A 71,653-nucleotide genomic window follows, 5' to 3' on the forward strand; every position below is an offset into this window, starting at 1 on the left:
TTAACAGGACCCCGCAAAATTTAATTGTTGTTCCGACAAAATGGGGCTATTCCAGGGCAAAATATGTACTCCTCCCGAGTATCCTCAAAACGGAAAAAATTTAAACAACAGTTGAAGAGTGAAAAAAGTTAAACGAGCTTATAACTTATGGCTTCTGAACTTATGACTTTTGATTTAAAAATATGTGCGTAAAATATTTTTTTATCTTATCCAAACACTACAAAATGATTAAACGTTATTTTGGCTTAAAAGTACCCAAAATTCATTTTTTTTAAACAACCCTATATCTATATTGGATTATCATTCATACCTTTGATTTTGCAGGTCCGTTAGTTAACGGTAATTTCGAGACACCTCCATCAGGCGGTTTCTCATCTGGAGACGGATTTTCCGACGGGCCCGCCGAAATCCCAAGCTGGAAATCAAACGGCACCGTTGAGCTAGTTGAATCAGGGCAAAAACAGGGTGGAATGATCCTCATAGTACCACAAGGTAGACGCGCAGTTAGGCTCGGTAACGACGCTGAGATAAGCCAAGAGCTTAAAGTAGGAAAAGGCTCAATTTACTCAATCACTTTTAGTGCGGCTCGCACGTGCGCTCAGCTAGAGTCACTTAACGTGTCTGTTCCACCTGCATCACAGACCATTGATCTTCAGACACTGTATAATGTACAGGGCTGGGATTCTTACGCGTGGGCCTTTCAGGCTGAGGAAGATGATGTGCGTGTCGTATTTACTAATCCTGGTATGGAGGATGACCCAACTTGTGGGCCTATTATTGATGATATTGCTATCAAGAAGCTTTTTGCACCAGATAAGTCCAAAGGTAAGGTCACTTCTGTTTCTTTTGTTGGGCCCATTTCCAGCTGTTTAACCTGTTTTGGTCAAAGACTTCATGTTTTAGTCATGAGTAAAAATATTTACTGACGTTGAAACTTATGTCCCATTGTTTGACCGATCATATAGTTAAAAAAAATGAAGACTTTGTAAATATCTGAATAGATATATCGTCATGTGGTCCTAAGATTTTTGAAACTTGAGGTTTTAAATATACGGTTAAATACATCATAATATTCGTATGGTTATATAAGTTTGTTATTAAGAGTAAAATGGAAAGTTTCAGTTAAATTATTTTCAAATTTAGAAAGTTGTCATTCTTGTTGGAATGGACAAAAAACAAAATTATATAAACAGGAATGGAGGTTGTATCTATTTTCATTTATTGTTTTCTGTTTAGACAGAAAAGTAGAAACAATTTAGATGATCAACATGGAGCAGAATGTAACATGTAAAGAACTACCAAAAATGCTAACTTGTTTCTTACATTGGCTATTGGAACAGATAATGCAGTACTTAATGGAGACTTTGAAGAAGGTCCATTCATGTTCAGGAATGCTTCCCTCGGCGTTCTGCTTCCGACCAACCTTGACGAGGAAACATCGTCGCTACCTGGTTGGATAGTTGAATCAAATCGAGCTGTTCGATACATAGATACATATCACTTCACAGTTCCAGAAGGAAAAAGAGCTATAGAATTGCTTTCAGGAAAAGAAGGCATTATATCCCAGATGGTTGAAACCAAGCCCAACAAGCCATACAGATTGACATTTTTGTTGGGCCATGCAGGAGACTCATGCAAGGAACCACTAGCAATCATGGCCTTTGCTGGTGATCAGGCCCAAAACATCCATTACACTCCCCATTCCAATTCTTCATTTCAGAATGCTAATCTGAACTTCACGGCCAAGGCGGACAGGACACGTGTTGCGTTCTATAGTATCTATTACAATACAAGAAGTGATGATATGAGCTCTCTTTGTGGACCTGTTGTGGATGATGTTAGGGTTCAACTATCAGGGTCTAGCAGAGTCGAGGTTTTGGGGTTTGGGTTTATGTTTTGGTTGGTAATTTTAGTTTTGGTTTAAATTGTTCTGTTCCACTCTTAACATATATGGGTATCCAATGTAGTACTACTGCAGGGAGGTTCAGAATCGGATGCCCCCTGCACATCAAAAAAAAAAAAAATCGTTTGATGTATTAAATTGCAGGTGTATATGCCTTCTCATGTCAATGTAGTATGTCATGGTAATTTTGCAATCAAAATTTGAAAGTGGTTCTAATTTATTAAGGTTCTGTAATCCTGGGCTCCTTTACACTATTATCTTCTGTGGTGCCATGATAAATAGTAATAGTACTAGTACATTTCTATTTGTCACTTGGCTCTGTTTGCAGATTTCAAACCAAAAAGAAGAGAAAAGACATCATTTCGCTCTGAAATTGGCACGAAAACGCACTTTACTAATTAAACTTAACTTTTAATTATATATCCCCCTTAACAATTTTTGTTTCAATTATTTTTTATCCTAAAAAACTAATACAATTCTTACAATGTGAGGTGTATTACACTCACGCCCCATCATTATCACGTCATTGTCATGTCAAAAATTACCAAATCTTCATTTTTTATTTTATTTTATTATTTTTTCTCTTTCTTCTTCTTTCTCCCTATCTTCACTACACTTGTAGCAACCACCACCGCTGCCACCACCATGACCTCCACTACCATCATAACCTCCACTACCATCATAACGACCGCCTCCTTAAATCAACCCAACTGAAAAATCCCATCTTTATCAAAGATTTTCTTTTATTCATCATATTTTTCCAAGTTAATTAATTCCTAATCAATTATTAAAATTCCTAAATCATCACCATCATCTTAAAAAAATTGGACGAACTGCCTTTTAAATTTTATTTTATTTTCGTTTTTGATGTGAAGCACTACAACTGAAAGAAAAAAGCAAGTTCAAAATGGATGCAAGAATCAGCTAGCAACAGGGATCCAATTACCACCACCATCATCTCTCCACCAAATTTCATCCAATTTCTTTTCAAATTAGTCTCACTCACACTTTTTTTTTAAAGGCCACTAGGCTTTTTATCACCTAGGGCTTATTTTATTAATTTAATAAAGCAACAAAACAGAGATAGTCTGAAACAAAGCAAAAAAGACAAAACAAAATGTAAAAACAAAATGAGCTAGCATGAATTAGAAAGTGTAGGCCAGGTATATCAATGGTCAGATCGGCCCTTCGTCGTAGATGCCTGTGTCGTCGCCGGTGGAGCTTCCATCTTTGTCCTCTTGATTGATTCCATCCTTGTGTTGCACATGACTCTGGTTTGTTACTTTTCCTCATCTTTGAATTCTAGCTTTTGTGCTTCCATTTTCGTTGTGTTCTGTGATGTGTCGGAACAGATTCATCTTGTTGTTGCTCCGATCTTGTAGTTGGTATGGTTCCTTATAGATGTTGTTGTGTATTTCTATGAATTGATCGATTATCCTGATTGAAATTTTATTTATTCCCATTTTGCCCCGAATGTTTTGTTCCTTTCGTACTTGCATCGCAACTGCTTGCCTCTGTATTTGTGATCTGCGTCTGTGTATGCTCAAGTTGCACATATTCCCCGCTAATTGCCTTGTTGTATTGGTGCTTGACTTTGTGTAAGAGTTGCCCCTTTCCTGTGGTGCTTGATTTTTCTTCTCTGTAGTGAAATTTGTGTTGTTATCCCATTGTGTGTGGTTTGCTGCAAGTGTAGCTTGGTTCCACAGTACTGAAAATATGAGTAGTAATCCTGCACATGAAACCAACAAGTTAGAGTAAAATAACATCTTCATTCTCTCCTTCCAAAGAATTTGAGAGTGCTGATGTTTAGTATTCCTCTTCCTTATTCTCCCATCCCGCTCTACTTTTTCTACCATTAACCACATCATCCTTTACAGTTCCTGATTCTAAAATATGGTATATTGCTCTTGTCACTATTAATAAGCTTCCTTCCCCATATTACCAGATCCTGAAAGCTATTAGCAGTGTAATCTCCCCTGTCTAGAGCTAAATTTGCTAGAAAATCAACAAGTTTATTCCCCTCTCTGTACACATGAGAAACCAAAATAGTTCTTTCACTCATAATCCTCCAAATTTCCTCCACTGTGTTAATGATCTGTCAAGGACTGTGCCACTTCTTCTCCATTACATTTTTCATCAACATGGAGTCAGTTTCCACAACCATCTGATTTATCTCCATTATCTCCATGTGTCTTAAAGCCTGCAGAATGGCTTTTGCTTCAGCCTCAGTATTAGAAAAATTGCCTTCTTTCATTTCATTAGACTGAGCAAATACCAGATCTCCATTAGCATTTCTCAAACAAAAACTCCATGAGCTTCTGTCAGGGTTACCTCTTGATGCCCCATCAGTATTGCATTTCATCCAACCTATATCCGGAGGTCTCCAACATACCTGAGTAATATTCAGCTTGGGAGTATAAGTATGTAATGCTTTCAATAAATCAACCCAATTATAAGGAACATACTTGAAATTCTTCCTTCTTGCCTTCATAAATAGTATAATGGAATGCATAATCTTATGCCTAAAGCTATTCACAGACAGCTTTCCACCATGCAATAAAGTGTTTCTCCTCTTAATGTGATGGTTTACAGATGCTTCCCACCAAGCTGTAATAACTTGAGACAACTGTAATCCTTCAATCGTAATACCTGCTGGTCCACTAAAATGCTTCCAAATCTGTTGTGCCACTTCTGATCTTAAGAACACATGTGCAATTGTTTCCTCCTGAGGTGTCTGACAACAACTACATCTGGATGCAAACTAGAATTCCCACTTTTTTAAAGTGTCATCTAGAGGCAAATTGGCTTGCCACAGTCTCCAAACAAAGAAACTCATTTTTACAGGTAATTTACTCAGCCACATGTATTCATAGATCTTTCTAGAGTCTTTCTTCTGTCTCAATAGTTGATAAGCAGAACTTACAGAGAAAGTTTCTCTGGAATCCCTTTTCCAATAAGCTTTGTCCAGTTCCTCACCTCCAGAAGGTGGTTTCACCTGTTGAATTATTTGATTAGCTAACTCTGCAGGTAGAATCTCTCCAAGTTTCTCTTCTTTCCATCTTCCTTCATCCTGAACATCCTTCACCAGTACTACTGTAAAGTCATATTGAAAATTTGGTGGCACTCTCTGAAATAATGCTCCTAATCCAGTCCAGTTGTCTAGCCAAAAATAAGAATTTCCTTGCTTAAGTTGCCAACAAATTTCTTGTTCGATATCATCTCTACACTGTAACATCTTCTTCCACACATAAGTACCCCTTTCCACTGAGCTAAAATAACATTGACTCTCTTTAAATATTTATTTCTCATGTAGGTCCTCCACAATGATTGCTTTGTCCTAAAATTCCACCATAGCTTGGCAAACAAAGCTCTGGACATATCTTGCATGCATCTGAAGCCCATTCCTCCCTCTTCTATAGGATAACAAAGCGTATTCCACGTTATCCAATATTTACTAGAGTTCCCCACTGAATTACTCCAGAAAAACTTGGCCAATAATTTGTGAATCTGAGCAAACACTCCTGAAGGTGGATCGCAAGCTGAAAGTAGATGGATGGGCATGCTCTGAAGGACATGCTTAATAAGAATAGTCCTTCCCCCTATAGACAAAAGCTTGCCAGTCCATAAGCTTAGCCTCTTCTGTATCTTGTCAATGATCTCCTTAAAGTGACACATCCTCCTTCTTCCATAGTATATTGGTACTCGTAGATAGGTAAAAGGGAACTCTTTTCTAGGAATACTTGGCTTCTCAACCACATCATTGGCCACTGTCTGAGAAACAGAGTGATGTAAGTACACGACACTCTTATCTTTATTGATTTTTTGACCACTAATCCTCTCATAATTTGTCAAAGTTTCCATGATCTTCTGCAAAGTATCAGGTTGTGCAGATGTAAAGATGATAGTGTCATCTGCATATGCTAAATGATTGATACATGGACTCCACTTAGGCATCCCATATCCCACATATCCTTCTTTATAATGTAGTTTATTCAGTGCCCTTGTCATGCATTCAACAGCTAAAATGAATAAAGTAGGTGATAGAGGATCCCCTTGCTTTACACCTCTAGAAGATCTAAAGAAACCCTGTGCCTGCCCATTTATCAAGATTGAATATCAGTTATTAGAGATGATTCTGTAGACCATGTCAATTAGACTCTCCCCAAAACCCATTTGTCTAAGCACTTTGGTTAGGAAAAGCCAAGATACCCTGTCATAAGCCTTTGCCATATCCAGTTTAATAACTGTATTGGCAGGTTTACCCCTAATTCTGATATCATGCACAATCTCCTGAACAAGTAATATATTCTCCATAATGCTCCTTCCTTTGACAAAACCAGTCCGCTGAGGTGAAATAATATTTGGTAACAACTTCACCAATCTCTCATGAATAATTTTGGAGAATACTTTGCTGATGAAATTACTCAAGCTTATAAGCCTCAAATCAGAGCAAGTAAGCACCTCCTTCTTTTTAGGTAATAACACTACATTAGTGCAAGTAATGTATCTAGGAAGTTCATGTCCACAAAAGAAAACATGCACCATATTGATGACATCTTTAGATATGATATCCCACGCTGCCTGAAAGAACTTCCCAGTGTACCCATCAGGTCCCCCTGCACTATTAGCATTAAGCTCAAACACAACCTTCTTAATCTCATCATCTTCAGGAAATTCAGTAAGCTCACTATTTTGATCTGCTGATATCAGATTTGGAATGTTATCCAGCAACTCAAAATCAGTAGCCTCTTCTTCTGCAGTAAACTGATGCTGAAAGTAATTAACAGCTTCCACCGCAATATCCTCTTCTCTTTCTAGCCACACTTCATTCTGATTCTGAATTCTGTTAATTTGTAGCTTCTTTCTTTTGCCTTGCACATGAGCATGAAATTTTTTTGTATTTCTATCCCATCCATAAACCATTGCATTCCTGATTTCTGTTTCCAAAACTGCTCTTATACTGCATAAAATTTTATCAGTTCTGCTTGCACCTTTTGTAACCTCTCTCTATTGGCACCAGAAGGATTCTCTTCAAATTCCTGTTCATGAATTTTAACCACTTCTTCTAGTGTATCAATCTGTCTGAATATGTCACCATAAGTATCTCTGCTCCATTTGGATAAGATTTTACTCAACTTCTTCAATTTACTATGAAAGATGTAAAAAGGATCTGACCCGTGAAATCTTGACCAATTATCCTTCACCATATCCATAAAAGTAGGATGCTCAATCCAGAAATTCAGAAATCTCAATGACTTTTTTATTATCTTGTTGTCCTCTTTACAATTAATCAACAAAGGTGAATGATCTGACCCCTGTTTATTAAGGTGCTCCACTTCAATATTCGGGTATAAATCTTGCAGCCCCTGATTAGCTAAACATCTGTCTAGCCTCTTGAAAATGCATTGTTCATCTGATCTTCCATTCCACCAGGTGTACATGCTTCCTTTGAATCCCAAATCGGTAAGCTGACAGATATTAATACACTGATTGAAATCTTTCACTTCCACAAAAGGCACTTCTAAACCTCCAAATTTCTCTATTTCATCCATTATAACATTAAAATTACCACCCACAAGCCATGGTGCATTAACAGTGTTAGAAATATGAAGAAGATCATTCCATAATGTTACTCTAGTTGCCCTATCTGTGCTGGCATATACAATAGAAATGACTTGGCCTCCAATCAATTTTGTCAATTTCAAATATAACAATTGTTCTGTATCATTTTGGGTCTCCACCTAATACTCATCATCTACAAATACCCAAATTTTTCCATTACTATTATGCCAAGCAGTTGACATTCCCACCCATAATTTATACATCTCAATGTGTCTTTGACGCTGAAATGGTTCCATTAAAGCAATAAACTTGAACTTTTTCTGTCTGTTTAACATCACCACTCTTTCAAAAGCTTGCTGAGTGTTAACAGATCTAATATTCCATATTAATGCACTATTCATTGAGAAACTTTGGATTTGGAAGCTGTTTTCCTTGTTTGTATACCTCCAACACCTGCTGGAGGCACACTTTTACCTCTGATTGTTTTTTTTTATGTTCTGCTTGTTGGTGTTTGCAACTTGCTTTGGTGATATGTCTCCTTTGGTCATAGCTTTTTGCATGCTTTGTGCTATGTTCTCTTCATCCAGTTCATTATCATCACCAATTTCAATTTCATTAGTAGTAACCTGTGGTTGTTGCTGGCCTCCATGCTCAATTTTTTTTTCCAGTCAACTGTGCACTTTTCATTTGACTGTCCTCCACTACAGTACTATACTTACTCTTGTTATTCTCCACATAAGCAATCCATTTTTCCCCCATAGCTTCTCCAATTTGTTCTTCTTGACACCTATTCTCCCCCTGTTGACCTCTATTGATCCTTTTATCCACTTCTGACGATGAAAGAGTATCATCAGGTTGTTGAATCAACTTTCCATCCTCTTTAACACTTTCACTTATGCTTATATCAGGTGGTTTATCAGGCACTTCATTTAAATCCACATCTTGCATTATTTTAGTCTGCCCCTGCCCCTGTCCCTTCTCCACATCTGCTGCTTTAGTTCCCTCCTCCTCTATTGCTTTGCTTTCCATTCCTTTGTTTACATGATCTTCTTCAGTTGTATTTTGATTGCTGGTTGTGATCTTTTCCTTGTTCTCATCAGATTTTGGTAACTCTGCTTGTGTTTTGACTATTTGTTGTGTTTGCTCATGCTTGCTATTGACTGCTTCTTGTAACATGCTGCCTTTCTCCTTGTTTTCTTTGTCCCCAGATTCATCAGATGAGTTGCTCTCCACCACAATTGGGGCTTTGCTACCCTCTTCCTTCGTCTTATCAACAAATGACTCCACCAAAGGTTTTGATGACTGTAATTGTTGATTTCCTTATTCTTTGCATATTTCCAGTGAAATTTCTTCATCTACCTTTGATAGTGCCTCAAAAGAATTTCCCTTGTTCAGCTCCTTCTCTACTGTCTTTTGGTGTGTATTTTCCTCTTTGTTATCTCTTGTTTCCTTTCCTTTTTTCCCCTCTTCCATACCTTGCTTGTTGTTCTTTTTATGTGTCACTACATTCCATTCCATTTTATTGTTATACCCATGATTCCTCCCATAATAATTGTTTGTTCCATTCCATCTTGCTGCCACTGGTTTAGCAGGTTGAGAACCATTATTCTCAAAATGTTTCCCATTCGGTTTGGTAACTGCTTGATCTTTAGTATCCTCATTAACTTGTTTCCGCTTGGATTTTTCAGGTTCCTCATGCTGCTCCGGCTTGGTTCCTCCTTCTTGGGCCTATATTCAGGATGCACCACCCAACAACCTTATATATCATGCCCTTGCAGTTTACAATGTGTACAATATTTTGGCAAATAATCATATTGGATTCTTTGCCATTTTGCTTGTACTTCCCCATTCTCCTCATCAACACAACTGATGTAAATCCTATTTGGCAATTCCTTCAGTAAATTTACTTCCACTTTCACACGTGCACAACTTGGTCTCGTCTGATTAGTAGTAGCTTTATCAAGTATCAATGGTGTGCCGACTTGTAGCATCCCTTTTGGGAGGATACCACTTACGAAACAAAAGCTAATTTTACACTTACGTTGTTTATAAGAAACTTATGTCAAAAGATATTCACAAATATATTTAATAGCGGAAAAAGGCCCATGCGAAAAAAAAGGGTCGAAAGTGCGGCATTTTTTTTTTTCATTGCGCCGTCCGAAAAATTTCTTAGATGAAATACAATAACAGAGTATCATTTTAAAACGGTAATTCCCTTCTCAAATAGTCAACACATTTAAGAAACTTCGTTTTGAAATTTTATTTTTAAATCAACACCATTGCGGGTCCATAAGATACACAAAACTCAAACTAGTGATTTTCACAAAACTATTATCATCCTTTGTACATAATTACAAGATAAAATATAAACCCAGTACATGGCATGACGTGGGTTAAAAGCACACGCTAAAATAGCAAAGCAAGTGGTCTTGTTTTTCCACAAGCCTTCAAAATTTCATACATAAGTGCCACACATGTATCATGTACAAGTCCCCAAAAATTTACAAAAACTAGATGTATATGCAGATGTGATCTTCACAAGGGCTCCCAAAAAGTCTACTCCGAATGGCCATCTTCATATCTCATCTCGCACATTACCTACGATAGAAAACAACTATCGCTAAGCATAAAGCTTAGTGGTGTATAAACTTTGGGCTTGGAACCATTAAATTCTCTAATTCCCTTGTTCGTCGTAGGTGGCTCAATAAGGTAACAATAAGCCCACGTGAACAAGTATATCAAAGTATCGAATATAAACCTTGGAGAGTTTCAAAATATCAATACTAATATTCTAAGGCTCAAGTATCAAGAAAGCTTATAATTCAATACGAGAAAGTTGTCAATAACCAATTTCGCCTAATATGTACGTCATGCCATCACACCAAGCACAATCAATATCAAGATGGGCCAAAGCCCCAAATCAAGAAAGACCGAAGCCCATATCAAGAAGGGTCGACACCTAATATCAAGAGAATCAAGAACCATGTTGAAAGTGGCTTTCCACTCGTACTCGAAAATGGACGAAAATCCATCGTCAAGACGAAATGTAAATCCAAAGTCAAAATGGGCAAGATCCGAATCGAGGGGCATGCCAATATCGATAAAAAGTCACCGTAACAAGAAGGACAAAGTCCCAACAAGAATGCCAAATGATCAAGCAATTCGTACACGTGGGCGATTTAGCGAAAGTTTTGCAATACTTGAGATAGTAATCATACCATAATATAAGACGAAGAGTAAGGAAACAACCCATCAAGATACTTCAAATTTCAGAAAATAAAATATTTCAAGTTCAAGTTTATACACGAACCTTGGCGTTTTAGCACACAACAGGTTCTACCACAACTCAAGGAGTTCAATTCATCTACGCCATAGACCAACCAAAGTCCAGTTCGTCAAACAATTCTTCTTAGCTTGTATAAGAGCATATACACCTTAAATACACAATCAAATATCTAATTAAGTTTAAGAGTCTCAGCACATCGAAACTAAACATGAAATCAATGAAAATCAGCCCAAACTATCGAAACAGGAATTCTGGACAGTACTACTGTCTTGTATTGTTGTTCAGTTTCGAAGGGGTAAATGGGAGAAATAGACTTTATGCCCTCAATGAAAGTTGTAGATATATGTCTTAGGGTCTCAGACAATTTCGAATCACCCCTACAGCAATTTTGTACAAAAAGATATGCTCAAAATACTAACAGCAGTCCATGTAGGATTTTCAAAACAAAATCTGGGCAGCACCTCCCCTGTACTTCATCACCCCCTTTCGAGTAGATAAAGACAAAACTGGATTTTAGAGCCTGAATGAAAGTTTTAGGTCTATGAAAAATATTTCCATAACATCTTGAATCACTCAAAACGGAGCTTTACACAGGGAGTTATGCTAAAAACACTAACAGCAGTCCCATCCAAAAATGGGTTTGCAAAACAAAAATCTGGGCAGCAACTCCCTTGATATTCCAGCCCACAAAACAATTCAAAACAACCACCAACCAGTCCCAAAATATTATCATAAGACAGCCACAAAAATCATATAAAACAGCCCCAAAATATTATCACAAGATAGCCACAAAAATCATACAAAACAGCCCAGTATACGCTTTATATATGATATTTTCATACACTTTATTCTCCCAATTTCGAAAACAGCAACTTATCAACAACATCAACAATCATTATACATCATAACTCAACCAATTCCACCCATTAAATCCAACTAAAACAGCCCCTAATCCATAAATCTCAACAAGACAATAAACAAGTTTATAACGCTATTTTATCCGTTCTAATTCGTTAAATCTCTAAACAAACTTGTTAACAATGAAAGAGGGACCTCAATCTTACCTTAAGTATGCAGCAACCACGTCAACACTCTCCTTCTTAGATGATTTTTGGCTCAAACTGAAGGCAATGCAACGTACAACACTTTTCTCTTCACGAGCTTCGGAATTCGGGGCTCCGATTTTTGGTCAAAATGGCTTTTCTTAGCCTAGGAGTTCTCTCTCTCTCTCTCTCTCTCTCTCTAAAATGTTCTGGATATTTCTTGGTCTGGAAATGAGGAAGGGAGACTGAAAATATCCCTTAAATGTCAAGGAAAATGGGCCTGACCCGACATGAAATCGGGTTGGGCCGAACTCACTACCCAGCTTGACCTTTCTGCCTTAAAACGCTCATAACTCTTTATCCTGATGTCACATACAGGCCCACGACCTATGGTTGGAAAGGTATTTCAATTATCTACAACTTTTATTTTGGGAGTTTTCCCAAATTCTCAAACACTGATGGGGTTATGGCCTCCCGAAGTCAGATCACCCGAAAACGTAACTAAAAAAAAAAAAAATCTTCTTAAAAAAAAATATTGGGGTGTTACACGACTGCTTGTGCCATAGTAAACATTGATTCTCTATCAAATAGATTTGTGGGTAGTCCAGGGAATGAGATCCATGCAACTGCTATCGTGGTTTCCTCCTCTGGGTTAAACCATGGACCCCATATTAGAAATCGTACAGGGTATATCCTTCCCCTATAATGCAATTCAAATGCACCAGATGTTAGGGTTGTATAATCTTCAAGTCGTGAGAGTCTCAATAAAAGATGTCTCTCCTCCAAAAAACCAATATCACACTGCCCTTTAATCCCCAATTGAATGGGTAGAAACTTCCTTATTTCATGTAAATCTGGTCTGCCATGAGAGAATTTTGCAATAACAGTATGTTTTAGGTTTTGACGTCGCGACAATTCCTCAAATTCCTTCTTTGTCCATGCAAACGTTGGTTCCCCATGTAGATATGTTATAGGTTTAAGGTTTAAAGCTTCCACTTCTGGAGGTGGTTGTAAAGCAGATAGAAAATTAAGAGTAGGTGTAGTGTCGTTTGTGGAGTTGGTCGATGGCAGACCAGCCACCGGGGGTGGCTGGCTGCCGGCCGCCGTGGCCATACAAGATTGGTCTAGGGTTAGGTTATTTTAGAAAAGAGAGTAGTCTTTGGCGATTGAAAAGGTTTGTCTCACTCACACTCAAATGCGTCCAAATTGGTTATTTTAGTTGTTATTGTTGGCCATTAATATTATTATTAGCAACCCCATTTCTTCCATAACCATTATTCCATAATTTTATTTTTGAAAGAAAACAAAAATCAAAATCAAGAAACCAAAAAATGGTAAAAATGAAAAGAAAAGAATGATGAAAATATAGAGAGAAAGAGGGATTTGTGAAGAAGAAGGAGGAGGAGGAAGGTGGTGGGGGCGGCGCTGTGGGGTGGGGTAGGGGGTTGTGAAGAAGAAGAAGGTGGTGGGGGCGGGACTGTGGGGTGAAGAAGAAGAAGAAGAAAGAAGGTGGTGGGGGCGGGGCTGTGGGGTGGAATAGGGGTTGTGAAGAAGATGATGGGTGGGGCTGTGGGGTGGGAGGTTGGGTTGTGAAGAAGATGGTTTTTATTTTTATTTTATTTTTTAATTGTATATTATTTTTATTTTATCTTTTAATTTATAATAATATATATATCAGCGGGCTCACCTTTTTGTGTTCTTCACTCTCTTAATTTTTTTTTTTTTTGTCACGTCAGCATTTGGGGTTATATTTAATTAAAATGAAAGTTGTTAAGGGGATATATAATTAGAAGTTAAGTTTAGTTGTTAAAGTGAGTTTTCATGTCAAGTTTAGGGGTGAAATGATATCTTTTCTCTAAAAAGATTAAAGTTAAAGTTCTTAATGAAGTGTCTGGCCTCCTTACCACAGAGAAAGCTAAAACGAATAAAGTTCCCAAGAATTAAAATGTCCTTTACTTCAAAGGAAATTAATGAAATTGAAAGTACTCAACCGAAAAAAGAAAAGATTCTTCTCAATTAAAGTTCTTAATGAAGTGTCTGGCCTCCTTACCACAGAGAAAGCTAAAACGAATAAAGTTCCCTAGAATTAAAATGTCCTTTACTTCAAAGGAAATTAATGAAACTGAACAGTACTCAACCGAAAAAGAAAAGATTCTTCTCAATGATACAATATGACGAAACTTAATTAATCTGGGTTGGTGGTTTAATTAAAAAAATCAATCCGAGCCCCCAGATATCATTTTCAGGACCCATTTCGTAGCTAAATTCCAATAAAACTTGCAAAGATCATGGGGCTCATTTTAAAGAAAAAGGTGGGCAAATAATTGTCACCTTTGTTGCTTATGACTTTGAAGTCTTCACCAGTCTTGTTTTGGAAAAACTTTACAATGGGCGAGACATATGACACTAAATATTGGAGCCCGGCCTCAACATATATTAATTATTTTATTTTTATACAATAATAAGACTCCAACATATTTTATGATGTTTTTTGAAACTCCTTTTATTCACATCTTGTTGATATGTTTTAATAATTATTGAAGTTCCTTCATTATTTAATTGGATAATTTAAAAAAAATATATTTATGAGGAAGCAAGGTTAGTAGGAAAATTCCCAAATACCAAAGGGACGCAAATGATTCAATATTTATAAACTAACATGATAAAATGTGATAATTACAACTCAAGAAAGATCATAAATGAATAATATTTTTTGTATTTTTATGAATGTGTGAGTAATAGATTTCTTTTGATATGTATTAATTTTTCACTCGTTATGTTATGTGTCAAGTCTTTATGTTAGTTAAAAGTGATTTTTAATCTTAGTTTTAGACGAAATTAAAGAAATAACCTAAATTCATTAAAATGAACCTCAAGAATCAATATATATATATATATATATATATATATATATATATATATATATTATGCTTCAAAAAATTAATTTTAGTTAACCACACAATATATTTTAAAGACAACCCGATTTTGATCGATAACGCCACCTTCATTTTCAACCTTATATGACACCATGTAACAATTTTTACTTTCTATATTTGTAAGCTCATATTTTGGAAGTTCAAAACAAATAGAGAGAAGAATACGGAGAGGAACATATGACGTGTGATATGTTTAAATGTAAGACCTAATAAATGTTTCGGTAATAACGGATAATTTTGCCCAAAATTACCTAAATTAATGTATACGGACAAATAATGTAAAAGGTACTCCTCCAGTCCACGTTGTAGGTATTTTTAGTTTGAGCACACCTCCTTAAGAAATCACTCACCTCGAAAGACTAAGAAGCATTTTTACTAAATTATTCTTAGTTAAATAAAGTACCAATTTAATTTGAGCTCTTGGTTATATAAAACTTTACTTATCTACCTAAGGATAAATTTTACAAATAATTAATACCTTTTCAATTATGTAAAAAGTTATTTATTATGGATTATATATAAACGTTAAAAACTCCACATACTCCCAAGTAAACTTATACTTGAGTAGATTAAAAACAAAACTTCAGCAAATTTATAAAAGATTGGAATTATTTTTAAGCTTTAAAATGTGATTCTAACAATTGTAATAAAAAATGCTTTAGGAATAGAAATTTAAGCTTGCTATATTACTTCTACAGTCGAGCAATTTTAAAGGCGGCCTCAAAAGGAGAAGTTCCCAAATGTCATATATACTGTGGCTCTTTTGCATGTCATCTCTTACAATGAAATTGTCATATTACTACTATTTACTCACTCTTCATCGTCCGTCGTCGTCTCAACAAAAAAAAAAATATTGGGCCCCATATTAAATAGATCCATAAAAAAAAAAAAAATTATGGCCCCATATATATTAAACAACAACTAATATTAAAAAAAATGTGGGTCTCATATTAAACACCAACCAGTATAAAAAAAAACCGGTGGAACCCACTACATCCAAACTCACGGGAAAAAAAATAAACCTCATATTAACAAAATCAAGCAATATTAAAAAAAAAAAAGTGAATCACATATTAAAAAAAAAAACAATGTTAAAAAAAATTGAACCAGTATTAAAAAAAAAAGATAAGGAAAAAAAGTGGAACCCACCACATCCAAACTCACGGGAAAAAAAGAAACTGAACCCCATATTAACAGAATCAAGCAAAAAAAATTGTGGGCCCTATATATATTTAATAACAACTAATATTTTAAAAAAAAATTGTGAGCCTCATATTAAACACCAACCAGTATTAAAAAAAAAATTGGAACCCACCACATCCAAACTCACGGGAAAAAAAATAAACCCCATATTAACAAAATCAAGCAATATTAAAAAAAAGTGAATCCCATATTAAAAAAACAAATAATGTTAAAAAAAATTGTGGGCCCCATATTAAACACCAACTAGTATTAAAAAAAAAAAAAAAAAAAAGTGAACCCCATATTAATAGAAGCAAACAATATTAAAAAAAAAGTGAATCCCATATTAATAAAACAAACAATGTTAAAAAACAAATGCTTAGAAAATCAAACAATTAAATCAATAATGATGGACTCATTGCCACATGTGTATCAACCCATTAGTGGGAGCAAATGAAATTATTGTACACCAACATACTTAAAATACTTATATATTAAAATAAGATAGAATTTAATTACTTTTTCATTTTTTCCTTACTCAAATAAATGTGAAAAGAGATTAATGTCATAAAAGAAAAAATAATATTAAATGGAGATCAAATAATTAATAAGCTAAATTAGTGAAATTATAATTCTAATTAACGTTTCCTTAAAAAACCGTGTAAAAACAACATGACAAGTAAAATGAGTTAAACAAAAAATATTTACTACAAATTAAAAAAAAGAAGTTCTTCATGGCCCCATATTAAACACCAACCAGTATTAGAAAAAAAAAAAAAAAGTGAAACCCACCACATTCAAACTCACGGAAAAAAAAAGTGGACCCCATATTAACAAAAGCAAGCAATATTAAAAAAAAAAAAAAAAAGGAATCCCATATTAAAAAAACAAACAATGTTAAAAAAAAATGCTTAGAAAATCAAACAATTAAATCAATAATGATGGATTCATTGCCACATGCGTATCAACCCATTAGTGGGAGCAAATGAAATTACTGTACAGCAACATACTTAAAATACTTATATATTAAAATAAGATAAAATTTAATTACTTTTTCATTTTTTCCTTACTTTAATAAATGTGAACAGAGATTAATGTCATAAAAGAAAAAATAATATTAAATGTAGATCAAATAATTAAAAAGGTAAATTAGTGAAATTATAATTCTAATTGACGTTTCCTTAAAAAACCGTGTAAAAAACAACATGATAAGTAAAATGAGTTAAACAAAAAATATTTACTAAAAATTAAAAAATAGAAGTTCTTCATTTAGATAAAAAAAATCAAATTTCTACTTTGTTTCATCTTAAACATGTAAAATTAATATAATAATTTGAATTAGAATTATTCAAATCAAAATTTGATAAAATAAATTATATGTATTACTTCACTATTACTACTATATAGAAGAGCTGGTTTATAGAGGCAAGATTGTCGTTCGTGTTCGGTCCTACTTTTTTATTTAACAGTAAAAAATCCTTTGTGGTCCCACCCACTTTTTTATTTAAGGGCAAAAAAATGTCATTTTATACTTTATATTACGAACTCTTCTAAAAAGTAGATAGAAATACTTTATTATATTTCTATTTGTCTACTATATAGAAGCATCGGTTTACCCATGTTTCGTCGACAGTCACTCTTAAAAAAAAAAAAAACCTGGACCCCACCCTCCCCAAACTCATAAAAAAAAAAGATGGACCCAATATTTAAAAAAAAAAGGCAACGTAAAAAAAAAAAAACGTGCACCCCATATACTAAAAAATCAAACAATATTCATGTAATTTCCAAAGTATCCCTATCAAGTCAATAATAGTGGTTTCATTGCCATATGCATATTAACCCATTAGTGAGAGCAAATAAAATTATTGCACAGCAAAAAATATGGACCTCATATTATTACTTTTCTTCAAAATATTTAATTGTTGTATTTGCTATTCCGCAATGTCATTTATTTGTTATGTTTACTAAAATAAATATACATAAAATATATATTTAAAAAATAAGATACAATTTAATTATTTTTTTATTTTTATTCTTACTCTAATAAATGTGAAAAGATATTAATATCAAATGAAGATCAAATAATGAATAAAGTAAATTAATCAAATTATAATTCTAATTCACGTTTCCTTAAAAAACCATGCAAAAGACAACATGATAAGTAAAATGAGTTAAACCGAGAATATTTACCAAAAATTAAAAAATAGCATTTTTTCTTTTAAATAGAAAATTAATTTCTACTTTGTTTCATTTCAAACATGTAAAATTAATTTAATAATTTGAATTACAATTATCCAAATCAAAATTTCATAAGAATAATAAGTATTTTACACTTTTAAATTAATCGAATTAAAATTAAAAGTATCAACTGATGCTTAAATATTGCTATTATTTTATCTCAAAGAGAGAAAAATAGTTTTCTTTTAAACAAGTCTTCTCTTTTAAAAAATACTAATAAATTTTCGTATCAAACACGAATAAAATAAAGTTTTAGATACGGAATACAAACTATAATGTTATATTAATCGTATTTTAAATATAGTACATATATATATTATCACTATCTAAACATAATTACATATACATAAATACACTATAATCCAAAGTGTTGAGCTCGTACGCAGCAGGGGCATAAGCCATCCAGTAAGCCTTATAAGAAGGCTTTAAAGATGGTCTTATTTACAAATAATAAGACAAAAAGGCAAGGGCAATAAAAAAAGAGATTATTAAAAGATTACACAACAAATCAATAATAAATGTCCAGCTAGAGTGCTCTTTACAAAATGAATTGAGGAAACAACCAAAAGCCAATTTACAGCATTCACGTGTAAGCATAAAACATTGAAATTCCCATTGAGCCCTATGAGGACGACGATCCTTAGTAGAAAACTCATGCTTCTGTTATAGTAGAAATAGAAATGATATATAAGGAAATATTTTATTATAATTATATTGTGAGTTCCATCACTTATGCTCTTCCTCCTCTTGCTTTCTTCTTTCACGTTTTTTGTGATTTGTTTTTCCTCTTTTTTCTCATTTTCGTTTTTTGCATCAATTTTAAAATTAATTTTATTATGTGCAGATCAATTTTTTTAAAATATTCTTCCGTTTTATTATTTATCTTTTCAATTTTTTCTTAAAAAATCAGTTAAACTTCATACAAGTTTAAAAGAAAATAATTGGCACTCAAAAAAAAATTAATGTAAAAATTAATAGCCAAATATGAAGCTATATTCTGTACTCGAAAAATTTAAAGTTCTAAGTGTCATCAAAATAGACCCTGAATTTAGTGGTGTGCAAAAATCGGTTTAACCAATAAACTGAACCGAAAAAAAAAGTTATTGGTTTAGCAATCTATTTGGTTAATGATTTTTTAAGTTCTAAGTTTTATGAACTTAAAATTTGAAATCGAGTGAACTTAGAACTTAAAAAATTATTAACCAAATAGATTTCTAAACCAATAACTTTTTTTTCGATTTAATTTATCGGTTAAACCGATTTTTACACATCACTAAATTCAGGGTGTACTTTGATGACACTTAAAACTTTGAATTTCTCGAGTACAGAATGTAGCAATTTTGAATAATATATACCAAAAGAAAAAGGAAAAAAAGAATTCCAATAAATTTTCTAAGGTGATTTTACTTTTAAAAGCATCCTACATTCATTTTTGTATTAATTTTTTTTTTTTGAGTGCCAATTATTTTTTTTTAAACTTTTACGGAGTTTAACTGATTTTCTTAAAGAAAAAATGGAAAAGATAAATAATAAAATGAAAAAATATCTTAAAAAAATTTGATCTGCGTATAATAGAATTAATTTTAAAATTGATGAAAAAAACAAAAAGAGGAAAGATGGGAAAGAGAAATGACAAAAAACGTGGAAGAAGGAAGAAGAGGAGGAAGAGAATAAAGTGACGGGGCTCATAATATAATTATAATAAAATACTCCTCAAATATCATGTCATATTTATGCCTAAGTTTTTCCTTGTTTTATTGTTGAAGCAGATGATCAGCCTTGTCCATGGCTGAAACAGTATTCACAGCAGTTATCAACAAAGCTGTTGAAATATCCAGCAATGCACTGTTTAATGAAGTGCCTTCGGACTCGTCCTTGCGGGAAAGCATCCGTTGGATTGAAACCGAGATGAGACGCATGAGATCTTACCTAGCAGATGCGGAGGCTAAACAAATATCAAGTCATGGAGGAGCAAACCTGATAAATGATATTGAACAACTTGCTGAGGATGTCGAAATTGTTCTTTACACTTACCTTAGTGAAATAGCATCTCATCGCGAGGGAGAGTGCAGGCTTCAGTGTCTCAAAGAAGCTGCTCGGATTTTCTCTTGTCATGGCCACACCGCTCATAAGTTGGTTGCTCGGGTTGAAGAGATTAAGAGAAAAGTTGCAGACATTGATCTTGCGCGGGTGAGATATAACATCACAGATTCAAGCAGCAATAACAAAGATGAAATTTTCAGTACTTCGGATCAAAGGAGATCTTTCCTACATGTGGATGAATCGGAAATCATTGGTCTAGAGAAAGATTGCAAGGAGCTGGAGAAAAAGTTGCTCGACACAAACCTAGAGCACGATGTGATCTCAATCATCGGTATGGGTGGTTTGGGTAAAACAACACTTGCAAAAAGAGTGTATAATAAGGTCAAGTGTCATTTTGACTGCTCTGCTTTGGTTTCTGTTTTCCAAGAGCCAAGATCGAAAGAAGTGTTACTTGAGTTGGCTAAACAGGTGTTTCTTGGGTTGGCTAAACAGGTGGGACTAGGAAAGGACAAGATGGAGCAGAACCTTGAGAACAACCTCTACACATTCCTGAAGGAGAAAAGGTATGTGATCTTCCTAGATGACGTTTGGAGTATCAAAACATGGGAAGCTTTATCCTCAAGTTTCCCTACCTTTGATAATTCCAAAAATGGCAGTAGAATAATCATCACGTCTAGGAAGCGTGATATAGGAATGTATATTGGAGGAGTCAGCTCAATTCACGACTTACAACCTTTAAAGCCTGAGGATAGTTGGGAACTCTTTATAAAAGTTCTGTTGAGGGCATCAAAGGATAATAAGAGTGGGATTCCCACAAATTTGGAAGGCATAGGCAGAGAATTGATGAAAAGATGTGGCGGCGTACCATTAGCCATTGTTTTAACAGCTAGCCTTTTGCGCGCAAAAGAAAATAGTGAACATGACTGGAATAGGGTGCTAAAGAATACGCATCAAAATCACGAGCAAGACTTAGACCAGTGCTCCAAGATCTTGGGTTTGAGCTATGAAGACTTGCCCGCTTCCTTAAGACCTTGCTTCCTCTATTTCGCACTTTTCCCAGAGGACTATGAAATTCCTGTGTTCAACTTGATTAACATGTGGGCAGCTGAGAAATTCATAACCCGAAGAGAAGAATGTGAGATTGAGGAAGTTGGGGAGTCTTACCTAAATGATTTGGTTGCTAGAAACCTGATTCAAGTCTCCAAACGAAGGTACGATGGAAAAATTAAAACTTGTCGTATCCATAATGTGCTTCATGATCTTTGCATCAAGGTAGCAAAGGGTAAGAAGTTCTTCCATTCTCTTAACGACATAGTAGGCACTACAAGCTCCAGTTGTTGTGTTGAGGGACCTCGTAGACTTGCTGTACATCAAAGGGATGTGGACAAGTATCTTTCTTGTCACCTTGAAACCCCAAAGATCTGTGCATTTCTTAGTTTTGAACCCATTGAAGTCCCCAAAAATCAGATGGTTAAAAATATTTTCCCAAATGTAGGATTCTTGAGAGTCCTCAATTTAGAAATCTCGACATCCCCCAACAAGTCTCAAAAAAAAATCTCGACATCCCCCAACAAGTATGGATGGTCGGTTATAGGCCCTATTGGGAAATTGATCCATTTGAGTTACCTTAGATTGAGAGGGTTCTCACATACTTGCCTTCCTTCAAGTATAAGCAACTTGAAAAACCTACTTACCTTGGATGTACGAGGTTGCAATTCCATTAGACTTCCAACTTGCATTTGGAAGATGGAACAACTTAGACATCTCCAAATAGGTGCCCTGTCTTTGTTTGTTCGATTTTGTGTTGGATATTGGGGTTTCGAAGAATCTGACATCGTAACCAAGCACTACCCCATTGAAGTCAATCTCCCAAACATCCAAACTTTGGAGACAATGGATGTATGCTACTGGAACCCCAAGTGGTTGTGCAAAGTTGGTCCCAACATAAGAAGATTGGCAGTTTCTGGTGGATCTAGAGAAACCATAAATGTGCTGAACAACCAGAACAACGTTATCTTTGAGAAGCTTGAGAATCTTCGATTATCTAATGATACTACACATGTCATTTCAAGTGGAAATTTCACTTTGTCAGGCTATCCAAATCTCCTTAAGGTGCACTTGGACGTTTTCTTCTCACCAAGCAAGTTGCCAAGCTCTGAGCATTTCCCTCCTAATCTCATCAAGCTGACCTTACTCAAGAATCGGCTGACAGAGGACCCTTTGCAGACGCTGAATCAGCTACCAAAATTGAAGATCCTCAAGCTGGACTTTGATTGCTACATTGGAAAAACTATGGATTGTGATGGTGGCTTTTGTCAACTTGAAGTTCTGCGGATTAGAGGGTTGGATAATCTTAAGGAGTTGATGATGGATGGGGTAGGAATGCCTAGATTAAGAAAAGTGATGATTGATCAGTGTGAACAGCTCAAGAGTATTCCTGAGAGCCTCCAAAACTTGAGGACAACTTGATGGCAGGTTAGTTCATTTTTGTTTTCTTCATTACAATATTGCACCCAGGGCTAGAGCCAGGAGGCTACAAGGGGGTTCATCCAAACCCCTTCGCCGGAAAATTACATTGATATATAGAAGGTCAAAATTAGTTTTTATATACATATAAAGATGTGGTTACTTCTTTATATTTTGAATCTCCTCCATTGTTGATTGCACCCAGCAATTGCCTCTTAAATTTAGTCATCTTGCATATGTGAGGAATGAGGATACTAGTTGCTGATTTTTTTTTTTCTCCAAGTAACTATCAAACAGCCTCTTGCAGAAATGCAAGGTAAGACTATGTACAATAGACCCTTGTGGTCCAGCCGTTTCCCGGACCCCGCGCATAGCGGGAGCTTAGTGCACCGGGCTGCCCTTTTAACTATCTATATGTCTCTCTAGAAAAACACTAGTATGTATGGATACGGTTCTTGTTTGGTATATTATAGCTAATTTTTACTTATTAGCCTTGAAATGATATGACCATCATTTTTCCATTTTGTTGAAAACCAATCTATTCCTTCTGTTATGATCCAACTTTAATTCTTTTCTTCCTTCTCTTTTGTCTCACAGAAGGACTTACATCATTTAATAGCGATGGAGTAAAACGATGATTCTTAAATTAGAAATATTGGACTGTACCATATGGAGGTTCTTTACTTTCTTGCTAATTGAAAGAGCTGATTCTGCAGACTCATTTTATGTAATCATATGATATACAGTACTGGCCTTTGGGTTAAATAATATTAATAGTTCCATGGCGTGTTTTTACCAAGGAGTTCTAACCCATGGCGAATAAAATTAGATGATAAAGTGGCATATTGAAACCTACCTCAGTATCAAGGAAAAATAAACCAAAAAATGTGTAAAAGTTCTCAAGTCATCCATCTTGACACCTTTTAAAGTTCAATTTCTTTTTCTTTTTTTTAGTTTGTTCCAAAAAGAAAAATATATTTCTACATTTAAAACTAATTTAAATTTAAACTTCTCCTTTTATTCTTAATGAAATGATATACAACCACACAAATATCTCAAATATCTCATTTGTTAGAGACTACAAGTTTCAAAAGTCTTTTTTCTTTCTTAAATTCCGTACTTAATCAAATCATATCACGTAAACTGAGACAGAGGAGTATTTAATTTGTGTTGGATTTTGAGTTTTCCATTACTCGAGATGACATGTAGCATAAAATTGGAATATTTAGAATAAGTGTAGCATTATTAACTTTTGTTAAAATGTGGTAATACGATTTTTGAAGTGATAAATTTTCTTCTTTCTAGGAGTATTCCTGAAAGGGTCAAAACTTACCCATACATAGTGTTTACAATAAACTAATAGATGCATGATATCTATTTGAATATAGACCAACTATCACCAGGGATGGCTCAATAAGTTTGGTGGCCTAAAGCCAAAATTTAATTGGAGGCCTTATACTTTTGAAAAATTAATATTTGGTTTTATTTTAATTCTATATTCTTGGCATTTTGAGATGTAAAATGGTAAAAAAAAGTTTTATAATCAATTTCTTCTAATAATTTTTTAATTGTTAATATAGCCAATTCATTTATCAACATTATTCCATTTGCTAGACCAGATGAACTGTTCCATTTTACTAATAGATCTCTTAAATTTGTAGTAATATTTGTTTACTGCTAAGATCCTATATGTTTTTAGTAATGTAATTATTTTTAATTGACATAATTAAAATCATAGTAGATGATTAAAAGGGAAATATATATATATATATATACCTGCGAAGTAAGAATATGAAAACTAATAAACATTCGATGAAAAAACTAGAAAATTAAAATAATAAAATGTATGACTCAAGAAATTGATTACAGAAGATGTACTATTAAACATTTTGATGATAAAGGTATAAAAGGAGATTGACTGTTAAGAGAATTCAAGAAAAATAAAATCTACACGTTTTCTATTGAGGAAAAGTAAAGAGAGAAAACTAGAATTAATTAAAAATCAAAATCTTTACTTATTTATAGCCTGTTTGGCCAAGTTTCTAAAATCAACTTATTTTTAAAAGTACTTTTCAAAAAAGCACTTTTAACGAAAAACAGTTTGTGTTTGACCAATTAATTAAAAAAATACTTTTGAGCAGTCATTAGTGTTTGGTCAAGGTTTTAAAAAGTGCTTCTATTTGTATTTTTCTCAAAAGTACTTTTCAAAAAAGTGCTTTTGGGCAAAAAATATTTTTTTAACTTCTGAAAAACTGCTTCTACTACTCCCAAAAACACTTATTTTCTCCCAAAAGTTTGGCCAAACACCTCACTTTTTTTCAAATAAGCACCTATTGAAAAAATAAATACTTTTGGGGGAAAAATAAGCTTGGCCAAATAGACTATTAATTTATAAAAAATTTATCCTCCCGTTTCAATTTATGTGATAATTTGACTTGGCATAATGTCTAAGAAGAAAAATAAAAGATTTTTGAACTGTAGTCTTAAAAGTTTAAAGAGTAAAATTTGCGAGTCTATAACACTTGTGTGGGCTATAGCTTCTCAATGTGATTCTTTACCTGAATGACGGACTACCAGCAGAATCACTCTACTTGATTCGTTGAGTGACTTTGTTGTCATTGAACGAAACAGTTGTCAGCCAAGCAATGTGCGCATATAGTAAGTCTACTGTGGGTAAAATTTGGGGCTCCCAAAAGGTTGAGACCTAAAGCAACTGCTTTAGTGGCTTCACCCACTAGCTGGCCTTGACTATCACTTAATCATGATTAATTAATGTACAGATTCACTTCATTAATACATTTAACCATGATAAATTACATTGATTTTGTGTAAACATTCGGTGTGGATAGTTTTTTATCTCACGATGCTTTCAATGCCTCAAGAGAGATTTTTCCTTGGTACATTGAAATTTGTAAATAGAATTCTGACTTAAATTTGTCAGGAAAAGAGATTCTATTTCCTCCAATGCATTTTCTTAAATTATTAAATCTTCTTCGTGTTTGTGATCTTTAGTTGTCAGAAAATCTGCATATTAATTTGCCTCCCTTCAAATATGCTTGCTAGAGGTTTCGTTGGCTTTCAATAAATACTTACCGTCTTCAATTATAATCCTAAGAGGGTGACATCTATGTTTTCTTCTTTAATAAACTTGACAAGAAGTTCGAGGTAGGCTTTATCTTACTTGAGTATTGTAAGCCCTAGCATTCACTTTTCTTGATCATCTCCATAAATTTCTTCAAAAGTAACATCTCCAATTTAAGTCTTGACACTGCTGTCAATGTTCAGAGAAATCATGCAGGGGTAGAGGTAATATATAACATGTGGGTTTGGATGAAGCTTTGGTCTAAACTTAGTATTTGTGTTTACAAAATCATTAGATATGTCTACAAAATAAATTCAAACCTAATTATTAAGATCCAAGACCGTGACCTAAAATTCAAAACCTATAAAGTTTAATTTCTAATTTCTCTTATGAAATCATTTTCCTTATAGAGGTGACACTCATGTCACTACAATTGTGAAAAACGCCTTTGTACTCTTAGTAGGCGTTTGGTCATAGAAACCAAAAACTTTTTCACTTTTTTTTTAATTTTGTAGTTGGAGTTGGAGTTGTGTTTGACTATAACTTTTGCAAATAGTATTTTGTTGTTGAAATGTACTTTTTCAACAAGGTTTTGGTTGTGAAAAAGGTGAAAAAACAAGGTTTTGATTGTTTTTTAAATTCCAAATACAACTTCAAATTTTCATGGCCAAACACTAATTTTTGAAAAAAATGAAAAAAATCCGGAAAAAGTAAATAATTCTTAATTTCAATGGAATGGAATGGCTCATTAAATACTTCTAAACACTTTAATAAAAAAAAAAAAGGTCACTTCCTCCTTCTCCCAAAAAAAAGTCACTTGCTCAACTACATTATGCCCCATAGCCATTTGTAAATTATGACCTACTTTGCATTCGTGCATTAGGACGGATAAATAAAACAATCATTTGTATATTTTTAACATTACTCGATTAAAAGAATGATAAACTCGAAATACCAAAAGTTATAAGTATAATATCGTAAATTATAAGAAATGTTAATATTACAAAATTTAACATGGGACAGATAAGGCTCTTCAAGTCCTTCTGTACACTGAGAGGTCATTTGCTTCAAATACAACTTATGTAGAAATTAATACTCTAGTAATTGTAATGTAAAGTCAGTAATCCAATGATCAATAACTATGTAAGTACTCTATTATTTATGCCGATAACAAAAATCACACCCAAATACTACATTTTAATGATGGATTTTGTGCGAAATATAAATGCCAACCAAGCATTGCATTGCTAGTGATGAATTTTACGTAGGTATTATTATAATACCTTATACTTGCAAGTTGCAACCAAACGACCCCTAACCCGTACAAAAATCACTTTTCAACTACATTAAATCACTTTTTAAGGGTAGAGTGTACGCACGTAGATAGAGAGACTGTTTCCCAAAGACTCTTAACTCAAGTAAAGCAGTTGAAAAGAAAACAAAAAAACAATATCACCACAAAACACATATGGAATGGGAAGCAGTTGATATGATCTCAAATGACACGAATCTCTCAAGGACTTACATCCAAGGCATGTGGATACTAAGAGGAATGTTGGACCCTTTTGTGGACCCACATAAGAGAGCATATGACGTTTGGATGATAGCTTGAGAGAAGATTTAAAAGGAAACCATAAGGGAGGAGGCTACTACACAAAGTGGCTAGGAATACAATTCAAAGTTAAGGATGCAAATTAAGGCTATAATAGCAATTATTGGACGCGTGGAGTATTGAAGGCCTCATGTGGGGTTAATTTCACAAAGTGCCACTTTAGGGCCTTTGTTGTAATAGGCCTAGTATAAATAGATGCCTTAGTCTTTCATTTTAGACTAACCTTGAATCATGATGAAAACCTCTTATGAGTGATAGTTTGTTAAGCTTAGTTATTATAGCTTTATTTGTGTTAATCCGCTTTATTTGTGTTAATCCTTTGTTGGAATTGCAAACCTATGTCCATTGATTTCAATTGGAGTTGCACCTTTGTGGATTCAAGTTATTTATGCTTTTATTGAATTCAAATAGTAGTGGTTCATTGATAGGAAACAATTAGGAGGGTTTAAGTTTCACATACCTATATTTGCCTATAATTCCTTTATCAATTGGGTCTTACTCTATCTCTAATTTTTTCATCCCCAATTCTCTTTATTTTCAATTTTCGATTTGTTTTTGTTTTTGATTTCTAGAGTTTCCAATTAGGATCCTATTATTTGGTATCAGAGCAAGATAGAGGAATTGTTCCATCAATTCTTCATTCTTAATCTATAAAAGTTAAAAAAAAAATCGAAAATCGAAAATTAGTTGTTGTTTGTTAATTTTGATGTTAGATATGAGTTTGTTGATTGATGGTTTAATTGGCCTTAATTAGTATCGAGTTTTGTTCTACTACTCATTAGGAGTCTAGATCTGCAATTTGGAGGGAAAATGGGGTGATTTGGAGTTGATTTGAAAATTAGGTGTTCTTCAAGTTCATAGGCATCTTCATATCTTCGTAGTTAAGAAGAAAACCCAAAAGGTAGTTTTGATCCAAATTTTTTCCAAGTACAAGAGAAAAAAGTGTTATGCCAGCCCAAAAAAGAAAAATACAAAGTTTGGAGGGGCCCCACGTCATCAAAAAGTTAGAATAATCAGCACAAAGTTTGAGAAAAATGTCAAAGGAACGCATGTGTTGCACGTGCTTCGCTTGAGCAACGCCCGTGGGCAGACGCGCGTCACACCCGCTATGCGCCCTCAACGAGCCTAGGCAAATTTTTGCATAAATCTCAGAAAATCAGGGTGCGTGTTGCACAACTTTAGAAGCGTGTTTCGTGTGCGTTAGACACGCGACGCATGAGGTTTAGAAAACTTCCAAAAAAAATTCTAAGCGTCAAAATGGTTTGACTCTTTCCTAACTTATTTTCTTTGATTCTTTTAACTAATTAACAACTCATAATCGATCTGTTGTTAACTAGTTCTTGAGTCCGTTAATTCGTTCGTGCTAATTCTTCTTAAGCTAGCAACCGAGTGACTTGATTGGAGAATTGGTTACTATTCCAACTTTGGAGACAATACTAGGTTGTGTGGTAAGGATAGAGCGTTCAATATGAGTGAGTGAGGCTTTTACTACTAACATCGTTTGCTAGTTTTGTAGGTTATAATGTCTAATCATGGAAAGCGTACTCAAGATGGGGAGGAACCATCATACATAGTGAGTTCATTGAACATGATCATTTGTTAATTTGCGGCATTGACTTCGAATATGGGAGGATTGACCGAGCGGATAGAAAGTTTGGAGACGAAGGTAGTGCAAGTTGAGACCTCAAGTAGAGTGGGCACTCCCCATTCTCAAGTTGAAGGAGATTTAATTAAGAACACGGAAACTACCCCAACCCTTACACCCGGGAAGTACACACATTGTGTTATCCCCCTACCACCTCTTTACCTACCCAAAGAGCTCCACAACCTCAACTGCCCACCTTCCAAAACACCTATCGACAAACCTATCCCCAAGTATACCAAAACAAACAAAAATGAGCTAATACCACAAAGAACCCCACAAAATATTCCACAAGCACCTCCACAAAACCAACAACAAGATCTCTTCCAAAATAAATACCAAAACCCGTTGAATGGAGTGGAGTATGAAAAGATGCCACAAGAAAGGTGGTGGGATGAAACGTGTCAAGGAGGAAGACGTGGAGCGATGGCTAATCTGGATAGAGGAAGACAAGGTGACTTGGCAAGGTTTCAAGGCCATGAGGCTAAGTTCCAAGGTCATAAATACTGAGGGAGATGGCAAGGTCACGAGGCTCGTGGGAATAATGAACGAAACTTGAATACCATCAAAGTAACACTTCCTAAGTTCAATAGGAGTAGTAATCCGGAAGAGTTCCTTGAATGGAAGTTGCAAAGTGAGAGGATATTCCTCACCAATTAACGTGTCGGAGGCTTTGAAAGCAAGGTATTCCTCACCAATTTGAGGGATATGCATCGACTTGGTGGGAATATAAGAAACGAGAATGGGCTTAACAATATATATTTGATCTTCCTACGTGGAATGAATTGATTGAGCTTATGGAAACAAGATATTTGCCTTCTACATACTATCAAGAAGTGCATAAAAAGGTGTACATGTTGAAACAAGGCTCCAAGAGTGTTGAAGAGTTCTTTGATGAATTTAAAAACTTGAGGATGAAGTCTAAGATAGAGGAGCACTTGAACTATACTCTCATAAGATTTATGGCTAACTTGAATCGTGAAATTTCCAAACCCATGAGGCTACAAACTTATATGAGTCTATAGGAAGCTTTCTATGATGCAGGTTGAGTCGGACTTGAAAGAAGAAAAATCGTACAAAGCAAAGGATACGACAACTTCATCATGGGGCAAAAGTAAAGATAAGTGGAAATCATCCACTTGGGAAAAACCCAAGACCATTACTCAGGCACCTCAAGCCAAGTTTGGAGATAAGGCAAAAGGAGGTAACAATGCTAAACTTAACTTCCCTCGTCCATTTACCGCTTAATGTTTCAAGTGTCAAGGTATATGACATATTGCAAGTGATTGTCCCAATAGAAGGACAATTGTGGTCTTACAAGATGGGTACCGAACCGATGAGAAAAATGAGGGTGGGGTTGGTTGTGATGATGAGGAGGAAAATAGTGAGCATGAGGGAGATTCCGATGGTGATGATGAAGAGAGAATGGAAGAAAAATGAACTTTGCTATTGTAGTGTGACGAGCCATGGGTGATATAGCTAGAAAGGAGCTTGATAAAAAAAGAAAATCTATTTCATGCTAGATGTAAGATAGTGGACAAGGTGTGTTCGTTGATTATTGATGGTGGGAGTTGTACGAATGCGGTGAGCCAATTCTTGGTTGAAAACATGAAATTCCCCACAAGAAAATATCCTAGTCCTTACAAACTCTAATGGTTTAATGAATGTGGTGAAATGAGAGTCACCAAGCAAGCTATTCTCAAGTTTAGCATTGGTAGGTATCAAGATAAAATCTTATGTGATGTGGTACCAATGCAAGCTTGTCACCTTTTGCTTGGGAGGCCTTGGCGATTTGATAGGGATGCTTAACATGGTGAAAGATCTAACAAATACTCATTTGTGTTGGATGGTAAGAAATTTATCCTTGCTCTATTGACTCCCTACGAAGTGAGTGAAGACTATAGAATTATGAAGGAACTTTGTGAGAGGGTTCAAAATGGGGGCACGGGGTGAGTAAAAAGGAGACCTTGGTTGCTCAAGAAGGACAAGGTTCAACTCAAGAGAAGGTTAAAAAGTGTATTGTTGCCAAACCAAACTTTTGTTCGAATGGCATGTTGAGAGGAAAGGTTAAGTATAGTGATGTGAGGGAGTTGTCACCAACATATGCTAACCCCTCTAACCTTTTTACTTCTTCTAGTTGTCTTGTTTCTTTTGTAGCCACTTATGAGGATGATCATCCAAAAGAAACAATGCTTGAAGGTTACCAAGTTCCTTGGGAAAATGAAGTATTTCAAACCTCCTCTGAAGAGGAAAGCCAATGCAAGGGGCTTGACTAAGGTGACAAAGGTTATGAACATAAGCTACATGGTAACAAAGCTAATCCTTACACTTTAATGAACTTGGGAGAACATATTGTGACTAATAGCCAATTGAGTAATGATAAGGTTTTATCTTTTATGGAACATGTTAAGTCGTTGCTAATTAATGATGATGTCTTTGTTGAGAGTGCTCACACACTAGTTGATCCTTATGATAATCGAATTGAGTCTTCTTACAAAATCGATTTGCGTCTACCTAGTGTTCTCACTTGTGTTTCTATTGTTCCTTTTGAGAGTGGATTTGCTTGCCTTAATTCTCATGTTTTAGTTGCATATTTTCTCTTTACGGATAATGTTTTGTTTGATAGTGACATGATTGTTGATAGTGATGTGCATAATTCTATGTCTTGTGTCATGAAAAATGTAGTCATATTTGGGGTTCACAAAATCTATGGGAATCCGCTATGGGGTGATGACCCTTTCCGTTGTGATGGGAACCTCCTCTTGAGGGAATATAACATGCTTGTTGGAAAGGATTGTCTTAAAAGGAAGGGTAAAATTTGTTGACAAATTACTATTCATTTCTTGTGTGATACCTTTCCTTACCATCTCTTTGCATGTGATTCTCTTCTTGTGATATTACTCCAACTAACAATTGACCTACATGGAGGATATATGCAAAATGACTTGAGACATGTTTTTGTCTATGACCCCGGTGTCTTATTCTCTTGTCATGATTTGGTGGTGAGACCATTTTGGGATGGAACTAGTGCTATGAATTAGATTTTGGGTTGGGATGATCTTACTTTAGATGTTGCACTTAGCCTTATAAAAGGTCGATCCTTTTTGGGAAATGAGGATCTAATGTGTTTCATAACTTCTAGAACTAATGTAGCATTCCATACTTCTTATTTTAGGACCATTGGTTTCTTTTCTTTAACCTCGTTTCATGATATGTGGAGGAATCAACTTCTTGATACCTCATGTGTGGAAAATCTATTGATGATATTCATTGATACTTGGTTGTACCATAAGTTTGTGTGTCCTTGGCATGACTATAGGATTTTTATCTTATGTACTAACCCTCGTGTTACGAGGTCTACGTTGTTGTTTGTCTTCCCTATGCTTTTGCAAGGTATGGATTCGTGAACGAATTCTTTTCAAGAAGGGGGGATGATATGATCTCAAATGGCACAAATCTCTCAAGGACTTACATCCAAGGCATGTGGATACTAAGATGAACGTTGGACCCTCTTGTGGACCCACATAAGAGGGCATATGACATTTGGATGATTGCTTGGGAGAGAGGCTACTACACAAAGTGGTTAGGAGTGCAAAGAGGGCTAGAAGTGCAATTCATAGCTAAAGGTTGCAACTCATGGCTAGGAATACAATTCAAGGCTAAGGTTTGCAATTATTGGGCATGTGGAGTATTGAAGGCCTCATGTGGGTTTAATTTCACAAAGTGCCACTTTAAAGCCTTTGTTGTAATAGGCCTAGTATAAATAGATGCCTTAGTCTTTCATTTTAGACCAACCTTGAATTATGATGAAAACCTCTTATGAGTGATAGTTTGTTAAGCTTAGTTATTATAGCTTTAATTGTGTTAATCCTTTGTTGGAATTGCAAACCTATGTCCATTGATTTCAATTGGAGTTGCACCTTTGTGAATTCAAGTTGTTTCTCCTTTTATTGAATTCAAATAGTAATGGTTGATTGATAGGAATCAATTAAGAGGGTTTAGGTTTCACATACTTAAATTTACCTATAATTCCTTTATCAATTGAGTCTTATTCTATCTCTAATCTTCTCATCCCCAATTCTCTTTATTTTCAATTTCCGCTTTGTTTTTGTTTTTGATTTCTAGGGTTTCAATTAGAATCCTATCAGCACTACATAACATTTAGAGAAGGAAACAGTAACAACATCGAAATAATGCGGTAAACGCAGTACAAGAATCACAGGAAAATATTAATCCCTTCGAATAAATAAAAGTGTTCACTTACCTTTTTTTTTTTTGTTAAAAAAGAGTGTCTACTTACCAAATCAAGAAATAATTAACCTTGTTCTTCTAAAATTGTCCTTATTAAGTGTTAAGTGATTAAATTCCAATACTTATTTAATTAGCAGTAGTTTAGTCAAATTACTTATTTTTGCTTAAAATTAGTATTTTCTTAAATAATGTCAAATGACTAAGAGCCCGTTTGGCTTAGCTTATAAGTTGTTTTCAGTTTTTTTGAGTGTTTGGCTGGCCAGCTTATAAGCCATTTTATGCTTAAAAAAATAAGTTGGATAGCCAAATTTTTTTTTAGGACTTATAAATTGTTTTCAGCTTATAAACTATTCTTTTTAAGCTAAGTCAAATGGATCTTTGAGTGGACACTTTTTTTTTAATCTGTAGCAGTACTTTATAAAGAATTTAAAATGAACTGTAAACTGTGTGAATTTTTAAAGCTGGACTAAACTGACTAAAATGGACTAAATGTCTTTTTATTTTTATTTTGACTAGATGATTCACTTTGAGTAACGAAAGCAAAAAAAAAAAAAAAAAAGAGTGAACAAGTTTCGTATCAATAGATCTTTCCTATATATAGTTGCCTATTTCCAGAAAAGCTCTTTTGAGAGAAGAAGGAGGGGAAAAAAAGGAAAGAAAATAATAATGTGTATTTTCCTTTGATTTTTCCATATATCTTCTCTCCTGTAAAGAAATAATAATGGAAGTTGACGGTGAAGGAGTAGTAGTAGTTCCATCTCCACCGCATGATGATGGTGATGATCATCCTCATTTATCACCCGTTGGATCGCCTGACTCTGATCATCTTTCTCAGCCGTCTGATCAACTCCATCCCCAAGTCACACCCACTGTTCTCACCGATGATCTTCGTATCAAGATCGTCAAGCAGGTCCCTTTTTATTTCTTGATGTATACTAGGGTTTATCATTCTTGGGTGATTTTGTTGAGTTCTAGGGTTTAAGCTAAAAGGTCAAGTTTTGAAGTCACTTTGATGATGCTGTGTAATTGATTTGATCGGCCAGATGCTTTTCAATTTTTCTCTGAATTTGCCTAACTGTAGATATGCTGACTGAATTTTTTCCAAGTGAAACTCTTGAATTGGATTGATGTGGTAGGTTGGTATGTGGTTTAACTGTAATGTTGGGTGTTTTGCTAAGTTGGGGGTTCTTGAATTAGCTGATTAATGTTTGAAAGTTAGAAATATTTGCTATATATGGTAGAAACAGTGGAGGTATAAATGGGAATCGCTTGGTATGTTCAGAGACTTCCCCATTTGATATATAGTAAAAAGAATCTGATTCTTAATTTTATTCCTTTATCATTGGATGCCCCTGTCAAGTTCTTCGTATGGTTATTAATTCTATGAATAGAACTTGAGGAAAAATTGAATTTTTTAAACTTGTTTGAGATATTTTAGGTTTGTGAGCTATGTATTATTGTAGTTCTTGCAACATCTTGTTGAAAGTTGCAAAGGAACTGTAATTATAGGAATGTTTGCTGGACTTCTGTGTGGTACCTGTAAAAGATCGTCTGCATCTATGAGAAGGATAGCAAAATGCATAATTTCACTATCTCTTGCTGAAACCTTTCTTTAAGTTAAGTTGTAAAGACTTAGTTAATGAGCATTTGTTGCTCGCGTACATACATAGGTATTCCCGTAAGAGTATTTTGCTATGTACAACCTTCAGATATTAGTGCTTACCTTCGATAATTCTAGCATTTTACTAGTCCTTGGTAGATATAGGTTTGCTGCTCTGTCTTAGTGGCTAAATATTAGTATTAAAATCTGTAGCATATAACTACATGGCAGTATTTTGCTTCCGACCACTATCCAGTTCTCAAATGTAAATGAAAATTGACATAACCAAGCATGTTGCTGAAATTCTGCCTCTTGCAGGTTGAGTATTACTTCAGCGATGAAAATTTACCTACTGACAAGTTTCTGCTGAAGTATGTGACTAGAGACAAGGAAGGGTTTGGTAAGTGTTGGAGTTTATTTAGTTATATATGATACTGCCTTCAAATTGCTTTCCTACTCCCTCTCCACGTTCTCTTATTCTTGTAAGGGTTTTATGTTTTGTATCCTCTAGTATCTCTCCTATACTGCTGCACTCCACTACCTTCTTATCTTAAAATCTCAACTGAGTGCTGTTTCTTGCAGTCCCGGTGAAAGTGATTGCTTCTTTTAGAAAAGTCAAGAAGCTTACGAGGGAGACATCAATAATAGCAGCTGCACTTAGGGAATCTTCTCTTCTTGTAAGTCTAACTTTTTCTTGTTGACTATAAAGAATATTGCTTCACACCCCTTTTAATCCATTTGTCTTTATGTAAATAGTCCTATGCTATGTCTTTCATTCTCTTTGTTCTTTTTTCTTTTTCTGGAGGTTGTAAGTCCTGATGGTGGAAAGGTGAAGCGACTTCATCCTCTTCCATTAAGTGAGATTAAAGATCCCAAGGTATTGATACTTCTATGGGAACTCTATAATATAATCTAAACTATAGTTGGGATGAAGTAATTCTTCTACTTACCATGTTTTAGGTTTGTACTGTGTTGGTGGAAAATTTACCTGAGGATCATTCCGTGGATAACCTTAGGCACATATTTGGCCAGGCTGGGAAGTATGTTTCTTTTTCTTTTTCTTACTCTATTTTCTTTTTGACTGCTGTTATTTTCCTAGAAACAATGGGCATTGAAATTTTTTGAACTTCCAGTGTAAAGCATATTACCATCCGTGATCCACACACTGAAAGAAATCCTCGAAAATGCACTACTGCTGAGAAGCTGCTCAGTGGAAAGGTATGTAACTACAGATACTACGTCAAGAGCATCTAAGATCTGACTAGTGTGAAGCATGGGATGGGTCTCAAAACAGTTGACCTACATTTAGAAATTTAGTTTTCCTAGTTGTTCATGAGAAATATCATCGCGTTTAGGGTCCAATTGGTCTTGCTGTTTGTGTTTGCATCATAACGAGAAGCTTTGAGGTAGCAGCATTATGTTCTTTCTTCATGCATGGGTTGGACATTTATTTCTTCTTCTTTTTTCTCATTGTAGTTGCATGCTCTTGTGGAATATAGCACAGTGGAAGCTGCTGAAAAAGCTGTGAGTGTGAAGCAAGGTTCCTATTCTAGTTCATTTTGGCCGTGTCATTTCAATAAATCAGATATCGTTCATTTTGTGGTGGCTTTACAGGTGGCCATTTTGAATGATGAACAGGATTGGAGATTTGGCTTGCGAGTCAAGCTTCTCATGAAAACTGTAATTTGTTTTGTCTCCTTGTCTTTTTTTTTTGGGGCCTATACACTGAATAATATTGTGATTGGTGTATGCAGTATAACATGTTATGTTTCTCTTCAGAACAAGCCTGGCCAAAGTAAGAAAGGCTGGAGAGATCAAGATTCTGATAGGAATAACAATATCCAAGCATCTGATCTGGCAGTTAATGAAGAAAACCATTCAAGCGAACATCGCGTTGATTCACAAGATGAAGAGGTTAGTCTTAATTTCTTTTTCAATCTTTAGATTTATGTCCAAAGATAGTTGCTGAGTATGAGTAGTAGTATACTCGTGTTAGTGTCTAGAAAGCAGATGAGTAAGGTGTTGCGAGACAAAGGATGAATGCTACTTGATTGTTTATATTTAAACATATTATGTACCTTAAGAAATATAAATGGAAAAATAAAAGAAGGAAGAAGTAGATGAAAACTGATGGCTGGAGTTAGGATGTTGTTGTTTAAACTCAATACTATAGTTAAGTATATATTCTTAATAAGTATGTCATAATGATTATTAACAAATAAGAACTTCCCTTATTTCATGAGCTCAAAAAAAATCCTTTTTAAAGACCTTGTATGTTATGTTGTTAGTTACTTTCTGTTTCACTGGCTCTTTCATTGATACATTGAAAATATCTCTACGTCCATATATTCCTTCACACATTGCACGTCCGTAACCTCATTTGGGCACTCTCCATGACAACATCACTCCACGCTCTCAAAGATTATTCCTAGGAAGCTCACCAAAAAACATACTAATGAAACTCTCCATCTCCCTCAATCATTCTCATGCCTTGAACAACCATAGAATACCAAAATCTTCTTCTCTCATGCCACCAGTGCACTTCACCGTAACTTGATCCTTTTTCATCGATGAGACAAAATCCAATTTCATCTCGTCTACTCGTGCATCACTCACATCCATTATGGAAAAAACAACAGACTCCTCTAATTCTTCTCGATTTTTCTACCATTTTTACACAAATAACCAAAAGCTTTATCCTCCATTTTTAAATCAACTTCTATGGTTCTTTTCCAATACCTAAAGCCTCATCAAGGTCTTAGAGAGAGAGAAAGGTTAGATTGAGTTGAAAATTTCAGGGCATGGCTTTGACAGTTAAAAGAAAAAGAGAAAAAAAATATAGAAGAACTCTTAATTTTAGAGTGGCGGTCCCATTATCCACCAAGTTTTGAATCGTGCACCACTGGTGCTCAGGAATTTCTCGGTTATAAAAGAAGAGTAGAGCTCTAAGTCTATGCTGAAAATAAAGACAAAATAAATAACGGGGAACAAAGGAAATTAGGCGTAAATAACACTTGTTTAGTGCTTGTATAAACCCCCTTATTCCCATTTGGTTATTTCTATCATAGCATCACTCTAGTGGTGTGAGATACATTTTGAATGAGTACTAGGGAGTACTCGGTTGTTTGCAAAGTTTAAGGGTGTAACCGATAACAAGTTCAAGAGGGAATTTATGGATTCTCACAAAATGTTTCCTTCATTTGAAACACGTCTGCCAATGGGATTTAGGCTGTGTATTATTCTTAAAAACCAAGTATGAAAGAATGGGTGAGCATAGAGTTAGATAGCCAGACTAGTTTTGATTGCATATGAAAGGAAAATAAGGAAGGGAGTAAGCATAGTCACTGTTAAAAGTAAAAGGGTCAATGTAAAACAAGTATCCCTGCTGTTTGTTCCCTCTCTTTTCCGTTTGTGGTATGATTATCCACCAATCACTCTATTGTCAAGTCTCATTTCTTTTCCACTGTGCCAGTTGTCAAACCGATCAACCTTTTAGTGATCTTGAATTGTCTTCTTATGTTGTTCGCTTGACAAATAATCTTCTGGCTGCCATTTTCACTGATAGCAATTGCAATATTCTACAGTTTAATGGTTTGTTGAGGATCAATAAAAGCGAAATTTCTGGGGAAGTTAAAGTACGTTTTCTTTCAATATTTCTTCCATTGCAGGAAGGAGACCATCTATCAAAGGGGCCCATGGTGGAGCATGCACAAGTGGAGAAAAATGGGCCCAGGGTGCCAACCAAAAACCGAGGTCGTGGAAGGAGAAACAAGCGTGGCATACATGGGCATGGTATTTTTCCAAGGACACCACTTATTTTCTCTCTTGCTTCCTACTTACTCCCTTGAAGTTGATCATAGTTGTTGTTTAAACATCGCCAGGCCATGGAACTACTACTTCCAGTCATGCGGTTGAACCATCGAAACCTCCTCCTGGTCCAAAAATGCCTGACGGAACCAGAGGATTTACTATGGGACGAGGCCGACCCCTTTCTTCATCTCCAAGCTAATGATGTTTTGTCAAATGTGTCTTATTGCAAACATTTGTTATGTTTGAGGATTGAGTTCCTATGCAATCGATGTGAAAAATGCTTGGATTATGAAATATCAATGGTTAGTGCTTCGAATTTGCAAATGAACTGAGGGTTCCTGGGGACAGAGGTATATAAACTTGTATTTGCTCTATGTATCATTTTGTGATTAACGACGTTTTTTGTGCCAGTTTTGCTGTCATTGGTTTTTGCAGTTGATTCGAAGGCTTAGACGATGTTTTCTAAATTTGCATTGTGGCAAGATAATTTATTAATAAAATGACTTCATTTGGTATGTATAATCCAATTTTCTGAATAACACCATATACAGTTATGTTCGAGAAAAAACCTGCAAAAAGCAGTCATTTTAGGAACTCAGATATACATGGATGAAAAAGCTAATAAAAATGTCGTCCATAATGGAACTTCATACTTTAATAACGTATCTTAAAATACTTGCCCAGGGGGTGAGATATATTTAGTCATTGCTGATCCATTAAGAAAAGCGATATATACCGACTTTACCTAAAAAGTAAGCTTGTCTAAAATAACAGTGATCTAATCTTTACCAGCTCTGCCCTTTGTCAACACTTAGAATATCAGTAGTTGATCAGCACCATCGTGAGGCGCATTACTTCTTTTCTTTCCTTGGATACGACTTAGCAATGCTCAATTTCTTCCCTAGCAATGTCTGCTTGTTTTTGTCCAATAGGAGAGGAAGACTAGTAAACTTAATATTGTACACAAATCCTCTCTTGGATTGCGTTGTTAGTATGCCGACTCGATTAGTAATTTAGAGGAGACAATATGGCAGATTTTTTAAAATTTGTATCAAGCACCACCAATGGGTTTGGGATGGTTGGCGTCCCTCCTTTAGCCAGTAAAAGCTACGTGAATTAAGAATGTAAAACGATGTACCCCTTAAGTGGACTTACCTGATGCGACTCTGGATTAGTCGTCCAATGGTTAGTACCGAAAATTTTAAAACAATACCCAGCAAAGGATTATCAATCTTAGCTGTCCTCATTCCGTGGCGTGGTGGCGGGATCGTTAGGGGAGTGAGTGACTACGAATATCAATTTAAGTAGAAGAGACTAAAATTATGGATCTATCTTTATTTTACGATTATGTTTCATGTCAGTATTTTTCCATTTACACACTAAATTTTCTTTTCACATTTACTTATCATCATTTGGGGCCATGTTGGTCTCACGTTGCGTAACTTACAAAAACCTGCTGGAAACATTTCAAAGAGTTTTCAAATAACCAACAAGGGTTATGGTGTAGTGGCCGGTACTACTTCTTAACCAAGAGACCTCGAGTTCGAGTCCTTTTGGATACGGAGTCACTATTGTTATGGAGTGCTTTGTCCCCCAATGTGGGATTACCCAGCACGAATTTGGATTTAGTCGGGTCCTAAAGTGGATACCGGACACCGGATGAGAACCAAAAAAAAAAAATTAAGATAATTTAAACTTGAAATTTCTTTCAATTCTTTTTTTAGAAATGACACCTATATTTATAGCTAATTTATATTTACATTTAATATCCAGCACTTATTGTCATAAAAATATCATAACTGATTTAAAACCATAAATTTCAAAAATAACTGTTTTAAAAATGTCATGTCCAGTCGACTCCATATAAAATGACAGGGTAAAGAGTAAGAATCAATAATTTTTAGAATTATTTATTATAGAACAAAATCTATAATTCTCCGTCCAGAAAAAAAAAACGCAGTTATCCAATATTCTTTTCCTCACCGCAACAAAACAGACCATCCCATTTTTCACCTTCCTTACGCGCTTCATTGGAGCGTGTTACCCACCAGACTCCATATAGCGTATTTATTTTTCCCTCTTTACGCATTCTCCTTTGAACTTAGCATATTCCTTGTTTTCTCACACACACACACACACACACACACACACACACAACAAACCAATATATTATATACAAATAAATACTATATACTTATATGTTTGTTTAGATCATTACTTGGAGATGGTATTGATTTTAATATAAATCTTATAAGCCTTAGATTTTAATCTTGAAAAATGGTAATCATGCGATCTCACAAGTCTTGTGTTTCAAATTTAGATTTGAATTCTGGTTTCTATCGACTTGGGTATTCTAAAAATCGTAAAGGGTGTCTGAATCTGAAATTTGAGCGTTTATTGATCAACTTTAATAATCCTCATTATCTCCAATTAAGCTCTCATTTACATTTGAAGGTAATAACGTGAAATATTGACTTTGCATAACACTATACTGTGGGTTATTGATAAAAAATGACTTCTTCTTTTTTGTTGTCTTTGGGTGTAATTTGTACTTCGATATAGATTTACAGATCAAGTGCTAGGCGTTATGGTTTCTGTTTGCCTCGTAGGCTTCTTAAAGTTCGAGCAATGGATGAGGTAATTCTTCGCTCCTTTTTTTTTTTCACTATTCCTATTTGTTCAGTTAGCTATTAGTAGATAGACCGATGCTTGCTTTCTACCGATTTTAGATATTCTTTTTTGTGTACTGTTCTATTTGGCGGGATGTAGAATGTTTTGACAGAAAATGTTGTTTCATGAAAACGTTTTAACTAACAAAATTAAAGGGCAGCCCGGTGCATAAAGCATCCCCGTTAGCAGGGTCCGGGGAAGGGTTGCACGCCCAAGGGGTGTTATGTATTAGTGGCTGCTTCCATGGCTCGAACCTGTGACCTATAGGTCCCACGGATTACCATTGCTCCAAGGCTCCCCTTTCCAACTAAGAAAATTAAAGGTTTAGGTTTTTTTCAGTCTATACATTATGTCGGTGAAATATCATATTGGTGGAGGGAGGAGAGGTGTCAGGATGATTATAAGTAGCAAGGAATGAAAATAATGTTTCATGCTGATAGGAGCAAGTGCTATGAAGTATGGAGAGCAGAGTAGATAATGATAACAAGAGTAAGTAGTTTCCCCTAGGTAACTATTTTCCTCAAGCAAAACCTTTTCAAAAAATTTAGCAACCAAACAATGCCCAATTGGAGTTCTTCTTTGATGGGAAATATCAGGATTCTAATTGCTAATACAGATTGGAGTGGGACCCATCGAATGACTGGTAAAAGAATATTTAAGCAACAGGAAAGAGGTGTACAAGAATGAAGGTATAAATAGTATAAAATATCTCCCCCCTGCTGCCATGGAACAAACCTAATATTAGTTCGTTGAGTGTAATATACAACAACAACAACAACAGCCCAGTGAAATCCCACATCTTGGGGTCTGGGGAGGGTATAATGTACGCAGACCTTACTCCTACCAAGGTAGGATGGCTGTTTCCGAGAGACCCTCGGTTCGTTGAGTGTAATATGAGTATGTTTTTTTCTCTTATGCAGGATGTGGGGGTCTCTTCACTTCATGACTGGGGAGACAATAATGGAGCAATGGAATATAGGTTATCATCAAGTGAAGGTGAAGACAGTGATGGAGATATTATACTACAGCCAATCACGGATGTTGATTTGCCTACGCCCAAGGAGCAGCTTTATCCTGCTGACAACTCCATAACGGGAGCTGCTCACCAGCTATCAATGCTTGGCAGAGCATACAAGAGAAAAAAGTAAATCTACCTGTACCTGTATAACTGGTATCTGTATATCTTTCTAAGGTTTCAATGTGCCTTATAATTTGCTGCTATAAAACTATTGCACTGATGAACTTGACGGAATGAAGATTGTGTGTTTAGCATTACTCTGTGCAAGGTGTTTTTTTGGTTAATTTCTCCATTCTCTCAGCGCCTTTCAAACCCAAATATGCAGGATAAAATATGGCATTCTAAACAACATAGGTCTCATAATGTTCTCGACGGTGCTTCTCTCTCTTGTGGATTGTTGCGCATGGAAAATTGTTAGACTGCCCCTGGCTCCACTTTACTTGATGCGTCCCTTTCTCATCTCCGCAGTGGCAGTGTCTTGTGTAGGTTACGTCTGTGTCCCGTTATTTCGTAGTTTAAAACTCCAATCTGTAATCAGGAAGGAGGGGCCTGCTCGGCACTCTAGTAAAAAAGGAACTCCAACTATGGGCGGATTGTATTTTGTCCCAATTGGAGTAATTGTTTCTGCAATTATTGTTGGGTTTTCTTCTCTGGAAGTTCTCGGAGCATCTGCAGCTACTTTAACTTTTGTAGCAATTGGATTACTTGATGATTTGATAAGTATGAGGAATAATAATGTTGGCTTATCCGCTCGATTTCGAATCATATTAGAGGTGAGCCTTATTTTCTTTCTTGTATTGTTTGCAAATCATAAGTTTATTTCTTGTTTCTCTGGGATTGATGGTAATCCTCTCTGGTACACAGGTAGCTGCTGGGACATTATTCTCCTTTTGGCTGTATGCGTCGGACATATCGTCACCCTACAGCATGTATACATTCTTGTAACTAATTTCATCAACCTTTTTATGATGGTAACTCACAAATCTATCTTATGTTGACAACAAGTTTTCTTATTCAGTATCTTAACAAGATTTAAGCTCATGTATCCTCATTCCTCAAATTGACGTTTCTAAATGAACTGGATTTGTCCCTAGTTCACCTTTGGTCCTTAAAAAAAATTATCCTGAATTTGCATCCTTTAACTTGCAATCTGATTATAAAATGTCTAACTTAAGGTTGCAATAAAATCAGGTGGATAAAAGAATGACAGGAGTTACCTATCCAAAAAAAAGGATGGCAGGAGTTATTGATTTTGATAATCTTCTTAGCAACATATACAAATACTGGATGTTTTGGATATAATGCTAATCCTCATTCTTTTTATAGATAAGTTTCTTGCACAGCTTCTCAAACATTACAATTTATTTGAATACATAAATAATTTTGAATAAAGAAGTCGAAGCTTATGAAGCCTTGCTTGAATCTTATAGTTCACTATTACTGAAGATGCAAACATGCTTTCCTGTATATTTGACAGATTTGTTCTTTCTCAGCTGGTAATTAAATTCCACGTGGTATATGCATAAAAGGTGGTTCCATATCACTTAAGGTTCATATCTTCTGTGGGCATGCAGGAAAACAGTGGTTCCCCTACCCGCGCCTCTTGGGCTCATATGCCTTGGAAGACTCTATCCCTTTTTAACTTCATTTTGCTTTGTTTCCATGGCTAATGGAATTAATCTTACTGATGGCCTTGACGGATTGGCTGGAGGAACTGCCACATTGGTGTTCATTGCGATGTCGATTGCAGTGCTTCCTATATGTTCTGGTCAGTGTGTGAACGATCCTTGTGGTGGTCATTGCAATTCAAGTGTACTGACTTCATTAATTAGTTCGGTATTATTCATGGAAATTTTTGTGATGAAAAAAGTTAATTTCAGTTTAATTTCCTAGAGAAGCAGTGTCTTGAAAATTGCATTTTCTGAATGTTCATGATTCTTGCTGATTATGGGTTTGTGCGTCCAAAACAGAGCTTTCCATATTTGGAGCATCTATGGCTGGAGCCTGTGCAGGTTTTCTTCTGCACAACCGGTACAAAGCATCAATATTTATGGGTGATACAGGAGCCTTAGCCTTAGCGGCTGCACTAGCTTCTATGGCTGCTTGTACAGGGATGTTTTTTCCATTGTTCATTTCATCTGGTGTTTTTGTCCTGGAAGCATTATCAGTTATACTGCAGGTAACTTGTTAACCGTTCTGTAATCCTTTACCTATGGATAATGCTCTTTCTCAAAAATTCTGGATGAATTATCAGTTTGTTTTCAAATAAAGTATTCTTTTTCTTAGTGTCCTTATTTTCTGATTCTGGTAACTTTATCCTTTCTGGCTTTGTTGTTCGAGCTATGCAATATAGAGATGTTTCTATAGTCTACTTGTGTTAGTACTTAAGAATTTGAAAGAGGAATTCATTGCTCTTTTTATCCCCTTTCATCTTTATTTTAAACTTTTAATCTTGTAGTCGGTTCCACTCCCTCTCTAGTCTCTATCAATCGACCTACCTGCGGATGCAACTTAAGGTTCTTAGTTTGGTTTCTCTTCTCTTGCTCTCTTCTGGTCGTCTTCATGTGTGTGCTTCTCTTCATAAATATAGTCATGGAGGGTATTAAGGAGAATTTAAAAGAAATATGAATTATGCCTTTTCAATTCCTTTAATCTACTTTTGCTTAAGTTGTCCTTAATACAAGAGAAACAAATGTGTTTTCTATATTTTGAGAAGTTTGCATCACTCTACTTATATATGCTACCTAATTGCCTTAAGGATCTTTCACGACGCAAATATATTTAACTAATCAAGCTGCCTTCTCCACTAATAAGTTCAGATAAGGTGGCTTGGGATATGTTCCTTGTTCTTGGGCCCAAGTTTGAGGTTGAAGTTTTGCTGCTTCTATAGGCATGGCATATGTATGAAAATGAAATTACTGTCTTCTTGCACATACAACCTCTGGCTTGATTGCCCCCACCTATTTCATTAGAAGGTTGTATCCAATTATCTCATAAATGTGATTGCACTTTTTTATTCAGGTTTCCTTCTTCAAGACAACAAAATATTTTAGAGGAACTGGACGCCGCTTGTTTCTGATGGCACCTTTACATCACCACCTCGAATTATGTGGAGTAAAAGAACCTGTCATTGTTGCTGGTGCATATGTTTTTTCTTGCATTTTAGCCTTGAGTGCCGGATATGTTGGACTCACTTCAGTATAACCCCAAGTGATGGAGCTTTCTGGGTCTGCTTTTGAAATTTCTGACTACATAGTTGACAAGTTGCAGTTAATTCCTGCAAATTTTCTCTTTTCCCTTCAAATTTAGAGAATAGATTGAGGAGACTGTTTTTCTTTGTACTTTTTCCTCATAATGATGAATTACCGGGAAAATGGCTTTATATGTAGTACTTTGGTCACCCTCTGTGACCTGACTAGCACTAAGTAGTTATCCAAATATTTGAGAATCTTAAAATTATCCTCATGTCCGATGTGTTGTGAATATATTACTGTTAACATATTCGGGATTCTAAATTCTTTTAGTTGAAAAGTACAAAAGGTCTTCGTACCTTTTTGTTTAGTTTGTTATGTCTTCCAATCCACTTTTTATCTTCAATTGATTTTGAGGTTTAGTTAAAGAACTAAATGGATTTAAATAAGTTTTGAGTATGCAACTATGACCAAAGCCGAGCGTAATTGTAACGAGCTTCTTACTTAATTACACGGACAACCGTCATCACTAGCATAAAATGGATGTGTTTTTTTTTTTGGTAACCATGTGAAAGTACCATTAACTAGACAAGAATTACACCTAATGAGCACACATCCCTCACAGATGTGCCTCCAGCAAAAACCAGACTACTTACATCTTGTGCTAATGAAAAACCAATCTAAATGCATAATAAACTATTTATGAATATTCTGCCCCTGTATGCCTTCTTTGATGTATTCAGCAACTCTATTCTCTGTATAGTTTCTTCCTTAATCTGTGTAGCTACCTTTGTTATTTGTATAGTCTTCCTTTTGAAGATCTTACTATTCCGGGCTCTCCATGTATGATATACCATTGCTACCCATATAGCAGCCATCACTTCCTTTTGGAATTTCTTCCGGTGCTTCAATTTTATTCTTTTCAGGACTTGTGCCAGTTCCCCCACCTGTATGTGCGTATTTGTCCAGAGCAGCATCTTAGTTCTATCCTCAGAGAACCATGGGCAGTCCACAAACATATGAGAGCTTGTTTCCAAATTCTGAGTCTCACACAAACAGCACTATGGATCATCCACAGTAATCTGCATTTTCAGTAGTCTATCTTTAGTTAGCAGCCTACCCAGGACTGTTAGCCACATGATAAACATGTGCTTTGGTTGTGCAACCGAGGTCCATACAAGGCTTGCCACTTCAAACTTCCTTTGTGTACCCTTCAACTGCATATAGCTTCTTGTGATAGAATATGTGTGGGGTCCAGTCCTCTATCTCATATTTTAAGAAAGGAAGATTTTTCTTCCTTTGACAAAATCACATTGGTAGCAATTGTGGAATTGGCCAACAAGTCAATTCTTTTGTTCACATAGCCGTGATGTAAGCGCTTACCTCATCTTAGTCGTGATGTAAGCGCTTACCTCATCATAGTCGTGATGTAAGCGCTTACCTCATCATAGTCGTGATGTAAGCGCTTACCTCATCATAGGAAATTCATTCCTATAAATAGGCGGCTTATGGTTCATTTGTATCATCACCAAGATCATTTGCTATACACACCAAAATCTCAGACAATACATCTGAGTGAGAGCAAAGTGAGGTGTTCCATAGACTGTGAGAAAATAGTCTGTGAAGAAAAATAGAGTGCGAGTGATATTGTAGTAAGGTGGAAAATCAAAAGAGTGTTATTTCTTTTGTGGGTGTAGTGGTCTTAGGAGTATTTATACTCGTTACTACACAGTGTAAAATTCCTTACTATAGTGATATCAGCTGCTCCTTTTGGCCGTGGTTTTTTCCCTTATTCAGAAGGGTTTTCACGTAAAATCTTGGTGTCATTATTGCTGCATTTTATTCTTGTTGATTTAACCATAACTTAGTGTTCCGCGTTTATCACTAATACCGTGAATATTGTTTTGCGAGTCTATTTTATTCCCAACAAGTGGTATCAGAGCCAAGGTTCTGTCTGAGTATGCTCTGTGGTTGCAGCACAGTCTGAACTTCCACATCAGAAAAGAATTACTTTGGTATTCGAATAAAATAGTATTTGTATTTGTGATAAATGATGGAAGTCAACACTAGTAGAATGGTTACTTTGAGTGGCGTAAATTATGTCATTTGGAAGGGCAAAATGGAAGATTTGCTCTATGTCAAGAATTTTCATCAACCTGTCTTTGCCAATAAAAAGCCTAATAATAAATCAGATGAAGAGTGGAATTTGTTGCATCGGCAGGTTTGCGGCTTTATTAGACAGTGGGTTGACGATAATTTGTTGAACCATATTTCTGGGGAGACACATGCTCGGACCCTATGGAAGCATCTTGAAAGTTTGTATGCTCGAAAAACTCGTACCAACAAGATGTATGCAATGGTATGCACTCGACCAGATATTGCTCATGCAGTCGGTGTTGTTAGCAGATTTCTCGAAAATCCAGGGAAAGAGCATTGGGAAGCTATGAAGTGGATACTCAGGTATCTAAGAGGAAGCTCAGAGGGAGCTATACCATGGCAGTCGAAGTTGCAGAAGTGTGTCGCACTATCAGATATGCTGACCAAGGTGGTACCGAGAGACAAGTTCGAATCGTGCAAAGAACTTGTCAGCATGCACTCAAATTAGAAGCCAGTGTACCCTCCTTCAGGTGAATGGGACTGGAGGGGGAGATTTGTGGGGTCCAGTCCTCTATCCCATATTTTAAGAAAGGAAGATTTTTCTTCCTTTGACAAAATCACATTGGTAGCAATTGTGGAATTGGCCAACAAGTCAATTCTTTTGTTCACATAGCCGTGATGTAAGCGCTTACCTCATCATAGTCGTGATGTAAGCGCTTACCTCATCATAGTCGTGATGTAAGCGCTTACCTCATCATAGGAAATTCATTCCTATAAATAGGCGGCTTATGGTTCATTTGTATCATCACCAAGATCATTTGCTATACACACCAAAATCTCAGACAATACATCTGAGTGAGAGCAAAGTGAGGTGTTCCATAGACTATGAGAAAATAGTCTGTGAAGAAAAATAGAGTGTGAGTGATATTGTAGTAAGGTGGGAAATCAAAAGAGTGTTATTTCTTTTGTGGGTGTAGTGGTCTTAGGAGTATTTATACTCGTTACTACACAGTGTAAAATTCCTTACTATAGTGATATCAGCTGCTCCTCTTGGCCGTGGTTTTTTCCCTTATTCAGAAGGGTTTTCACGTAAAATCTTGGTGTCATTATTGCTGCATTTTATTCTTGTTGATTTAACCATAACTTAGTGTTCCGCGTTTATCACTAATACCGTGAATATTGTTTTGCGGGTCTATTTTATTCCCAACAATATGTTCCATTGGCAGTTAAATTATAGCAGTTTTGGACATACCAGGCCATCATTTTAACTTTCAACGAGTTTATTTTCCTCCAATACCAGCTGCTATCCATAGGAGCTATATGGGTCCAGATACAAGTATCATTTTTCATATATACTCCATGTACCCATCGTACCCACAATGATTCTTGATTTACTACCAATTGCCACATGAGCTTTCCCACTGATGCCATATTCCAGGTTCTGCATTCCTTCACATTAGTCCTCTTCTAGCCTTTGGTTGACACACTCTATCCCATGAGACCAATGCAGTTTTCCTCTTTTCCTCTGAGGCACCCCAAAGGTACTCTCTACATTTCCTATCAACTTCATTCAAAATACTTTGTGGTAGGATAAAGGCAGCCCCCCAGAAGCTATGAATGGAAAAAAACACAACATTCAGCACCTGTAATCTTCTAGCGTATGAGAGTGTCCTAGCATATGTTGTGGAGATTCTACTAGTGATTTTGTCTGAGTAGTTGTTGACACTCCATCTTAGACCACTTCTTAGGCGATAGAGGCAGTCCCAAGTATCTAATAGGAAACTCCCCTTGGGTAAAGCCTATCCTAGCCAGTAGTAAATCTCTCACCTGGTCAGTAACTCCAGCTATGAAAATGCTGGATTTCTCCATATTGGCCACCAGTCCTGTAGTAGCACTAAAGTGGTGCAGTGCTTCCATTACTCGACTTACTGAATTCACCTCTCCTTTACAAAACACCATCAGATCATCCGCAAATATCAAGTGTGTAAGTCGAGTTGATTTACACATGGGATGAAACTTGAAGTCTAGCAACAAACTCATACATTTCAAAATTCTTGTCAAATACTCCATCACTAGAACAAATAGTAGGGTGAGACAGGATCCCCCTGTCTTAATCCCCTTCTTCCTTCAAAGTACCCATACCCCTTTCCATTAACTTTAATAGTGAATTTAGGTGTAGAAACACATATCATTAAGAGTCTAATGAACTTTTCTGTGAAACCAAAACCAAATAGTGCTTCCTCTAGAAACTCCCAGCTCACCATGTCATATGCTTTCCTAAGGTCTATTTTCATTAGACATCTGGTAGTTGTCTTTCTATTATAATGTCTAAGCAAATCATGGCATACAAGTACATTATGAAGCATGGACCTCCCCTGCACAAAGGCTGCCTGATTATCTGCTACTATGTGATTCACTACTTCCTTCAGTCTACTGCACAATAGTTTTGAGATACATTTATACAAAACATTGCAGCAAGCAATTGGTCTGTATTGACTAGCATTTTCTAGGCACTCCAACTTTGGAATATGGGCTATATTAGTAGAATTAATCTGCGTGAGCAGCTTTCCATTTTGAAAAAACTCCAATACTGCATCTGTTACATCTCTTCCCACTATCTCCCAAGCAGTTTTGAAGAAGTCACTCCCATAACCATCTGGACCAGGACTCTTGTTCTTGCCAATCCCAAACATTGCAGTCTTGACATCCTTCTCATTAAACTCTTTGAGAAGGTTAAGTTGGTGCTTACTTGTCAATATATTGCCATTCTTCAAGAAACCACTCTTAACCTTTATTCTACTAGGAGCTTTCTTTCCTAGCAGGTCTTCATAAAAATTCACAAATACTTGAGCAATGGCCACTGGATCTGTCTGCATTTCACCTTGATTATTCTTCAATTGAGTTATAGCTTGCTTTAGTCGCCTATTTTTGATAACTGACTAAAATTAGGCAAAATTGGCAAGAAGTTAGTAACTAAAATTGCATGGAGATTGGCCTCTAGGGATCCAATAATCAATTTAAGTTCCTTGGTTATAGTGTTAGAAATATGTGAGAGGATATTGCATTTTGTATCCTAGTATTCAACACTCTATCAAAAATAAATAAATATTGTTCTAACTTGGAGCGATTGTTGAGTTGCTAATAAAAAAATCTGCAATTTAAGGGATTTAAGATTTAAAGGAAAAACAAAATGTAGTATCACTAGAACTTTTGGAGAAATATAGAGACTTCGACATTTGACTTAAATATCACAAAAACATAAAGGGAAAGGAAAAAAGAAGAAGAGAAGAACATATACCTCGATGACTAGCTCCTTTAAATCGTTGGAATCAATTTAATTTCAATAATAGGAGAGTGATCGTTATTCAATTTTTTGCGGGATTGTGCTTCATAAGGACTGGTCATTAATTTTTGCTCGTGCTTCTCATTTAATGAAAATTTATGGGCCAAAGTACCCTTATTCGTTGGTCTATGAAATCAGATATTCTGGGTTCGATCCACAGCAGAGTCGGAAAAATAATAATTCGCAAGACAAAGTTTCATAGAACTATGCCTTGTCTGGTGTAGTTCTTTAGAAATGGAGTTATCCGGCATAAGTTGTGTAGTAACTAATTTGCTCCGCATAAATTTATAGAAACTTCCCCTTGCCGGCATAAGTTCTGCCTTGTCAGACATAAGTTTTGTAGAAGTGAAGTTATTCCGGATAGCATAATTTCTACAAAACTATGCCGAACAGGCATATTTTCTATGTAACTTTGCGCGAGAGAAGTTAGCTCATAGATCCATTTTTGTTTTTTTTATTTTTTATATCAAAATTCGACCACTTTTTGTTACTTAAAGTGTCGAAGGATAAATAATTAAAGAACAGCAATTTGAGAAACCAAAATTAAAATCTATCCTAAGATAGGGATATCTGTGCGAATTGCCCATTGTTATTACTAGTGGTGCGAATTGCCCTTCTTTTGAGGTGGTCTTTAAATTTTGCCCCTCATATTTGTGATCTTTAAGTTTCGCCCTTCGCTTGGATACCTGAGGTTCTGGGTTCGAACTCCTGCTCAGGCATAAAATAAAATAAAAAAATTGGCAAGGCAGGGTTGGGCGGACTGTATGCCAGATCCGGCATACAGTCCTTAAGGAAAAACTAAAATTATGTCGGAGGGGGCATAACTTTTCCTCGAGGCATAGTTTAGTTATGCCTTATGGGGCAGAACTTTTTCTTAAGGAACTATGTCTTATGGGGCAAACTTTTAATTAAGGTAAAACCAAAAGTATGCCCCATAAGGCACAACTCTTCCTTAAAGCATAGACTTTACCTTATAAGGCAAACTTTTAGTTATGCCTTAAGGAAAAGTTCCGCCTTATGGGGCATACTTTTAGTTATGTCTTATGAGGCACACTTTTAGTTAAGGCATAACTAAAAGTATGCCCCATAAGGCGGAATTTTTCCTTAAAGCATAATTAAAAGTTTGTCTTGAAAAGTAAAAAAAATAAAATATATGCCTCAAAGCAAAGTCTAGCCCCTCCGACATAACTTTAGTTTTTCCTTAAGGACTGTATGTTGGATCCGACATACACTCCCCCGGCCATGCCTTGCGATTTTCTTTTTATGCCTGAGCGGGGGTTCGAACCCAGAACCTCAGGTATCTAAGCGAAGGAAAAAACTTAAAGACCACAAATATGAGGGGCAAAATTTAAAGACCGCCCCAAAAGAAGGGAAATCCACGCAAAAAAAAAATGATTACTTGTGGCCATTTCCAGCCCAAAACCATCCCGAGGCCCAAGGTAGATGATTCAATAATTTCATTAATTTTAGACTTAATATATAAAATATATATTAGACATATAAACTCACTTCAGTTCAATATTTTTTTGGGTTTTTTAAAAAATTTAAGATATATATCTGATACATTAACTCGTGATTTTATTGAAAGAAATTGATAATTGCTTCGATAAGGTTCGACTCGAGTTTTCAAAGAACTATTGATATGTATTTAATGTACCAAAATCTTGTTATCTTAATTCTTAAATATGTTAAAATTTGAATTAAAAAAAGTTGCAAAATAGAAAAAATATTATTAACAAACCAAAAAAAAGAAAATAAGACGCATAAATTTGAAACAAATGAATTTTTAAAGAAATGGGTGCAATTTCGGATTGAAAAAGGAAGAGATTAGGATGCAATTGCACATTATGAGAAACATACGGGGTTGTTTTAAGCATATCAGTTATAAGTTTCATTCTGAAACCCTAAAACCATCCTGCTAAATATAAAGCTGCAGCTGAGCCAAATTCGCCATTCTCTGTATTCAAGACCCACAGTTTCAGCACAAGTCTCATAAGCAACAACACCATGGTAATCAAATCTATCTAAATCACTAGTTTCTCTTGTCTTTATACACTAGTTTAACTTGAATAATGTGGATATATTCTATGTAATTTCCTGCTTAGATTAGTTATACCTTCAGTTCAATCCATGGGTGATCTGGGCATTCTTAGATTAGTAATTGTTCTGGATTTCTAATGAAAAGATTGTGTCTTTCCTCTGTTATTGTTTAATCTCTTGCTTAATAAAACACGTGTAAAACATGTAAGTTTACTCTATTTTACTAGATATCAGCAGTTTAGGACAAGGATTGGTGGAATTGGAATTACCCAGTAGACTATCTTGATACTTTAAGTTTCTCAGACTTTTGAAAAGTGATGCAAATTGGATACATCACATTTTAGGCATATATAATGGTTGGATAAGTTTTGCTCTGTAAACCAAAAAAAAAAAATTAGCTTATGACGAGGGTGTTCTCTTAATTTAGACCGATGCATAAACTCTAAATAAGCCTCGTTGAACCTTAGTCAGAGGCGGATTCAGGATTTTAAGTTTATGGGTAGATACCATAATCCTTTTTGCTTACTGGGTTTTTGATAGATTATTTATGCATGTTAAATGAATTTTTTAATACAAATATAGAGAGTTCTGCCGAACCCCTTGCTTCCATGGTGAATCTTCACTTAGTCTATTTTTTTTGAGGAATTTATTGTTTGCTTAGTGGCATAAGTGAAGGAAAGAATGGTCAGTGTTAAGCTTTCTATTGTTACCTATTTGTTGTAATGTTGATGACTTGGGCTTGCAGTCGAAGAGGAGGACTAGGGAGCCAAAAGAAGAGACTGTCACTCTTGGACCTTCTGTCAGAGAGGGAGAGCTTGTCTTTGGTGTTGCCCACATTTTTGCGTCATTCAATGACACTTTCATTGTATGTGGTAACCATTGAATTCATTGTTCTTTATTGTCTGGTCACGTTGTCTCGAGTAGTTATGGACTTTGATTTTTGGACTGCAGCATGTGACTGATTTGTCTGGAAGGGAAACAATGGTTCGTATTACTGGTAAGGACTATATCTTTTCACAAGAAGGCTTATTTAGATTTTAATATCTTGGTATGTTGTTGAGGAGCTTATAAATTACGAGCTCAAATCCAACATAGAGCCTGTTTGGATGGGCTTATGCCTATAAGCTGCAAACAGCTTATAAGCTAAAAAAAATAAGTTGGGATAGTCTAACTTATTTTTTTTTGGCTTATAGGCTGTTTTCAGCTTATAAGCTGCTTTAGATAAGCTAAGTCAAATGGGCCCAATTATTTTTTTGAGCTTATTTTAAGCACAAAATGACTTTAAGCTGGCCAGCCAAACACTCAAAAAAGCTAAAAACAGCTTATAAGCAACTTATAAGCCAATCCAAACAGGCTCATAATCTGGCTTTTCATTGCTTTGTATACATTAAAAGTTAAGGTACTCAATTGTAAGCTCTGTTTTAACTACGACAAAAAACCAGCTGAACAACAGCTTTGCCATGTAGTTTCTTATATTATTTGATGCCTTAGTGCTATCCTCGACTGGCATGGCAGAAAATCAACTTTTGTTTTCAACGTCAGTTAGGTTGCATTGGTCTCACTTATACTTCCTGTCACATTTTTATTGAGGATTGAGAATTAGTTTAATATCATAAGTCGGTGCATAATGTGATTACCGTGTTCTTCTAGTTGACGTTTGTGACTTATTCTGAGTTTGCCAATAATTCTTGGCTGTTACTGCTGTTCTCAAGCATTATGGCCCATAGCACTTGGGCGATGTTTATTTTGTTAGGAAATTGAAAGAATATGAAACTTGTTACCTTTGCATTATCTCTGGTTATGTTGGGCTTCACAAGTTTTTTTGTTGTTCCTAATTATTATTGTCCTTTCTCACGTCTCTCTGCAAGTAGCCTATAATCTTTGAAGCGTTAGCTATGTTAGTTCTAGTACTGAGAATTCCTTTGCCAACTATACAGTTCCTCTAATTCTTCAATATAACTTTTCTTTTTCCCATACTTAGCTTCTAAACTACTGTTTCTATCCATACTCACCCTTACATTGAAGCTCATTTTTTTGTTAAATGCTTAGCTTTTGATGTCCTTTTCCTTCTTCTGTATTCTCTACCTAGTATCAAAACTTTGAAGATTTATCTATTTAATTTCAGTATTTCTGAATTATGAGCCTGTTGTTATTCTGACTATTTAAGTGCTGCTTCAAATTCTGCATCCTAGCACTTCTAATCAATAATCATAGGCTAAATCTCTATTTAACCAACCTTGTGCCTTTACTTCCTCTTTGTCATTGCAACCCTATGCTTTACTTCCTCTTAGACACTCAGAACCTTTGCTTTCTAAATGTCATACTGGTGCAGCAAGCGTATCTAAAATGTTTGCATGGGTGGTTTTTTCCCGCATTCTCTTAACTTGAAAGGTTTGAATGGTTCCTAGATTTTCCGTTGATGATTTAGTGCTTCAAAAGCATATCTATATTTCTGCTTTTAATGATTATCTCTATTATTTATTGGGAAAAGCTGTAATGAGTCTCTGCTGTCACCTGTTTCTAATAGGTGGTATGAAGGTCAAAGCTGATAGGGATGAATCTTCCCCATATGCTGCTATGCTTGCTGCACAAGATGTTTCTGTTAGATGCAAGGTCGTAGCTTATATTCAGTTCTTATCTTCTTGTATTCCTTACCATCTATCATCAGTTGAATAATATGTTTCCATCTGCCGACACTCCTTTGAATTATGTCTTATTGAATACAGGAGCTTGGCATCAATGCGCTTCACATTAAGCTTCGAGCCACTGGTGGAAACAAGACTAAAACACCTGGACCTGGTGCTCAGTCTGCTCTCAGGGCTCTTGCTCGTTCAGGAATGAAAATTGGTCGCATAGGTAATGTTTAGCCTTCCTTCTAGCTTTTGTGTATCAAAAGTTAAGAATTATCTGTCAGTTAATGTTAGTAAACCCCTCATGACAAATGCTTCATGTGAAGTGAAATTGGGATGATCATAACTCTCTTCATTAATTTGCAGAGGATGTGACTCCAATTCCTACTGATAGCACTCGCAGAAAGGGTGGTAGGAGAGGAAGAAGGCTCTAGGCTTGCTGCTCTTGTCAAGAAGCAGATGCTTATTCTTGTTGAGAATGTTTAGTTTCGATATGAACTTGAATCTTGTTCATCTACTATGTAGTTCTATTGATGTTGGTCTTGCCTATAAATTTTGCTTCTATTTTGTGGTTAAATTTGTGAAACAATTATGAGAAATATGAATTGTGGCCTAAAACCAATTTGCTGGTTGAGTATTCCATGGTTTTCCTGTCTCTTCGGTATGTTGATGGCATTTTTTGTGTGATGGAAAGGGAGAGGAAGGCAATAAAATGCTGTTGTGGTAAAAACAAATTAAAAATAGTAAATAGTTTAAATGAGTCATCTGCTCTGCTTTACTTTCTGATACCTTCCGTGCTGTAGGTAATGCATTTCTGGGTTTCTAGTAGTAGAGAATTTTATGTCATTTCTGAGTATGGGTGCTTGAATCCATTCTTGTCAAATCAATTTTTAGGCTGAATAATATGCAGCCCCTTGGATTTTGTCAAGATATTCTATTTAGACTTCTTATCTGGGGGTTCCACCTATTAAACACTTTATCTATATTCAAACTGTAATTATCAAACGCATTAAGGCCAAATTTTTTTCCAAATTATTCTTTTCCCTCCCACTCTTCTCCTTTCCGTTCTTTTCCAGCATCCTGCCACCATTAAAGGAAAGGGAGATAAGTTTCAAAATTAAATAATCTAAAGAAGAATCTTTCCTTCTTAACATTTGACCAGAAATACTTGTATCTCTATTTCCCACCTAGAGACCATCCAAGAAATTTGGCCAGCCTCCATTGTCGACTGCAACAGAGAACCCAGCCGCCAAACTCAGCAACAAATAAAAAAAGAATAAAAATCTCCTCACAGATCTCCTTCGACCAAACAAAAGCTCAAACCGACCTTCACTATTTACTACCACAGAGAACCCACCAAAAAGCATCTCTTGTCAGTTGTCATAATTTAAACAAAGCTTCAGTACAACTTTTTTATTTTATTTTTTATGACAAGGATCCCGCAGTCGCTACCCTTCGGGTATAGGTAAACCCCGCGCTTCTGCGTAATAGCCCCAAATCATAAAGGAGAGATAACCCGTACTAGGCAAGTCCTGTGAGACGAGCTCAATCCAGAAGACAAATCTCTTTTTGTCGTAGACAGGAGGATTCGAACTTGAGACTTCCATTATGAAAGCCCCATGCTCAACCAGATGAACTTTGTTTTTGCCACCAGTAGTGCAGAACCGAGCTTGAAATTTTTGTGATGAACATATTTGATTAGAAAAGAGCTGAAGAAGATGGACAAGTTTAAGGGGATGTATATGCATTACGCTTATATATACACACTTGCACCTAAAACTAGCAATTCAACTTAGATAAGCTACATCAGGAAATATGTATTTTAAATTCCATCTAGCTATTTAAACCAGTTTTTGTTGGAAAAAATTGCACTGGAGAAATAGAAACATTGAATAATCTTTGTTCTTAAGGAATCTATGCTCCCGTCAACATATAGGATAAAACTAATTGGTCCGAAATTTTTAAGAAAATTAGTCAGCTTTATTTTCAAAAATTGAAACCACATAAGTGAAATTGACATTCACAGCTACATTACTCCGAAATTTTTATGTTGAAGTCTATTGCGCATCATCATAATATAAGTAAAGAAAACTAAAAATTTCCCGCCAATTTGGGAGAAAATTAAAATTGGATGGGAAAAAAGAGGTTTTCTAGAAAATCGGCCCGGCTTTGCGCTGCTAGATCTCGGAAAAATATGCAAAATCAATTTTTTTTTTTTGCATAAATCAGATATCCGAGCGCAAAGTTATGACTGTTTAAAGTTTCACCAATTTACAACTATTCTTTCACCAATTTATAACTACTCTTTCTCCTATATTTTTATCTAATTGAATTAGATTTATATTCAAAATAAAGTTTTAATTTTAATTTAAAAAAAAACAGTTTTAATTTCACGAATTGCAAAAAAACAAAAAAAAAACAAAAAATTAAAAAAATCCATTTCGTGAATTGATTCACGAAATGCAAAGGAAAAAAAAAATCTTGCATTTCGTGAATCAAATCACGAAATAGGTTTTTTTTTTCTTCTTTTTTTGCATTTCGTATCAGCTTCGTTCATTGAATTGACGAAATAAAAAAAAAATCCATTTCGTGAATTGCATCACGAAATGCTAAAAAAAACAGTTTTATTTAATTGCACGAATTGCAAAAAAAAAAAAAAAAAAAATTAAAATGCCTATTTTGTGAATTGATTCGCGAAATGCAAAGGAAAATTAAAAAAAAAAAAAAAAATCTTGCATTTCGCTACACATGTAGCGAAATGCAAGAAATCATCGGCACGGAACAGTACGTTGTGTGGGTATTTCGTTGGATAACCAACGAAATATCCATTTTGGTCTAAAAAAAAAAACATACTATTTTTGTCTAATGACTGTAAAAATAATTCATTTTGGCTCCGAACTCGAATTGCTTATGATTTACAAGCCAAACAAATTTAAGTATAGCAAAAAACTTGAAACGAGTACACGGTGAAGAAGTCAAGTCTGTTAAAAACAAATTTAACTATTTTTTGACTAGGCACTTGGATCATAGCCATCTAATTTAAAATTCAAGAACGTTTAAAAAATGGAGTAATAATTTCCAATCGTACTATATCTGTCTACCCCATCCTGCCAAGTTCGAAAAAGGTGACATGTCGAGAAAGCGATCGAGTAAAGGAGGTCCACATCATCCTGCGCTCGAGAAATACGCTGCTTCAGCCCTCGAATCAAGGAAAAAAAATGTTAAAATAAAATAAAAAAGATGGCATAAGTTATTATTTTGTCAATAAGGGACAACATTCCTTTTCTATTCACAATCACTAACCCACAATCAATCGCGTTCACAAACTACCTACTTTCGAAATGTTACATCACAAGTTCTCTTAAAATATCAAAATTGTTTGGTACCTTTTTAAAATATATACATATTTGACACGCCAGCGAACAGATAAAATAGCTTTACATCAGATTATAATGTAATTCGATGTTAGAAAATATATAGCAAATATATACTATCTAATTTTGGTCAGATACTTGATCGAGTGTATTTTTTGTAAATCTGCGTCAATATTACCATAAGATAGTCCTTTTAAACATACATTGAGTCAAACGCTCTCATTTTCGAGAGCCGTATGCAGAAGTCTAACTAATAAGTATAGCACGAGCGGTATTAAAAACTGACAAATATCTATTGAAGAAAAAATTTACTACTTATAAACTTACGAGGATGACCTTTCGTCGTACCCAAGCCTTTACTTATTAATAGTAGAAAAGAAATAAGAGGTAATAAATGTCCGATGGAACCGAGGTGTGCAAACTGGCCCTTAAGATTCAATAGGTGAAAGGATTTTGGACAGAGAGATTCAAACGTGGAGAGCAATTTCCCCATGCAATGATACTTTGTCTCTTGCAAATGTCTTGGAATCCTCCACTGCTATGACCAGCTGGATTTCAACCCCACACCCCCGAAATACGTCCATATGGTTAGTAGTTTGCTTTCCTATGCGACAGCCCACAGGTCCTTAAAGTTATTTAAAAAAAAAAAAAACTTAATCATTGTTGTCTATTATATTGCTAATACTCAATAACCTGATAGCTCAACAGGTATTTCGTTAATCGTTATGGTTAAGTTTTGGTAATCCTTTCCTAAACCTTATTTAACAGATATGGCTAGGCCTGTGCACGAATCGGTTATCATCAAGTTGAACTTTCGAATTTCGACTTTCTAAAATTCTCAACCAAACTCGATCTATTCTAGGTTCAATTCGATTCGTTTTTTATTATTTCGGTTCGGTTACACAAATCGATTTGTTCGGTTTATTCGAAATTTAAAAAGTAACCATTTCATTTCAGTTTTAGAGTAAACATAACAAAAAATAATAAGATCCTAAACTTGCAGCCTTATAACCAAGATATTAACCAAGAAAAAACCATAAACTTGCAAGCATAATAGCATATAAATAGCAAAACAAGAGCTTGACAACTTGTGCAAGCATATAAATTCGCCAACACCACATTACATATACCAAATTAGTCATATTAGTCACTAGTGGCATATAAATTCGGTTTGTTTGGATCGGTTTGGTTGATAATTAAAGTCAATCGTATCTGAACCGTTAAATCATAATATTTTACAATTACATTTGTAAATCGAAATTGAATTATATTATCCAAATTGTTTCGAATCGATTCGAAAATTCAGATTGAACCGATTTGTACACATGCCTGACTTATGTATCATAACATCAAAATCCATCTTGAAAATTGAAATTGAGGTAGCTACTTTTTAGTCCATACTCCATTATAATAATAGACAAAAAGTATCTCTCAATGATGTTAAAACTGAAAAGCGGACTCTCAATTGTCAATTCCCTCTCCAAAAGTGAAACTCAGGACCACAAAAATGAACACAGATAATGATAAAAAATACATATCTAAATCATCACTTTTTTGCGTTTTTGCAATTATGTTTTTTTTTGTTTATCTAAATTATTCTATTATTTTTTTTACCTATCTAAACTGTCATTATTTATGTATTAAAATATATCTAATTGAATAGATAATGATAGTTCAAGTAAAAAAAATAAAGAGTTAGTGATAATAGTTCTAGATGTTCACACTCTAGTGATAATATCTTTTTATATTAGAACTAACTTAATTTTAAGAGTTGTATCAAGTCGACACAAAACAAATAAAAATAAACAGAGAGAGTATTTTAAGCTACAAATTTTAAGTTTTTTTTTTTTTTTAAATTTCGTGTCAAATTAAAAAGTTTAACACTTAAATAGGAAGGAGGGAGAGTTATATAAACCCAACACCAAAAAGCTTACAGAGCATTTAAATCACAATATCGAAAACAATTTGTTTGAGGTCGAGGAAGAAGAGAACACCACTACACATGGCATCCATTTGGGTCATACTATCCCCATGGACACCTTATTTCTTTTCCTTCATAGCTCTTCTTCTTCTTCTCGAACAAATCTCTTACCTCAGAAAAAAACGTTTTCTTCCAGGCCCAACTATAGTCTTCCCCTTTGAGGTGTGTGAACATCTAGAGTTAAAGACGTGAAGCTAGTGAAAAAATAATTAAAGACGTGAAGCTAGTGAAAAAATAATTAAAGACGTGAAGCTCGTAAAAAAATAATGTTTTTGACCGTTAACTCAAATGAATAAAATCCTCCTCCTCAATATGACCGTACAACAACAAAATGACCAAGACCACCTGCAATCTGGATAAGTACACATGACTGAGGCACTGTACAATCTGAAATTTCTGCCTAAAACAATTCAAATTTGGTCTCTTCTTTGGTTTTTCCCCCACGTATTCCCAGGAGTTCCTTGCACAGCTTTCCTTTTTTCCCATTGAGCTACTTGTTTGGCCCACCGATCCACCCTTCACATTTTGACCTTTCTTCCTTCATCCCTTTTACTTCCTTGGTTTCAATTTATACCATACACTTTTTTTTTTAATCTATCGTAAAAAAAAATAATATCTTTCTATATTAGAACTAACTTAATTTTAACAGTTGTATCAAGTCGGACACAGAACAAATAAAAATAAACAGAGGGAGTATTTTAAACTACAAATTTTAACAATTTTTTTTCTTTCTTAGATTTCATGTCAAATTAAAAAGTTTGACACGTAATAGGAAAGAGGGAGTGTTATATAAACCCAACACCAAAAAGCTTACAGAGCATTTAAATCACAATATCGAAAACAATTTGTTTGAGGTCGAGGAAGAAGAGAACTCCACTACACATGGCATCCATTTGGGTCATACTATCCCCATGGACACCTTATTTCTTTTCCTTCATAGCTCTTCTTCTTCTTCTCGAACAAATCTCTTACCTCAGAAAAAAACGTTTTCTTCCAGGCCCAACTATAGTCTTCCCCTTTCTTGGCAACGTAATTTCCTTAGTCACCAACCCCACCAAATTCTGGGATATCCAATCAGCTTTAGCCAAATCTACTACCCATGGTTTCTCTGCTAACTACATCATAGGTAAATTCATTATCTATATCCATTCAACTGACCTTTCTCACAAGGTCTTTGCTAATGTCCGACCTGACGCTTTTCACCTTATCGGTCACCCTTTTGGTAAAAAACTCTTCGGTGAACATAACTTGATTTACATGTTTGGTCAAGAACATAAAGACCTTCGTCGTAGAATTGCACCAAATTTCACCCCTAAAGCTCTTGCTACTTACACTTATATCCAACAGAAGATTATTCTTAAACACTTTAAGTCCTGGTTGGATGAAGCTTCCAAATTTCCTAATGAACCAATCCCACTTCGTTTCCTTTGTCGTGATATGAACTTGGATACTTCACAAACTGTGTTTGTTGGTCCATATTTGGATGAAGAAGCGAGAAAAAGATTCAATGTTGATTATAATTACTTCAATGTTGGGTTAATGAAACTCCCTGTTGATTTACCTGGTTTCGCTTTTAGAAACGCTAGGTTAGCTGTTGGGAGATTAATTGACACACTTTCAGTTTGTGTTGAGCAGAGCCAAAAGAAAATGCAAAGTGATCAAGAACCAACATGTTTGATTGACTTTTGGATGCAAGAAAACTTAAGAGAGAATAACGAAGCTAAAACCAATGGTTTACAAAAACCATTTGAGTATACAAACAAAGAACTTGGTGGATACTTATTTGACTTTCTATTTGCAGCACAAGATGCTTCTACTTCAGCTTTATTATGGGCTTTAGTGCTTTTAGATTCACACCCACAAGTACTTGATAAAGTCAGAACAGAAGTGGCAAAATTCTGGTCACCCGAAAGTGATCACGCGCTTACGGCGGAGATGCTTAGGGAAATGAAGTACTTGGAAGCGGTGGCGCGTGAGATTGTAAGGATTAGAGCTCCGGCGACTATGGTCCCACACATTGCCGGTCAAGAGTTTCAGTTAACTGAAAATTACGTTATTCCCAAAGGAACAATTGTTTTTCCTTCGGTTTTTGACTCCTCATTTCAGGGTTTTCCTGAACCGGAAAAGTTTGAACCGGACCGGTTTATGGAAGGGAGGCAAGAGGACCGGGTTTACAAGAGGAATTTTCTAGCGTTTGGAGCTGGACCCCATGCATGTGTGGGACAAAGGTATGCTATAAACCATTTGATGTTATTTATTGCTATGTTTACGGCTTTGATTGATTTCAAGAGGCATATAACGGACGGTTGTGATGAAATCTCGTATATTCCGACAATTGCTCCGAAGGATGATTGCAAAGTGTTCCTATCACAGAGGTGTACTCGATTCCCATCTCTTTCGTCCTCTTTTAATTTAAATTTTGATCATCCATATTGGTCCCATTAAAAAAGAGGAGTAATTGCAAGAATGGGGTCAATGTGTATCTGTTATTTCCATTTTTTTGTTTTCTTTGTTTTTTAATTTTAATGATTTGTGAATACATGTAACTTGATCAAATGATCAAGATTCTTTGGGGGTGCTTGTTGGAGCAAATGAGGGAGTGGCAAACATTTGGGGTTGTGTGGAAATTCAATGAAATAAATTATTCCTTTTAGTTAATTACTTATATATATTTTATATACGGAAAACGCTCATAAATATCTCTAACCTATTGAAAAAGACTCATAAATACCCTTCTTCCACCTTTTGGTCTAAAAATATTCTTCCATCCACCTTTTAGGTCTAAAAATACTCTTAAGGTTTGTTTTTGGCTCAAATATACCCCTCAAACTAACAACTTAAAATTAACTCTTTTAAAAAGTCAAATGGCATTTTGTAATTGGTCAATAATAAAATTCCGTAATTTAAAAAAAAATCCATATTTAAAAAAAAAATTGCCAGTAATTTAAAATTCCAGATTTAAAAAAAAATTGCCAATAATAAAATTCCGTAATTTACATATTTTTTTAAAAAAAAATTGTGTGGAAACTTTAGGTTTAAGTGTTTTATTTTTTAAGGTTTTGATTCAAGCATGTTATTTTTTTAATCAAGACATAACTTTATTTTGAACATAAATGTAATTCAATTAATCTACTATTTTTTGAAAAGAAATGGGTGGGTTTGCGTCTTAAAAATTGGGTGGGTTTGCGTCTTAAAAATGTAATTGGTCATACATTTTAATTTTAGAATAAGTAAAACCCATTTCTTTTCGAAAAATAGTAGAATAATTGAATTAGATTTATGTTCAAAATAAAGTTATGTCTTGATTAAAAAAAATAACACGCTTGAATCAAAACCTTAAAAAATAAAACACTTAAACCTAAAGTTTCCACACAATTTTTTTTTAAAAAAAATATGTAAATTATGAAATTTTATTATTGACAATTTTTTTTTAAATCTGGAATTTTAAATTACTGGCAATTTTTTTTTTTAAATCTGGATTTTTTTTTAAATTACGGAATTTTATTATTGACCAATTACAAAATGTCATTTGGCTTTTTAAAAGAGTTAATTTTAAGTTGTTAGTTTGAGGGGTATATTTGAGTCAAAAACAAACCTTAAGGGTATTGTTAGACCAAAAGGTGGAAGAAGGGTATTTATGAGCTTTTTTCAATAGGTTATGGGTATTTATGAGCCTTTTCCGTTTTATATATATATTGGCAACTCATATATTATGCTGGTCATTCTCGCCAACATCAATGGGCAACCCTCACGTGACGGGTATAGCATATTGTTTATGGATTCAACCGATATATATGTGAAAATTATTATAATTTCATATATAACTTAGAGATATACATCGAATTTGTCAATCCTCAGAAACTTAAAGGTTGAATATATTCATTTATTTTAAATCCCGAATCCTTTTGCAAAGCGCAACAAACTCATCATATCATGAATTCCTAACCAAATTTAATTTGTGGTGATGTGAGTTGTGAGTTTTCCTAAGCTGGGAGTAATATTGAAGCTGGCATTGGCTTAGAAATTTTTTTCTTGACTTCCTTGTTTTAAGGGAACTTCATCTATTTATTGGTGTCCCACTTCCTATGCGTTTATTTTATAGTTCAATGATTAGTGACGCTTGTAAAATTAGTACGTAATTAAAAGAGGCAATTAGGCCTTGGAAGAAAACAAATCTTTTGAGGCTTAGGAGTGATATAATTGGCCAACTTATTTTAGTTTTTCACTCTAGTATTGCTAATGGTTTTGATATATCAATGGAATAAGTTGACTTTGGATGTCAGTGCTACTTTGAGCTTTCTGCTTAGGTTCTAAGGTAGCATTGTTATCTTCCTGTTTCCTTAATCATATTTAATAAATGGCTAAATTTTTATATGTTCAAATTGAATACAAATAAATATATTTACTTGATGAAGTTTTTAATCTTCAAACCGAGTAATAAGTTGGAGTAGAAAATCACAAAGATTTGTCTCCAAAACGAAAGTAGAAAATCACTAAGATTTTAGTCTTCCAACAAACATGAAGTAAGATGAGTACGTCAAATAAAATTTAATTCCGAACCCACAATTTTCTTGTGTGTCCTTAAGGAATTAATCCCTTCACTGTAAAACATGGTTCAGATTAGTTCCTTCAAGGATAGAACGGAATACTAGTGAAAACAAATACAAAGAACAATATAGAGGGGAGAAAGAATTCAGTTTTTGGTGTATAAAATCTTAGACAAGACCTCTGAATTTACGGATAATGAAAGGCTGAGATGAAAGAGTTGCAACTTGCAACCCAAAAGGTGCATGTATCGTACAAGCCAAAAGATATCTTTTCTCATTCAGACCTTAAAACTACAACGAGTCTTTCCATTCTAATTTTTTATTTTTTACAAACTCTGCCATCATGAGCTCACAGTGCCGATCCCAAACCCAAATAAAGGGAATTGCGGTACCTTGACAATCAGTGTAAAATGTGTCATTCTCATATGAGTCATAATAATGTTAAGTGTAAAATGTGTCATTCTCATATGAATCATAATAATGTTAAGATGGATATACGGTCATACAAGATTAGATAAGATAACAAATGAGTATATTCATTAAAAAGTGCAAGTAAATGCGCGCCTCATGATATATATAAAAGATAAAATGAGGAAATGTCACTTGAAATAGTTTGATCATGTGTTATGTATGCCTAGATGCGTTGTTGCTTGATGTGAAACCATGATGAAATAAGGTATTAAAAGAAGAAATGGTAGAACTAAAACCTATTTTCCTAACAATCTTAAGGAATTTAAGTTTTATCGAATGATAAAGAGAGGAAAGTTGGAGCGGAAATTGTCTGTCCGCTATGACCAAACGACAAATCGAGTTGGACCAGAACGTTTGGTAGCGCCCTGTTTCACTTGATTCATCTATAACGTGAGAAGTTACTTTTTTCAATTGAAGAATTTGAAGTTAATATGATGATGACGGAGTTAAATACGAATCCGACGTTTCGCAAGTGAGTCCATCAAAAGGCAGTTTATTCCATGAATTTGATGAAATTCGAATTTTTAAAAATGTTAGGGTAGATGTTTATTATGTGACGATCTCAAAATATATTTTATTTGCATACCATGAAACTGATTAGTTGGTATATAATTTGGTAGCATACATGAAGATTATTTTTAAGATAGTAAAACATGAATTAAACTTATATTAAGACTTAAAAATTTATTCTTGAGATCATGAAATAATATTTGTATTAATTTGGATCAATAAGGATATACATTTCTTAGTTTGATAAGAACAAGAGGTCAAACTGCTGAAATGTTTACGGGGTACAAAGAATTAGTTGAAAGCCATTGAAAAGGAAATTAAAATTCTACAAAGTGTTCGAGGAAGTGAAATATTTTCCAATGAAGGATAATAATTTATTTATAAATATAGAAGTTTCTAATTGTAAAATAACCCAAGATAATATTACAACTACCATTGATAACGTAGTAAGTCAGAAGGATACTACGTTAATTGTGAATAAGAGTGTATTTACTCTGGACAATATGTAGTACGAAGCTTGTTTCTTCTTTGGATAAAGAAAAGAGATTGAATCTCCCATTGAACCTGAGAGGAGTGAAAGACTTACTGAAAAAAAGAATTTAAATTCTGATTTTTATTTCTTCTCAAGCAAATTATGTTGTAGTTGAAGGGAGTACAAAAGTATTAAAGAAAATACTATAACAGTCTTGAATCTGGATGAGGATCAAAAGACGTGAAGCAATGGCTTCAAGTTGTGCTTCCTGAAAATAAGAAGAAAGTTATATAAGGTCATTGTATGGATTAAACAAGCTCCAAAAAGTAAGAAAATTTGATAAGATAATTTTATCAAATGATTTTAAACATAACAGAGCGGATAAATGGATTTCAGGTTCACAAATGATGAAAAAGTGATAGTATATCTTTATGTTGGTGATATGCTATAAGAACTAATATGCAAGACATGAATGAAACTAAGAAGTTTTGAACTCGCAAGTTAAGAGGAAAGATTTGAGAGAATTTGATACTATCTATTAGGTATCAAAATATGTAGTGGGGGTTTCATTTTATGTTCTTTCCAAGGTGTTTAATCATTTGGGTATTAGAAAATTTATACTCAATTTGCTGGTTTCATAAATTGATTGAGTACTTGAAAAGATTTATTAGTCAATATGACTATGCTAGTGCAGTGGTAATTCAATTGCACTAGATTTTACCGTTGCTATTTGTAATTATCAAAATATGCTCATAATCCTAGAAGTGAACATTGGAGAAGTATCATAAGGATACTTGATTGTCTTATTGAAGGATATTGTAATGCTAGTTGGATAAGTAGTGTAAATGATAATAAGTTAGTGTCTGACTGGATCCTAATTTGGATGGCGAAGCAGTTTCGTGAGCTTCTAAGAACTAGACGTGGGTTACACATTTCTTTATAAAATTTGAATTTATAGATGCAGAAAGAGAGACAAAATGTATGGAAAAGTTATTATAAAGTTGTGGCCACAACGGAAGCCAATGTTCTCTTTACACTGTGATAGTGAAGCAATTATGTATAAGACATTTAGCAAAAAATGAAAAAAGTAGACATATTGCTTGAATCGTGTATGAGACAACCAAATGTTAGTAGAATTATCACCAGCTTTATGTCATGTCTGAACAACTATGCCAACCCATTGACGTCTAAAATGCTCTCAAGAGAAAATTAAATTGTCACATGTAATGGGAACCTTACCTCTACTAAACAATACTGAAGATTTAAAAGGTAACAACAAGTTATTTTGTGACTGTTAGCAAGTATTGGAATTTAGTACTTACGAAAATGAGGGTAAGTACAAAAGTACTCTTAATGAAGTAACCAGACTTCGGATTAAGAACTAAGTAAAGTCCAGGGTTTGGACTTGGTAAGTCCCAGATAAGGACTTGGTTTAAGACTTCACCTATATAAACACTTGAAGCGGTGCCGCTTCGGTCAAAATTGGGAGACAAACTTGGTCAAGTGTTTATGAATTGAGTAAGTAGCGCAAGGCCATAATCAGGTGCTAAAACTCACGGTGAAGGAATTGTGTAATTGGTACATTTATGTGTATAAAGCTTTTCCGTCTTGTCTTACAGAAATTGTGGTTTAATCGAATTTAATCTAACCATCAATTTTGACAAGTTCTTGAGAGTTTATACAAGTAGTAGGTTTAAATTGAAAGACACCTACTATATGCATAAATTTTAAACAACATCAATCACTAACTAATCGGGGGATTGTTAGAATAGTTAGTGTTGATGGGACTATATGAAAAAATGAACTTTGGCGAGAAAAGAAAGTTACTCTTTTAGATATTAAAACTCTGTGGTTAAGTCTGAAATTAATTAAAATGTTTTGGGTTTATGGCTGTAGTGCATATTCCTAAAGGATGTGTCTGTTACGAAAAGTCGCCTTTGAACAGACGTGTCTGCTGCGAACAGATTCCTAAGGTGTTATAAATACCTGGTACTGATTCAAAACAAAGAGAGGATTTACATAATACTAATTTCTTCTCTTCTTCTCTAAATACTCATTACAAAACACAATTATGTTCTTGTGGGAAATTCAAGTTAATTGCTAAAACTTGAATTTCATAGGCTTTGTAAATCTTGAATGAATTCTACCACCATCTCTGCAGCAACGAAGTGGGAGGCTTAAATTCGTTAAGGACAGAGATTAATTACTCTATCAAAGCCACACTATTTCTTCCCTACTTCTAAAACTTATTTTCCTAACTTGTCAAACATACCTTAAATAAAAATTATATCCAAAGTGTCCAACATATAAAAGAAACAAAGGAAAAATTTGAGGGACAGTTATAGGATATCACTGAACATGGAATGATGGAAGAAAGTTTAGCTTTATCACACTTTAGGGGTTCTGGAGTTCAAAATTACTTTTAAAGAATGCATAAAGGAAAAAAATAGGAGTGCAATCTTTTGTAAGAAAAAACTTAGACATTTATATTTGTGCAGACATAATACTCTTTCTCTCACCAACTGCAATGATTTTGAAATAATTATTATGCTTGATGCATTTGGATTTGTTTAATTTATGATAATAGCTTGTGATCCTTTTTAATGAATAAATAATTAGGGGGCTGTCCAAGTAACAATACGAAGTTGACATTGCACCAAAGTTTGTTTGGATTCCTCTCTCGGACCTATGTAGTGTACTACGGGTGATTAAGCACCCATTGCTTTTTGTGACATACGCTATTATTTATATACAAAATCTAGTAATTCATTCAAAATATTCACTTAACACCCACTCTATGCAGCAATTTCGAAATTAAAAATAATTGAGCACCCATGATATAAAAAAATTGGATCCGCGTAGAGATCGACATTGTTCAGAGGGTTTTCATTGTTTTATGAATAAGAATTACATAAATAAAATGCTGATACAAAGTAGCATACAAAGATTAGAGAGAGAGAGAGAGGTGGAGGGAGAGAATGCATCAAATCAAGTGATCAGAGTAATAATTAGCGGAATATTATTTGTTTCATAGGAATTTTCTAAAATTTTGGATAAATAATTTGCTTTCCTAAAATCTTTTGGTAGCATTACTTCTTTTTATTTCTTTTTCTCATAATAAAGTCTTTAAAGCCAAAAAAAAAAAAGAGTCAAGACTTTGATTATGATCTTGATCTATATAGGAGGTGCATTTATAGAGCCCGGAGCCTAAAGGGTATAAAAATACACGGTATAAACTAAAAGGGAATGGCCAAAAATTTATATACCAAAACGGGTATAACGTGGACTGATCCACGTTATACCCCAATTTTTTTTTTCATCTGTTAGACAATCACCGAAAAATTAAAAAATATAACGTGGACTGATCCACGTTATACAATATATTTTGTATAACGTAGATCAGTCCACGTTATACAATATTTGATACATTAGATATATGTTAAAGTCATTTCAGTTTTAGACAATGGCACGAGATGTTCATTAATATCCAATATGTCAAGTCTAAAGAGTGCTTCATCTTTGAAGATCATGACTCTAGTTGTGAGTACTCGTACAAATATATTTTGTAAAACGTGGACTGATTCACGTTATACAAAATATATTATATAACGTGGATTAGTCCACGTTATAACTTCATTAATTTTTTTCCCCCGTTTTACAAATACTTGGTAAGACGTTGCCTCTATTTAGATCATATTCGGATGTGTTTTTAATAGAAAAAATTTATTGTTTTTTTTTATTTTTAAAGCATATAGTTAATTTCAGTGATTAACTCAAATAAATATTTTAACACATGCAATAATTAGATATGTTAAAATAAATAACACATATTTAATTATTTCATGTGTTAAAAAAATCAATAACACATATTTAATTATTGCATGTGTTAAAATAAATATGTTAAAATAAATAACACATATTTAATTATTGCATGTGTTAAAAAAATCAATAACACATATTTAATTATTGCATGTGTTAAAATATTTATTTGAGTTAATCACTGAAATTAACTATATGCTTTAAAAATTAAAAAAATCAATAATTTTTTTTTATTAAAAATACAGCCGAATATGATTTAAATAGAGGCAACGTCTTACCAAGTATTTGTAAAACGGGGGAAAAAAAACTAATGAAGTTATAACGTGGACTGATCCACGTTATACAATATATTTTATATAACGTGGATCAGTCCACGTTTTACAAAATATATTTGTACGAGTACTCACAGCTACAGTCATGATCTTCAAAGATGAAGCACACTCTTTAGACTTGACATATTGGATATTAATGAACATCTCATGCCCATGTCTAAAACTGAAATGACTTTAACATATACCTAATGTATCAGATATTGTATAACGTGGACTGATCCACGTTATACATTTTAATTATTTTTTTTAAAATTTTTTGGTGATTGTCTGACAGATGAAAACAAAATTGGTATAAATTTTTGGCCATCCCCTTTTAATTTATATCGTGTATTTTTATACCCTTTAGGCTCCAGACTCACCGCTTTGTCAAACTTGGAAGGGCTCCGAGGGTCAAGGGGGCCAAGCCGTCTCACAAGGATATGTAAAGATTGTTTTTTGTTTTTTGGTCCCTTTTCTGGGGTGTGGGGTTCGGGGTTGGAGGGAGGGTTGCGAGGGATTAACG

General features: G+C 34.8%; 6 protein-coding genes across 8 annotated transcripts in view; all 6 read left to right on the forward strand.

Annotated features, from left to right (window-relative positions):
* LOC132622297 (protein DUF642 L-GALACTONO-1,4-LACTONE-RESPONSIVE GENE 2) overlaps nt 1-2,137 on the forward strand; it is a 4,245-nt gene extending 2,108 nt beyond the window's left edge. Inside the window, exons 2-3 of the mRNA XM_060336882.1 lie at nt 325-825; nt 1,341-2,137. Coding sequence (XP_060192865.1) covers nt 325-825; nt 1,341-1,924 — 1,085 coding nt within the window. The 3' untranslated portion in view covers nt 1,925-2,137. The remainder of the gene's footprint in view (nt 1-324; nt 826-1,340) is intronic.
* Nucleotides 2,138-19,723: 17,586 nt separating this feature from the next.
* LOC132622826 (toMV resistance protein Tm-2(GCR236)-like) lies at nt 19,724-23,458 on the forward strand. Its single transcript, XM_060337497.1, has 2 exons — nt 19,724-22,668; nt 23,257-23,458. The coding sequence occupies exon 1, from the start codon at nt 19,936-19,938 to the stop codon at nt 22,660-22,662; it is 2,727 nt and encodes a 908-aa protein (XP_060193480.1). The 5' UTR covers nt 19,724-19,935; the 3' UTR covers nt 22,663-22,668; nt 23,257-23,458.
* A 10,404-nt stretch (nt 23,459-33,862) lies between these two features.
* LOC132623545 (la-related protein 6A) lies at nt 33,863-39,066 on the forward strand. 2 transcript variants are annotated; one of them, XM_060338324.1, is made up of 11 exons: nt 33,863-34,156; nt 35,165-35,246; nt 35,429-35,523; nt 35,652-35,723; nt 35,807-35,886; nt 35,980-36,064; nt 36,323-36,370; nt 36,461-36,526; nt 36,626-36,760; nt 38,515-38,638; nt 38,728-39,066. In XM_060338324.1, exons 1-11 carry the CDS (start codon nt 33,968-33,970, stop codon nt 38,853-38,855), a joined length of 1,104 nt encoding a protein of 367 aa, XP_060194307.1. In that variant the 5' UTR covers nt 33,863-33,967; the 3' UTR covers nt 38,856-39,066. The 2 variants fall into 2 exon arrangements, with proteins under 2 accessions (XP_060194307.1, XP_060194308.1); XM_060338325.1 differs by lacking the exon at nt 35,652-35,723.
* A 139-nt stretch (nt 39,067-39,205) lies between these two features.
* LOC132623544 (phospho-N-acetylmuramoyl-pentapeptide-transferase homolog) lies at nt 39,206-45,845 on the forward strand. Of its 2 annotated transcripts, none has more exons than XR_009576289.1 (8): nt 39,206-41,110; nt 41,219-41,293; nt 42,247-42,470; nt 42,670-43,117; nt 43,209-43,273; nt 43,919-44,180; nt 44,315-44,523; nt 45,366-45,534. XR_009576289.1 is itself a non-coding variant. In XM_060338323.1 (8 exons), exons 1-8 carry the CDS (start codon nt 40,934-40,936, stop codon nt 45,546-45,548), a joined length of 1,575 nt encoding a protein of 524 aa, XP_060194306.1. In that variant the 5' UTR covers nt 40,383-40,933; the 3' UTR covers nt 45,549-45,845. The 2 variants fall into 2 exon arrangements, 1 of the variants encoding a protein (XP_060194306.1); XM_060338323.1 differs by having other exon boundaries at nt 40,383-41,110; nt 43,919-44,112; nt 45,366-45,845.
* Nucleotides 45,846-52,826: 6,981 nt separating this feature from the next.
* On the forward strand, nt 52,827-56,282 carry LOC132622986 (small ribosomal subunit protein uS11y). Its single transcript, XM_060337680.1, has 6 exons — nt 52,827-52,985; nt 53,761-53,880; nt 53,967-54,012; nt 55,543-55,628; nt 55,742-55,871; nt 56,012-56,282. The coding sequence occupies exons 1-6, from the start codon at nt 52,983-52,985 to the stop codon at nt 56,077-56,079; spliced, it is 453 nt and encodes a 150-aa protein (XP_060193663.1). The 5' UTR covers nt 52,827-52,982; the 3' UTR covers nt 56,080-56,282.
* A 5,388-nt stretch (nt 56,283-61,670) lies between these two features.
* LOC132623336 (cytochrome P450 710A11) lies at nt 61,671-63,658 on the forward strand. The gene has a single exon (XM_060338081.1). It carries the CDS (start codon nt 61,883-61,885, stop codon nt 63,443-63,445), a length of 1,563 nt encoding a protein of 520 aa, XP_060194064.1. The 5' UTR covers nt 61,671-61,882; the 3' UTR covers nt 63,446-63,658.
* The last annotated feature ends 7,995 nt before the right edge of the window (nt 63,659-71,653 follow it).

Source organism: Lycium barbarum, chromosome 12 (assembly GCF_019175385.1).
Source record: "Lycium barbarum isolate Lr01 chromosome 12, ASM1917538v2, whole genome shotgun sequence".
NCBI lineage: Eukaryota > Viridiplantae > Streptophyta > Magnoliopsida > Solanales > Solanaceae > Lycium > Lycium barbarum.

What these genes read in the sequence shown, in the direction of transcription:
- LOC132622826 (XM_060337497.1), top strand. Translation starts at nt 19,936, where the DNA reads ATGGCTGAAACAGTATTCACAGCAGTTATCAACAAAGCTGTTGAAATA.
- LOC132623545 (XM_060338324.1), top strand. Translation starts at nt 33,968, where the DNA reads ATGGAAGTTGACGGTGAAGGAGTAGTAGTAGTTCCATCTCCACCGCAT. An exon ending in TTAGGGAATCTTCTCTTCTT is followed by an intron (nt 35,524 to 35,651) that starts GTAAGTCTAACT and finishes CTTTTTCTGGAG; the next exon opens with GTTGTAAGTCCTGATGGTGG. An exon ending in GCGTGGCATACATGGGCATG is followed by an intron (nt 38,639 to 38,727) that starts GTATTTTTCCAA and finishes AAACATCGCCAG; the next exon opens with GCCATGGAACTACTACTTCC.
- LOC132623544 (XM_060338323.1), top strand. Translation starts at nt 40,934, where the DNA reads ATGGTAATCATGCGATCTCACAAGTCTTGTGTTTCAAATTTAGATTTG. An exon ending in AGAGCATACAAGAGAAAAAA is followed by an intron (nt 42,471 to 42,669) that starts GTAAATCTACCT and finishes CCAAATATGCAG; the next exon opens with GATAAAATATGGCATTCTAA. An exon ending in GATTTCGAATCATATTAGAG is followed by an intron (nt 43,118 to 43,208) that starts GTGAGCCTTATT and finishes TCTGGTACACAG; the next exon opens with GTAGCTGCTGGGACATTATT.
- LOC132622986 (XM_060337680.1), top strand. An exon ending in AACAATGGTTCGTATTACTG is followed by an intron (nt 54,013 to 55,542) that starts GTAAGGACTATA and finishes TGTTTCTAATAG; the next exon opens with GTGGTATGAAGGTCAAAGCT. An exon ending in ATGTTTCTGTTAGATGCAAG is followed by an intron (nt 55,629 to 55,741) that starts GTCGTAGCTTAT and finishes TATTGAATACAG; the next exon opens with GAGCTTGGCATCAATGCGCT.
- LOC132623336 (XM_060338081.1), top strand. Translation starts at nt 61,883, where the DNA reads ATGGCATCCATTTGGGTCATACTATCCCCATGGACACCTTATTTCTTT.